The sequence below is a fragment of the Anser brachyrhynchus genome (genome assembly GCF_964034855.1).
Source record: "Anser brachyrhynchus genome assembly, chromosome: Z".
Lineage (NCBI taxonomy): Eukaryota > Metazoa > Chordata > Aves > Anseriformes > Anatidae > Anser > Anser brachyrhynchus.
In genome coordinates, this window is record NC_137697.1 from 79,052,825 (window position 1) to 79,124,913 (window position 72,089).

The following is a 72,089-nucleotide window of genomic DNA, read 5'->3' on the forward strand; positions in this document are numbered from 1 at the left end:
TAGTGACGGGACAAGGAGTAATGACTTTAATCTAAAAGTGGGTAGATTTAGGTCAGCTAGAAAGAAGAACCTCTCTACTCAGAGCGGTGAGGCCCAGGCCCAGGCTGCCCCGAGGAGCTGTGGCTGCCCCATCCCTGGCAGTGCCCAAGGCCAGGCTGGATGGGGCTGGGGGCAGCCTGGGCTGCTGGCAGGTGTCCCTGCCCATGGCAGGGGGTGGCGCTGGGTGGGCTTTAAGGGCCCTTCCAGCCCAAAATGTTCTCTGATTCTATGAAAATCCATCTTTTATAGCACTTGACACAATACTTACCTATTGTCTTTCAAAGCCAGTATTACTTAACTGTCTGAATTGTTCAAAACTCCCTATACCATTATGTCTATTTTTTGCATAAGACTAGGTTTATTTTTCTTTCGGTGCAAATACAGGAATACAGGATTCTCTGGAAAACTGTACTCCAGCTTTTAAAAGGATCATCAGATAACTCAGTCTTCCCTCCTCCTCTGCCACCGTCAAAAGGAGCCTACTTAATACTACTTTGACGCAAAATCTGAGTAGAAGTTTAACTTTAAGCTCTGTTCTAGCATTTGCAATCTGCATCTTCTTCTTTCTTCCTGTTTCTGCTAAGAGTTTCTCTGTTCTGCCACTAATAAGTGCTTACACAGAATCATGTGAACAGGTATGTAAAAATTTATCATGGAAAGGAAAAAGCAATGAATTGCATTGATTTCAAAGAGTTTGATGTAGTCACTGGTTAAAAGGTGTTTTCAGTATCTACAGGTATTTTCAGACAAGTTTCATTCAAGGTTGGGGCAGAGTAATATCTACATGTATTTTCAGACAAGTTTCATTCAAGGTTGGGGCAGAGTAACTGAAATACAGGGTAAAGAAAGAAAAACTGGTAGCTACATATTTTTTCCTAGATGCCCAGTTTTTAATATATCCCCTACAGACTGTGAATTTTCATGCAGGTAACTGAGGTAGTAACCTGTCAAACCATGGTATCGAACATTGCCTTTACTTCCTGGATGTTTGCGATGCTCTGCATTGCACTATAGCTATTCTTAAATGTAAGACTAACTCACTATGTCTAATGGAGCTGACATATGACTTTGCTATTTGTCTAACCTTTATAGGTCCATTTCACATGAGCACTTCACGGATCAGCATATGCAAAGCTGCACGTCCTTAGCTCTAAGTTCATTTCCTTATCAGAATATATGGCACTACATTATGCTGCATGTTTTTGATTTGAAACACTGACTGATAACACAGGCATACTCAAACAAAACGGTACATATATCAGCAACCAATTCATTTGTTTTGAGGAAAGAATACGATATCAGAAAGAAATATATAGCTCAGCTAAGTTTGATTGGAGTAGTCAAATAACTGAAACGATATAACCGGTAAGATCTGTTTTCCTGATAACTACCCATATTCAAATATTACCTATTTATTTTTCTCTGATATCTTCATGAAACATGGAATGTATTTGACATATTATTTTCCACTGTGCATTTACTGAGTTGTTGGAAGCAAAATTTCTTGTTCTTTCTGGTTATATTATCTCCATAAATAGCAATGAGAGAAACAATATTTTTAATGAGTGTTTGTGTCACTAACTAGAAAAATATTTACTGAAATGATTTCTATTAGTGCCTAGCAGAGTTGGAGTTTGAACCTTTTCAGTCTGCAGTCAGCAATGCTAGCTAGCTTAGTAACTGATTCAGAGCAAAATGCTTGTTTGTAGAGTTGTCCCCTTCTAAAATGCCGCTGTGGTGGGAGCTTTAGAAATAGACTTTGTGAAAGAAAAGATTTGATCAAATAGAAAGGTTTCAAGCTGTGCAGACATTCTATATATCTGCAGGAACACAAAAGGGGTGTTGCCTAATAATGAGAAGAAAGTTTTGTTTGTTTGTTTGTTTGTTTGTTTTTGTTTTTGTTTTTTTCCCTGTAAGTTTTAAACTATAGCTGCTTTCAGAACTGAACTAATTGGAAGCTGACTTCCCTTGAGTTTGTAACATTTGAAAAAGTGCAGTGGTAGAGGTCAGTTTGCTTTTGCAGGTACAACACTGATCATTCTGCTACTGTGATGTACTGTGATGATAAACATGGCTGTCACTCCTGTAGGATTAGTTCTGTATGTAAGATGTGTAATAGCTCAACAGCAGTGTTCAGATGTTTCCCCTCCCTATGAATATATTCTTTTCATAAATAGACTATATCCAATCTTTTCTAATATTAACATAATTCCAAAGTTGGTAATATATTTGTAAAGAAGCCTTTTCTCTTTTAAAATAGTTCTATTTACACTGAAAATGCTTATGATTGTTTTCAGATGATTTCAGGAGAGGTAAAAAAGAGGATGCAGTCTTTGACTCCTTATTCTCTGAGTTTGGGGCTATGACATACCTGCTTTGGTAACTCAAACCAGCTAACATTGGAAAGTTCAAATGCAACATGACTTTTAAAAATCAAGCCAAATTAAGAGAAAACACATTGTTTAGTGTGGAAATAAGTTAATATTACATGAATGTAGACTTTAGATTTCTTTGTTTTCACTAAGAGTTGGTCGGGCACTGGAACAGGCTCCCCAGGGCAGTGGTCATGGCACCGAGCCTGCCAGAGTTCGAGAAGCATTTTGCCAACACTCTCAGAAACATGGTCTGACTTTTTGGGTGGTCATTTGGAGACCCAGGAGTTGGACTCGATGATCCTTGTGGGTCCCTTCCAACTCAGGATATTCTATGATTCCATGATTCTTTAATGCTACCTTACAAATCTATTTTCTGTTCACATTTACTAAAAATATTTCTGCTATGCAAACATAGATTATTGAAAGCACAAGTAGTACGTTGACAATCCAGAAAAATCAGGTTTTGCTTGGCAAGCAGTAGTTACCCAAGACTTGAGAAGTGAACTCAGTGCGAGTATAAGAACGATTCCTAAGTCCCCACGACGGTAAGGCTTTGGGAGGCAAAGACTCATCCCTCTCTGCGCAGTGTTCACCCTGGCACCACACCTAACAGAGGGAGAAGGGGGTTTTGCAGGGGTGGCTTCATCTCCCTGGGCATCATCATTGACCAGAGCAGCCCACCCAACACCGCAGGCTGTACACAGAGGCCAGGTGGTCCCCACAGACCTGCATGCCGAACATGGCACGGCTCGTCCCTGGACCACGAGCACCCACCGCGGGGCGCAGAGGGGCAGACAGAGCAGGAGGCACAAGGTAGTGTGGAGCAGCTAACATCTCCCCCTGAAATGCCATTCTCCACAGGCACTGCCGGCACATGTGGGCTTCTTTTTTATTGTGTTGAAATGTGAGCAGTGGGGAAAAAATGGCATTTTTAACTAGTAAGACTTCGATGCAAGAAAATGAAGACCTGTATATTTAATTTGGCCCCATGACTGATTCTTCTCTGCTATGTCATTGTAGTGCTTCAGACACGTCAGTATGTGAAACATGCACAATTCTGCGTTTCAGACCCTGGGAGACAAACACTGATACCACTGCTGTCAGCAGCAAACCTCACTTCAGCTGCAGTTGTGCAAGGTGCAGTGTTCCTCCTTGTGGAGAAATCCTTTGCGGTTCTTCTTATTCAATAATTACACATTTTCTTCACCCAGCCCCTCATTACTTTCTCAAGCTCTTGCTTTCAATTCTAAACTGTATTTCCCTGTTGTTTTAAGGCAGTGGTTTGACATTATCTTATTGTTTTCTTTACAAATGTTAAGACCACACAATCTGAGCTCTGCTAACACACTGTATTATGCTACTAGTAGACAAATTTTAACATCACATCACATACATATTGCAGTTGCTGTTGGAACATGCCTTTTAAAAAATACCTTTATTGGATGAAATTGTCTCTTCCCCAAGAAAAATCTGGTTCTTCAATATAATTTATTATACCTTTTAAAATTCTGTCTGTTCAGTAAAATCTTTGCTACATTATAAATACCTGTAAAGAAAATATAATTTAAAATTCTGAGAGAAAACATTATTTTCCTTTTACATTTTTCACAGAACCCACACAGGCACCAAGGAAAGACTAACAATAAAAATAATTTACTCCTGTACAGTCTACTCTGGGTTGGAAACATTCAAAAGAGAGACTTTAAAGTTGTCCTCTTATGAAACTTTGGCTACAACATAGGAACCGATCTTAAAACAAAGTCCTATGTATTCCACCCATCTATATCTGAAAACTTCTTTCAAAGGCTGATTTGAGTGTTTGTAGTACTTTCCTCACTAACGTACTGGATTGACAACTGGCAAAAAACACCACTATCTGACAGAACCAGCCCCTGAATTTCACTGCACAGGACTAACAGTGGTCCTTTCTCACCAAATGGGAATATTTATTGTAGAGACAAACTCCCAATTCTGACAATTGAATTTTAGTGGAAATAAGTTAGTGCTCTCACTAACTGCTGCAGTAGCAGCAATTTCACATTCTGCTTGTTCAGTAGTTATGTATTGCCAGAAAGCTTGTGTGTTGAAGGGACAACATTAAAAAAAAAATGTTTTCTGATTTCAGTAACTTTTTCTTTTTTCACTTCTTGTTCTAAGTAAATTTCTTAGCAGAGAGCAAGCGATTTAAGTTTAAGAGACATTCACTCTTGCAGTTGTTATTGTTGTAGCATGGAGTATAAATATGGAAGAATTCTTCAAATCAACTAAGCCATATCTATCTAAAGCTGGCAAAAACACAGACTGAGCCCCAGGTAGACATGAACCTACTAAAATCAAATGAATATGCAAAGATTTTTAAATCTTAAGTTTGGTAAGATAATTTTCAAAGTTGCCTTCAAGCAGAAATTATAGAATTTAGTGTGAAGTTTGAAAAATCTCTATCCAAACTGATGAATTATGAACAAAATATTCAATTTCTTTTTTAAGAGAAAGTCGGATCATTTTAAGGGATAGACAGTGAAGAAGGAACATTTTTTTCTAGAATGTCTGGAAAATGTCTAGTCTACATTTCTACGTTTCTACATTTGAACGGTAGATGAGAAAGAGAGAGAGAAAAGTAAAACCTAGTCAGCACTTGTTTGTATTATCTTTAGCACTGCATTGAGACACTAGGAATTTTCATTTCCTTGTAGTAGATCCTCTCCTATTTCTGAGCACCCAGCCACGCATTGCTGTTTTTGTTTGTTTCTTTTTAATTATGAACAGCAAAACAGTAAATCAATCTTGACTCCAACCTTAAAGAGGTATGTGTGGAAAACTGTCATTAGATGCCATATGATGCCATTCCTATCATTCTACTGTATATGATACCATGTATAATTTTTTCCACTTGGGAGAGGGTGATAGACCTTTCTGGCCACTCTGCTTCTCCCTTCACTACTTTTATTATATTCTGAAAGGGTCTCACCATGTTCTCACCATTTTGCATTTTCCTGTCATCTCACTTTTCATCTTTAGTCTCTTATGACTGCTAAAGGTAGGCAGAAACCTGCCCTTCCTGCTCTCCGAAGCTACTCCGTTTCCTCCTCTTTCACTTTCCCCTTCCTTCTTTTCCTCTCCCTCCTTCATAACCCACGCAGTTTTTTCCTCCGTTTCTGACTCCCTTCTCCTGGGTGTTTTTTCATTCATACACCTCCTTCCCCCTCCCCCCCATTCATTTTGCCTTACCTTCCTAGGTATTTGGGAAACGTTACAATTCACCACAGATACTCCAAAATGCACTCGTTAGATGTTCTCTGCTGGTATAATTTCCCTTTCTACACTGCTTTGGTCACAGTTTAAGGAAGGGGCAAAACGATCCTGGCTTTGTTGCCCTGATTGCTGCAGATGTAGACATCTGAGGAGGCATTTATATTACTCAACTTTAGAAATCTAACCGAGGCTCCAAAGGTAAGAGATTGTTTCCCCAAAGTTCATCCAGTCAATAAAAATAAATGAGTACTCCAGCAGGTAATTCAGAACCAGTGCAAAAACTAGTCAAGTGCTCTTAAGTGCTATCTGTCTTCATTAGCTACATGCAGCCTAGAAAAACTAAGCTCATAATTCAGGCACTTCATTTAGGCAGTTTAAGTTCGGTGGTGAGAATCCCCATGGTCTGGAATGTGTTGTTTGGAGCTCTTTTACATTAGAGTATGTCTGTCTGTAGTCTAAATCATTAATAACCTCATCAGTGTTCACTGATGCTCCAATCCAATTCCAGTTTCCCAGCTGCTCCTTTGCAGGAGAACAGAAGGGTAAGAGTGCATTGTTGTTTGGAAAAGGAACAAAAATGAAATAAAAAATAAAAACAACTGTGAGGGAAGAGGTACTTGCTGCAAGTATTAAATCTTGAATAAATGCCGAATATAAGAAAGACTACACTATTCATTACAATTCCAGGGATGAGAGTATATCCCCAAAGCTTTGGCAGTTCAGTTCAAAACTGCTTAGTAATTCAGCTTTTGAATCCTACTTCATGCTAAGGGAATAGGGTGGAAGAATAAGTAACGTGAAAATTGTTTAAAATAGAGCATTAGTATTTTCAGGGGAATACTGCTGCATTTCATGCCTGAGGGGGCAAATCTACTCTGATGGTAATGAAGAAAGTCTTTGAAAAAAGCTATTACTAAAAAGCATGAGTTTACTGCCTTATCCTCCCACACCTGTTTTTTTCCTTCCTTGATATTTGTGTTAAATATGAAGCAATCAAAGCAGCAATTACACAACTAGAGCATACAATAGACTTCTGAAAAAAAATAAAAATGGAGGTGGGGTGGGGAGAATGAATATTTCCAACTCAGCGCCATACCCTATAGTTTAGTTTCCTTCATTTATGATATCAACCAAGGCTTGCAGCAGTCTATCATCTCTATGCTTGTATGGTTTGGCATTGTAAAAAAGATCAACGTAGTCACTGTACAGGCTTTCTTCTGAGTCTTTTAGCTGGGAGGGCTTGTTTAATTTTTCAAGGGCCTGATAGAAATGTTCAAACGGAATGTTTAACTTCTCACTTGCAGTCTTCTTTGGCAGTCGCTTCTCAGCCATCTGTCTGCTAAAAGCACTTTGCAGTAAGTGTAGCATAGCCTCCGATGGGATTTTATCTTCTGCTTTGTCACTGTTACTACTAGTATCTTCTGTGACTTTGTTTTTTTCACTCAGGTTCTCCTGTGTGGTGTGGTCCTAGAATGCAGATTGGCATAAGAGAGGTTAAGTGTCAAAGCAAAACTGTCTGGATTCAGATTTCCTCCGATTAGTGATTTTCATGTATGTGTGTGTAGATATAATTTTTTTCACTTAGGAGCCACTAACATCTAGAAAAGAACTAGATCATTTTATTCCAAAGCAGACTGTCATTATTCATTCAGACTGTCATTATTCATATTCAAACAGACCGCATTGCATATAGTATGAAATCTCCCTCAGGAAGATTAGGAAGTTAACCTAGGGTAAGATAACTCAGGAAGATAACTTAGGAAGTTACAAATTCAGATCCCACAGCAGCAGCAGGATACAACTTGTCATTTTACAGCAAGATTTGTCCCAGTCTCACAAATACTCCTGGTTGTACTGTGGGAGACAGCTCCTCAGCTGTCTGTCTGGAGCAAGCACCTGCAGTGGCGATGGCAACTCTGGATGTGCCACATACCCTTGTGGAAAGGACTGAACTAATGCCTCCGTATTACCTGCTCTGTAGTAATCATTTCACCTGGGAAACGACAAGTAATGTATGGCTAACCCATGGACATGACATGTATCTTAGCAAACTCCGGAAGACTATTGCCAAATACAGATGTACAGAGAAATTGCTGAGGCACAACCTCATTTAAACACTGTTATGCCTCCCATGCAGCAATATATGGCTGCGTATCGTCCTCATTTGCACTGGGTCTCTCTTTCTAATGGAACTTGAGCTGTTTTTTAGTATGTGTCTACCAACCTTCTCCTATAGCACCTCCTGAATCCAGTTTTATTTTCTTCCAAGTTTATTTTACTGCACATAGCTGCCACAACTGTGGACACTTAATTTTATGCATGTGAAAACCATAATTATGTCTCCCTCAATATTCTCCTCTGTAACCTTGCTGAAGAAGGTTAGTCTCTCTGTTATTTACAGACATCCTAATTACCTGATGGGGAGATGAATAGATGTGATGTGATTAAGTATGCTGAAGAAAAAAACATAATCAAGCATTTTGAAAGTATACAATATTATCATCATGAGCATCCAGAAAATCGCTGCTATTCTCGCCTAGAATACATTTGTTTTCCATACAGCACTCTACCTTAAAGGTAAGGAAAGGATGAAAAAGGAGCTGGCAGCAACAGGTCCACTTAACTGAACTATCTCAGTCAGTGAGTTCCTGACTTTTGTGATGCTTCTTTGTTACAAACCTGCTTCCAAACTCCCTTGAAGCACTCCAGCAGGCTCCTTTGGGATCGAACACTTGTTCTCACTAGAATTACATAAATTTAGTGTGTCTGTCAGTGGTGCATTCCTCCCTCCTTGTACCACTCAACTGCATTAGCTGTTGAGTTCATAGCGTTAGTATCAATACCTTCTTTCAATCCTAAAACTGTTAGGTGTTGGCACATGAAAACAGAGACTAATAAAAACACCAGTTGCTGACTCTGAGAAAATTAGAACTTGCAAAACTCACAAGTGTTCAGGGGCTAGAGGAAATGAATACAGAACGAGTATGTGTCTTCTTCTTAGGGAAAAAGCCAGGATTCTCCTACAAATTTAAAAATACATACAGAAAACAATTACTGTGACGCTACCTCTATGAGGTCTGTCATCTTCTCCACTCCTCTTCTGTCATTTTGCACAGCATTGTAGGATGTGTATACACGTGGCTGCTTCATATGTTCAGGCTGGGTAGTAGTGCCATGCAAAATCAATTTCCAATTTACAATCCTTCCTTCATTTTGTATTCTTCTGGACTAAAGGACAAGCACGGCATTAGCATAGGTTCTCAGGATGTAAGAGGAAAAAACAGAGGACACTCGCTCAAAAAGCAGAGAGAATTCAGTAAAATAAACAATAAAGCTTTCAATATCTAAATTTAGAGCATGATTTGTAAGCACCAAAAGACTAATACATTAGAGACAGAACATATCAGAAGGTGGGATTTAATGCAATGGCTTGACTGCTCCAAGTATTCGTATTTTGAGGTAATGTAATTATTAATTGATCATGTAATCATCAATGGAATTTCAAAACACAACACAAAATTACTGAAGTGTAAGTTTGTGTTATTGGTATTAGATCACTAAGCCATTCCTTTGCAATTTTCTCACAAGAGTTACCACTGAAAGTGTAGTTTGGAATAATATTCTGCGGTAGTGTACAATAGCCATCTAAAACACAGTCTGTGGAGGTGAGCTACAAATGTTTTGTCCATTAGTTTTGTCAATGGTATTTAAATAGAAGAAAGTGGAAGAGAAGGGTACAGAGGACAGTGAAACTTTATTTTTCCAAAGCTTCTTCCAGAATTTTTGCTTGGTCGTTTATTGACTGAAGAGAGCTGCTGAAGCTCTTCTTTACTAAGTTTATGCCAAGGTTTACATATGTAATTTATGTGGCAACTAAATTATCAGTAACTCTGCATGCCGATCCCTGATTTCAGGTGAAGGCACTAATGTGAAAACTTATTTCTGGAATCACAAAACCCTATAAACTAAGGAAAAAATCCATTGTTTCTTGCAGACAAAAACTTGGTTTATTGTAGATTGCAGGAACCACCATCTCGACAATGAAAACTAAAAGATAGTTACATACATAATGCCTTCTTAGCTTCCTTCCTTCCCCCCCCCAAAAAATAGAATAAAGGCATTATTTTAGTTACTAAGAGCAGGATATCTGTAACCATGGGGTTATCTATAAGCCTACAGTATTAACACTACACTGTTGATAATAATATTTACTTCTACTGCCTTGTCCATCTGCTCAGTATTCAGCATCATCCTCCTGATTACAATTCAAGGCCAGTAAGGGTTGGAGACTCAGTGTCTGGTAGGAAGCACTCGGTTTCTTGCAGGATCTGATCCTTAATGACAAGCTGATTAACAGACAACTTCAATGAAATTCTCCAGAGATGACTGAGCCTGATCACTCTCACTTTGAAGAGAATGATTTTTCAGTTCCCTATCAAACAGACTTCTTCTGTCTCACTGTCGCAATCCATATTCCCAAGCGCTTTTAGTAAACTTATTTATTTTATATCTGTAGATTTCTTGGCTTTAATTCTTAAAGGTTGTTCAGCAGTAATTACTCTGAGAAAGAGGTTAGGGAAAGATATATATCAGAATAGCTCTATAAGGTCACCAGAAATTCATTAATTCCAAGGGGTTTGAGTTAATGAAAATTATGCACATGTACCAAGAGGAGACTATCGTCTATCATGTGCTCTTTTCTGCAGAAAAAAAAAAAAAAACTAATTTGCAGTTAATCATATGTAAATTTGATTACATACTTCATGAATCACAAAAAATTATATTAAGAAATGACTTCTTTCAGTGACATATGATGTGAGAAAAACATAGGCATGAAACTCCTTTTGACAGGTACATGTCAGTGGAATGAGTACAGCACTTTGCATTCATGTTAGAACAAGAAAATCTGACTTTATCTTTTTTTTTATGCAGTTTCTACAGATGAGCCAGTCTTTAATCTTCAATCCAGATGGATGCTCCATTTAAATAAACTCTTGCTGTAGCTTCCTTAATGAGAAGATTCACTATTCAACATACTTGATAGTGGCTAGTGATCATATTCCGTGTTAGCTCTCAAACTTAACAAACATACTTACCACATCAGTAATTCTTAACACCCAGGTGCCTGTTGGATTCTCTCCCCACGTGTGAACAGACATGAAGTCCCAGTTCTTAAAGCCATTGGGAGATTTATCTCTCTCTCTCTCAGCCAGTAAGACAGTGCTGGTCCCTGTGTTAGTGCAAGATCAACAGCAGTGAGTGTTCATATGTGTACGCTTCTGTTTGTCACTTAGCTTGGTTTGCAAACTACGTAGTGCAAAGGTAACCTGGAAAAACAGCATTTAGCCATGGCTTGGGGAATGGGAAACATGCTACCTCTGGTCACTGGGTATTTTATCAAAACCAGCTCACACAGGGTAATGGTGAAAATTGGAAAAATGGTGAAAATTGGAAAACCAAAACCTTATCCTGAATTCATCATTGTATTTTTTGGGGGGGAGTGAATGTAAAATGTTACAGCCCAGAACTCCAACAGGGCAAAAACTATTTGTATTGTTATTATTATTACAAAATGCTACAGTTCAAAAAGCATTTCTGCAGCAGAAGAGACTCTAATGCAGAGCAGAAGATTTTTTTGTGTTTATTTGCATATAAGGAGAGAGCATGGAAGCTATATTTATGTAATATGGAACAAGAGAAGCCCCAGGGAGACTGATCACAAGCTATAAATACATTTAATGGTAACACTGTAAATAAAGAAAAGGGATGACATATATTTAGTAGGAATGTTTTACAGGAAGGTAAAAAAAAAAAAAAAAAAAAAGCAGCAATAACTAAAGGATAGTTCAGTCATAATAGCAACATGGTAGTATTGTGGGGGCAGCAATACTTGACTATTGCTACCTCAACTAAACCCACAGATATACATATGCAGATGAGGAACAAATTACTGTCATCGGTCTTTCAAAAAGGGGTGTTTTACTGAGATGAAGCCAGGCTTCCTATGTATTAGCAATAGAGGGAGGAAAATATCTCTGTAAAAGTAGAAAGAGCTCCATGAAGTGCCTAGAGACAGTCCATCTATATGTCCCAACCCAAAACTTATCTAAGATGGAATTAAATTAGAAAACACCACCAACAATCAAGGGAAAACAGATTACAGCAACATTGGTCCCATAAGACAAAAGCTAAACTCAGAAAATGAAGAATTAATGATAGGGTTAAAAGGAATCCCAGACAAGGTAGGCTTTGGAAGAATACTGTATGTACAGTATCTAAGCCTGCTTTGAAGTGAGGTCATGCAACAATCACATGAACAAGGCATTAGTAGTTTATTATATGCAAATTCTTAGATTACCCTTTAATATCAGTAAATTAGATTAGGCCAATGTTTAAATTCAAATCTGAAAGTTTATCTGTTTTTTGTTTTGTTTTGCTTTTTAATAATATCAGCAGATCTGACAGAAGATCTTACTCTCTACGAAGTTATTTATACTCTTTCTTCTTTCTTTTCGTTCTCCTTATTTCAGGGCACTGTCAAGATCACTTGCTATGTTGTAGCATACCTATTATAGTTGTATTATGGTGCCAAATACAGACTTTTTTTTACATTCACCAATGGGGAAACAGGTGAAATCTAGGGAGTCAGATTTCTTGAGTTTTCCATTAGGTCATTAAACCACAGGAAGGCTGATAAGCATTACAATCTGATACCTCCAGGAACTCTCTGTTTTCACAGGTCCTGGTGGTAGAATGTGACACATTAGAAACAGTGCCTTCATTTCTGAAGTAATCGTCTTCTTACAAAAATAATCCAAAATGCAAGAAGAATGGAAAAGGCATTCAAAGAACTAGTTCTCGTTCCCAGGATGCTTTGTCCTCACATTCACCTGTTGGTTGTGCCTAGATTTGTCTAATGATGTATTTAACTATTTTTTAATCCACTGAGAAACATACAAGTAGTTTTAATGAAATGTTACACACTACAGCGACAGAAACTAAGGATGTCTTAGCTTCCCATACCTGATGGAGACACCAGGGTGACATGAAGATCACCTCTACGGGAATATTCAATTGTTGCCTCAAGCTGCACATGCTCCAGGGATGCAATTGAGTTTTCTTGACCCTCACAGGCTTTTGTGGGAATTTCAATGATGACTTCCTCATTTGCTCTTAATAATCTGGCAAAATTACAGTAAATATTATTGACAGAAACTCTAGATTCTGGATCATTATGTGAAGCGTAGAGACAATAACAATCATTTAAGAATGGTGGGAAAAGAAGTGTGGGAAAAGAAGTAAGGAAAAAAAAAGTTTTTTTTTAATGTCCCCATGAAAACCCTGGGAGTTCTGAATGTACAGAAAATACTGAAGTGGATCAAGTTGTGTGCACTGTATAAGTTACAGTTCTGCAACCCACCCTGGAAGCAAGCAAGTCTGGGTAACTGAGTTTCTGTCAGCACTTTGCTGTTCCACAGAGACTACAAAAAAAAAGTCTTTGCAGTCAGCTACATCACATGACTCTATCAGACTTAGACTTAGCTTCCTCACAGAAATATGCAATAGAGCTGTTATCATAAAGTTAAAACATTGCATCAGGCATAGTGCTTTTTATCTTTTGTGGTTAATGCCATCTCTAGAAAAAAAGGCTTACATCCTCCATACGTGCTCATGCATAGCTTTCTCTGCACAATTTCCTTTACTTCTAATGAGAAAGGTATCTAAATGATCTAATGACTAGGGTATCTAAATCTCCACAGAAATCATTCAGAACTCAAAATATTGGGATCTTTGTTTTTATAATGTCACACAGAAGACTGCAATAAAAATACATAAGCAGCAAGTATTGCATATACCAGAACTAGATCAACACTCGGTGGAAAGGAGAGGGCTCATAAAAACAAATTGATAGTAAAACAGCATAAATTGCAAGGTTACCAAGCAGTGACACTCCAAAACACCATAATATGTTTTTACAGACAGACTTTTAGTGCACTCACATGGTATAATTTCTGTCTTTGAAATATCTGTATTTATTCTAAAGAACAAACACATAAATGAACAAGTAGAGACAAAAACATTCTAGATATCCTTACTCATTAATCAGGTTAGTGATTTGTGATTAAAGCTTGTATGTTGAGCTCAGTTTAGGCTCACTGTACTATGAGCACTTGTGAATATGGCTTGTAACTCTTTTCAGTGAACCTTTGAAACACGTGTTTCATAAGAGCAGTGCTATGGATGTGACTAAAGCTAGGTATACCACCCTGATTTCAACATACCCTATGCATGTCACAGGAGAAGAGTTGCTAAGACTACTACAGATGTTCCTTTAAAAAAAATCTCTGAAAGACTTTGGCATCTTTTTGATCATCTGCTGATAGCAGTCTAAACATTCTTATCTGATCAGGGTCAGTTTCACAGTATCGTTCATACACGCATTGTCTGTAAAAGCAGAGATAATGATCTCATTTTTGTGAGAGTTCATGCTATCGATGTTCATCAGTCTTACACTAAAAAATAGCAAGCAAGAAAATGCTGCTTGCCTGTCCCTGGGGGAATACAGTAGGACAAAACCAAATGAATCAAAAGAAATCTCTTAGTCTGCTTTCGAGTGATCCATGCACAATACTATTCTTCAGGCATTACTAAAACAGATGTAAGCCTAGCTAGAACTAACACACATTCTTACCTTGGTTCAAAGCTTTTGTCCTTCACAATACACTCTCTCTTTTCTGGTACACCTTTCCATCTTTTGGGATCAGCTAAATCCACCAACGCATTGGCATTGAGTAGTCCAAACCCAAATCGGCTGTTTACCATCAGTCCCGCTCCATTCTTTTTCCATCCTGGATTGCCAGCCAGTGGATCATATTCTGAGGTCCAGACTACCAGGTGCTGCATATCCCTCCATGTTAGATTTGGACTGTTGAGAAAATGTGCCCGGTTAATTGTTTCGAGACTATCTGTCATATTTCTCTTTAGTTTGCAATATTAGTTTGCAACAGAAAGTGTTTTAAATGTACACGGTACCCTATTATTTTAAAATACAGAGCACATTGCATGCATATTCTTCCAATACTTCTTCAGGTAAACAGGACTGCTATGTAAATGAAGAACTGCTGTCTAGCAAGACCAGAGTCCATTAGTTCAAACTATTTAGGCACTTAAATTTATCTAGCAAAAATAGTATTTCCCACCAGTCTTTATAGAAACTGGTGGGAACTTTGAAAATTCACTGGGCATTTGAGTCATTTGTGATTAACTCTACCCTTTAAAATATGGTCCCTGGCTTATGTCATTAAAGGAGTATGCAATAGAATAGGGAGTCGAACACACACCATTCAAGTGCTAAGCCTACACCATGTCTAAGTGAAAAGGCCATTGTCTTGTCAACAATGTGCCAACATTGTCTTGTCCTGCCCTGTTCTTTACCTCCACCTCTAAGTCATAGTTCTGGCTACCAGCCCTGCAGGGTGTGAACCTGCCTGCTCCCTGCCTGCTCTGGAAGCTGAGCTTCGGTACCTTCCATTTAATGTCTCATCACCGGCAGGAAAGGTTCTGCAAATTGACTAAGCACTTAAACTCCTGCAACCTATTGTCTTCAAATTACGCTCCCTTGGCAGAAGCGCACCCTCACTGCCTTTAAGTGCAATTGACCGGCTCGGCAAACAATTGTTGCCAGCGCACTAAACGGACTAAAATTACTTGGTCATCACGTTTTATTTGCGTTGGTTCTGACTTGCTAGGAAGGTGTTGAGGCAAGTAGCTGCTTATTTCTGTCATGAGGCTGAGCAAGTCCGACTGGCAAAAAGTGGAGCAGCAGCATGAGATGGTGTAACTTTCAGGAAGGCAATATTTGAGGGAAGATAGTGGGGCGGCTGAAGAAGACGAGTTTCAACAGTAATTTTGTGACATCTTACTTTGCCTCCAGAGCCAGAGCAAAAATTCCTGCTGCCAGTGGTGCAGATGCAGAGGTCCCAGTGTGAGTCTCTGTACACTCGTTGTGAAGATCAGCACTTGTCTGACAGAAAAACAACAAAAAATTGTCTGAAAATATTAAGATTGCATGAATAAACAGTTGTAAATACAGTCAATCCATGCTCACAAACATAACTACGTATCCTTTACTTGGTGCGTATTAATACATTCCTCACCAGCAAAGTGATGGATGTTTAAATCTGTTCATATTTCAATCCTCTCTTTTTTACTTCAACTATAATTTTTGTATCAAAATGCTTTGTGTTGGAACAAAATACTCCCACACCGAATATCTTATTTTATTCTAAGGTTTCACAATAAGTGTTTCAGGCTTACTGGTGAATCATAAAAACAGATCATTGTGTTGGGCCTAGAACATTTAAAATTACTGCTTGCTGGAAAATTACTCATAGGATTAGTATTAGTGTTCTGCTCCCTCTTCAGCAGAAGAACTATAATTTGCAATGAAACATGCTTTATTTGGCAATTAAATACCAAACTCATCTGTCCACAAATCTCTAGATATGCAAAGAGGCAACACCAAGACCTTCACATCTCGGCTATGAAGACTAGTCAGCTAGGAAGTACTGATCCATGGCTAATTTGGAATGACATTGTTTTAATCCCCATCCATGTAGTTTACTGTAAAATTACCATCAACCAGAGCTGAACAGAAATTATAGGTCCTTCAACATTATTTTATCACAGCAAAGTTCTTTAGTACATGTTATTTCTTGCACCATTAACGAAGGCACAGACTGATCTGTCCACTTGCTGAGTACCTTTCACAGGTTTCAAAGCATCATTGTTGCTGTCACCAGTGGGAACTGAGGGGCTAAAAATCTTACAAAAGGTAAGTGTTGGAGTGACAATGTATACCAGAGGTGCTGACTGATACGGGTACACTAACTCCACAAGTTTTTTGCTTATAGTCTCAATCTCTCCTCATGAAGAATGGGACCATCTCCATCGAGAGGCCTCCATCATACACAGATATCAGAAGATTTCAAGCATGCGGATTTAATGTCTTTGATACAACGATATTGTTTAGCCATTGCTCTACAGTAGATGTTCTGAGAATACAACCACATCCTGGAGTACAAATCCCTTACTGTTTCGAAATGAAAGCACTAAGCATGCAAAACACATGTAAAACAGGTAGTCAAAACCAAGCATTTAAGAGCTCTCACTTGTTATTTGCATATATAACACATTTCTATGTTTTGTTCTGAATCTGGTAAAAACAACCTACAATTCTTTGGTCAGTATAATCCCCACTGCTGTATGCTGTGGCCAGAGTTGAAGAGCACTTCTCTGCATACCAGGGAGAAAGGCCTTGCTGAGAAGCACTGCTAATGGAGATAGTGTAGATACTATCAGTGTAACCATCACAGTCACAGTTGTCACCCTGACGACCTCCATTCCCAGAAGCCCATACAAAAATGGAGCCTTTTCCATTTCGGCCCTAGAGGAAATGAAACAGGTGGTTATAAAAGAGATTTCGTAATATATTCTTAGCAACTGCTCCTGTCCCCTCCTCTCCCCCCAACATGAAAGCCTAATACATCAAATATTTTCAGGTAGAAAAGGATAATTTTCCACTGTAGAAGACAGAGACAGAAGGAAACAGCTACTTGTGATTTTCTACCTCGGACCCTATAGTACAATCTTTTAGCTTGTCTGTATCTTTTAGCTTGACTAGTCTACATTTACCGTCCATGGACAGTAAGTTTCTTTAAAATAGGTTTTAGTGTTAAAAACAGAGTCTATGATCAGCAGGACAATTTTCCCAAATAACAGTGTTTCAGTCCTGAACACTTCTAGGAAAAACGCCTTTTTTTTTTTTTTTAAAAAGAAATAGCTAGTTCATCAGGAGTTATTTCACTTGCATTTCTTGTAGTCACAGAGGTATGGTAAACGGTATAAATGATGTACACAATACGACTTTTCCACCAATTTCTTTTTTTGTAATGAAGCCTTTCACTGTTGGCACTCGCTGAAAAACAGCAACAGTAAGCACGTCTGTTTGAAAAGCCTCCCTTCTCTCACAAATCCGTGGGCCAGCACCAGCAGGCTCAGGACATAACCATTTTCATTCCCTGCTCTGGCCCCCAGAGAGTAATGAGGTAGCAGCAGCTAACAACTGATGCTGACAGCTGACAAGAGAATGCTGCAGCAGCACGTAAACCATCACAGCTATCACAGAGGAAGCGTATAGCAGCCATTCAGCCTTCAGCTGTGCTCATCCTTCAGAGGAGAAAATATGTTTCATGCGAAAAGCAAAAGTTCATTTTTTATTCGTTATTAATATATGTATATTCACTGGAAAGTGCAGTTGAAATACAGGTTTTTATCACCCTCACCCCACAGATAAGATTTAAAGTTATTCGTGCGTGGCCTAAGCGACATTTGCAGCACTTAAAACATTAGAAATAAAGAAAACAGAAAAATAGGCTGTACTCTTTGAGATACAATTGCTAAAATGGGAAGGACAACCCACGTGAATTACAGAAAATGAGATAATATCTTCTTTTGAAAATAAAGGCTGCAGTCCAGAAAAGCAATGGTATATGTAAACAGATGATTTGATTTCTCTTGGAGTGCTACCAATGCCTCTCAGATGCTTAAGGGTAAGCATATGCTTAAGTGTTTTACTGGACAAGCAATAAACGAGTCAAGGATGAGACTCATTGGCAGCTCCATCACTGACTGACTAAAAGGGATGGAGAGCATCCAGATCCATGCATGAGGGAGCCTGACAAATTAGTGGATAAATTTGTTCCCCTCAGTAAATAAAACAAGTTGTAAAAACAGGTACATTCTTCACAAAATAACCTGATTTTTCAGAGTATGACCACCAAACTTTGGTTCCTAATTATTGCCTTTAATTATCCCTTTTCACTAACTGCCTACCTATGGACTTAGATCCCTGTTTATCACCAACCCACCCCTCCCAGCCTCCATTCTTCCTTCAGAGTATGCTTGTCAGTTGTCAGACTCCTTTCTTCTCCTCCCTTATCTGCTAATGTTAACCGCTCTATTTTCAATACCCTCCCTTGGTTTGCTCCTGTCCTTCAAGCTTTCTCTCTTTCTCTCCTTTCTTGTCTCTGACTAATACAGACTTCCTCTCTGTATTAGTACCTGTCCTTCTTTAGATATCTTTTCACTGGCAATAGCAAGAGCAGCTTTTTAATACATCCCCAGCAGCTTTCTCTTTGTACACTACTGATCATCCAAAGAGATCAAAGGAGGATAACGTAAAACAGAACTGTAAAACCACTGTTTCCAATACTCTTCATCATGCATTTTTACTATCTTGAATTTAATTGGATCATGATATGCACCAATTTATAAGCACAATACAAGCCCATCCACAGGGTGCTAAAATGCATAGTTATTTCACACAGCAAAATATTCACAAAGCAGAAATTTTGTATTAAATTTTTATAGGCTTTCAGTGCAGAAATCCAATTACTGTTCAGTGCAAAACAAGCAGCAGAGAAGAGTGGGGGTAGGGCAAGACAAAGGCAGCTAAAGTAGCAACAGAAAAAGAAAGCTTATCTGTAGAGAATAGCAGCTAAAACGGGCTTAGAAGGCTCTAATAGTGCTTTTTTAAAAGTCCTGTTCTAGCTAGTAATTTCTCTGACCAGTACTATTAAAATATCTTTTTTCCTTTTTAAATATGTTTAAATGAATAGAGTGCAAACCATTTTCATTTCCTGCCTGATATGAACCATTTTAAAATCCTGTTCTCTGCCACATTTCATTGCATTTTTTTCTTAAGTATCATACCTGTTTTATCCCATACTCAAAAGCCTTCTGTGCCAGTCTCCCAGGTCCCTCAACAGTTTTACCATCATCATTAGGTCCCCAGCTTGCACTGTAAATATCCACGTGTTCTGGATTGAAACCAATTGAACTGGCTTCAATAGCATCAGTGACTATTCCATCCAGCATACGTATACCTTAACAGAGAAAAACAAGCAGACTGTATTTACTGTCTGTTTCCTCTTCTTCGTCTTTGTTACCTGATCGTAAATTTTATAGCAAAATTAATCTATAAATATTGTACCACAGACTACTGCTGTTCATTTGAATAATACTCAGGGCAGTTAATGTCAGTGTAAAATAGTACACTTACCCTTTATTTGTAGAGCTTGGTGCTCTCTACAAACATTAAAAAAATAATAAATCCTAAAATTTGGTTGCACCTTATTTACCTCTTTCTCTGTTTTTGCAGAAGACCAGGAAGATGATGTTCTGTTTACTGTTCCTGCTTTCTTTTCATTACAATGAGCTTTCTCATTGTAATGACCTTCTTCTTCTTCTTTTAAAACCATAACAGAATTCTCTTCTCAAATTGCTATAATATCACTAAAATTGAATAGATTTTGTCAACATAATTTTTAAGAGTTTTAGTTCAAAGATGTAATTCTGACTGTTCTGACTAAAGCACCGTCCTCTCTGTCATTAAGCCATTTTGCTGTCTTTGTGATGCTATTTCACAAGCTCTTCAGTCTTCACCACAAAAAACGTTCACTGTTGCTTTACTACCGTATTCTTCCTACTGTGAGAGATCCAGGGATGCTAGTGATATCTAGCCATTAATGTTTTATTAGCAACTGCATTATCTAATCTTCTCCAGATCAAGCCTAATCACAGTGGTACTTAAAATTCAGCGGCAGGCAGTGGCTCGCCTGCACTGGCCCCCTGCTCTGCAAGCCCCTAGCTCTGCAGTGGGATTGCTACCACCATCCGGCGCTGGGTGAGGACAGAAACCCCTGCCATGGCATGGCTCTCCCAGCAAGAGCAGCAACGTAACGGTTAGTGGAGTCGGGGTTCAGCCCGTGTTTTCAAGCGATGAAAATGTCAGGGTTCTCCCAAACTTGGCAAGTTTGTATGACAGCAGCTGCACCGTTACTGGCAGCTGGTGAATTGTGAGGACTGATTTTCTGGCATTTTCCACAAAATGGGGATATTTCCAAAGCATGCCAGGAAGAATGTGACAGTGCTATACAAAAAGAAAAAAAAAAAAAAAAAAAACACCTTCCCCTTGCAGCTCTCTGTTTTATTCTTTTTTATAGTTAAGCAGGAGAAAGGGCATAATTCTTTCCCCAAATGGCTGCCCTCTAAGACTCTTAACACCTCTGAAAGAAAGCTGAGCTTTGTTATTTCATATCAATTAGTGGCAAAAAAGAGACAAAGGAGTTAATCTGTTCAACCACTGCTACTCCACTATCACTCATAAAGCTGGGAAAAGAATCAAGGTGCATCCTGTACATCAGGTTCCACAAACACCTCTTGCCCTGAATAGGCTTAAACTCGTAACATTTTGAATATTCCTTTTTCAGCTAGCTCGGAATTGTGAGTTTCTGTCATACATGTGTGCTGTAAGCAAAGATCTGCCTGTGTGGAAATGACTGCAACACTCTGGACACTGGGTTGTAACATATCATGAGATACTGGAAATGCAGAGAGACATTTCCCAAACAAGAAGACAAAGCCAATTCCACTGATAAATAATGTAGTAAGGAAGAAAACATGCACAATGGCAATGCATTGATAAAAAAACAGCTCAGTAGAAAACAAATAAACAAACAAAAAAAAACACCAATACTGTCATGTCTTTATGACCTCCAAAAATACTGCTTGTTTAAGTCAACTTGGGGATTTGATGACTGCAGTGATATTTCCCTAAGCAGATTCCAATTATCTGCTCTTGCATAAATTCTTCCACATGCTTTCTCTCATCATCAGTCCCACAAATTCAAAAGCAGGCAAAGCCCAAGGTAATTTCAGACACATACATATATCTGCATGGCAGAAGTCTATTTTTAGCAGCACATCACTATGTGGGAACTCTCAGCCCAGTCCTTTGTGAAATGGAACTTCTTAATCATTTGATTTCCATGGCAGCACCAGAGAAATATCGTAGCACAGTGCTGCGGTTAGATATGCACAAAGATATACACACTCTGCTTTACTCCAAAGGTGATAAATACACACATTTCTTAGCTCTATACAAAACAAGAGGTTAATGTTAAATGAAACTGAAAGGTGTCACTTTTAAAATTGACATTAAGAAGTATTTGTTTCACACAGCACATAGGGATGGCCTGTGGGATTCACGGCCACAAGCTGTTGAAAAGATTTACACAGATTTCAGAACAGGGCCAGACGTTAATGTACTAATAGGAATGCTCGAGATTATTAAAGTTACTATTTTCATGGAAAATAAAAAATTTTGAATTCAATGTTTTACTTCAAGGCAAAGTTAAACCAGTCTCTAATGCTGAAGGTCAGAGCACAGCATATTCCAAATGTCAGGGTTTCTTTCCCTCTTTCTCAAAGCGTATATTGCTGACTATCAGAGAGAATGCATTGGCTACAGACCACTGGATTTATCCAGTATGGCAACTGATACAAGCAAACAGCCGCTTAAAGAAGTCACCCTGAACTAATGTCAAATACAAGTGTGTAATGCATCATTCCAAGGATTAAAAAAAAAAAAAAAAAAGGGAAGAAAGAAAGAAAGAATGTCTGTGAAGAAATGAATCCTACATAGCTTTGTACATAAAAAAAACCCTTCCGGTGTCTACCCAGGCCAAATTTAGCTAAATCTTTTGACGAATTCTCCTATTTTCTGTTGCTCTTTGGACATGTTTTTGTTACACCCCTACCTCAGTCATGCTGGCCATATATACTGGCTTACAATTTATTTCAACTCATGTATATTTTTCTTATCTGCCACCCAGTTATTAGGAGATTTCTGGGTAATCTGAAGCACTGGATTGCTTTTCCTCCTGTTATTTTCCTTTTCTAGACAAGTCACACAGTACAGATTTCTAGTTTGCATTTGCAAATGAAATCTGTGGAAGAACCTTCTCTATAGATGCAAGTGCCTTAAATTATGGGCACAGCAGGAATTCAGACATCATTGCAGCTTCATCCATTTTGCCCTGCTTTGAAAATTTGGCATCTTCATCTCATGAGCGAGATATTTTATTTAAACAGTGCCTGACAGCATAATGCATTATGGCAAAGGCAGACTGCAAAGCTGACATCTATGACAGCTGAGTAGAGTAAATGGGAACCTACAAACGTAAGACCAAAATGGTGGGAATGGCAGTTATGGGTGTCAACTGCCACTCATCATCCTTTTGTTTAAAAGGAAAAAAGAAATAATGGAAAAACTAGACTGCAACAAGTATTTTCCTGTGAGCTAAATAACCATTTGCAACTAATACTTTGATCATAACTATTTCATAACCTTCTAATGGATTAATTTGGATATTCTTTCTTCTAATCTGCTCAATCCCCTCTCCTCCTCCATGCCATCTCCTTCCAAGATAACCAGCTACAACAAGTAAATCCATCATTCCTTAAAAGATCTCTGTGTACAAAATAGATTATTATTAACCTATATTATTACTTTGTTGTTACATATTACACCATCTACTTATACTCAAGTGACAAATTCCAGAGAACATGATGGCATTTAAGAAATGGTGTCACAAAAATCTATCACTCTGCCCTGTGGCCAGTCAGGATTTTGTAGACTAATACTGCAAGAGTGATGATTCCTGTGAAGGAACAGTAATTTATATTTCAGATTAACGGTATCTGACAACATTCAGCATTTCACAGAATTTTTCTAGTTTCCCTTCACATCAGACATCTAACTATCTTCATTCTCTTACCTCCAACTTTGGAATTGTAGGCTACTCCAACTCCACATTTTCTGTTGTTGGCTTGCATTGCAATTTCTCCTGCACACCGTGTTCCATGCCTGAATAAATACAGTAAGAATAAATGATGTCTCATAACCTACACAATTCTGTGTAATGTACACAAAGACTCATCAGTGACTTTCTGGATTTGGTGGATGTCTTGAACTGAATGTAATGCAGCTGTTGAATAATTCTGAGTTGTATCTACGTGACACAAAAATACTTGTTTCCCTTAGGCTTCAGTCAATGTAATTTTACCTATTTAGTGATCAAATGATCATCAAGATGAGATGGTAAATACCTAATCCAAGCCACACTGAGGTCCATGAAACTATCTGTTATCTGTATTTTAGCAGAGTGCATCTGTATTTTACAGAGTAGTGTAAAATTATAAGGCTAATAAGCTACGAAACTTCTTCAGAAAGAAATGCAAACGAGTCTTTTTCTAATCACACATTCAGATATTCTTTTTTTTAATGATTGCCTTTATTAGGATTTCAGAAAGTTAGCCTTTAAAGTATCTTCATCATTGCTGAATTTTTCTTGTAGCTAGCTACTTTCTATGCAAATTTTTTTTTGCCATGGGTGATTCTTTACTCTTCAATAAAGAAAACCTTCAAGTAACTGTAATTGTAGAAGAGTCGTATTATTTAATACTATAGATTGTTATTCAATGAAGTGTTTTAATGCTTCTGGGCTGAATTCCATTTATTTATTAATAAAGATTAGAAATAATACAGGTAAATTTAAGAGATAATGTCATCAGAACAAGAGGATAATGGACTCTTGCTCTTAAATAATGCTGTAGTAAAGTAGAAATGTCATTTTTCAAATGTCTTATTCATGGGATATTTATCTGTTGATTGACTGTTGTGTTTTTTTTTCCCCCCACACACTGATTTATGTTATGAATGCTGCCATATGGTTTGATAGACAATATGGAACCAGTGCATCAGTATCTTCCTGTGTATTTATTGAGTACTGACATCCCAATTGGTTTAAGAAATTGACTTCTGTGTACCAGCTTTTAAAGAGGTCCACTCTCTTCTCTTGTGACAGACAAAATCCCTCACTGAACTACATGAATACTCCCAGGTGTGACAGATCCATCCTGATGTTCCACTGAGTACCTGACTGGCAGCTCCAGAGAGGGCATTGGGGAAAATTCCCCACTCCTTCCAAGACACACAAGTCCACTAAGCAAACTGGCTGGTTGTCTGTGTTCAAGCCTTTTGAAACTTCCTGTGTTTCCACTTTGAAAATGTCCAGGCCAAATCTGGTCTATATAATGTTTCCAGACACCTTTTTCCTCAGAAGAGACAGAAAGATTTTCCAGAAAAGGAATGTAACCTCCTCCAGTGTCACAGCCATATCAGAGGAGGAGGTCAGAAGCATTGTTTCACCTTTGCTCATCTGTACTGAGCTAGAAAACATTTGTCCAAAATATTGAATTGGTCCAGAAGGTACTGCCAAAACCAGAATACAGTGTCCTTAAATACAAAAGTTGGTCTAAAGGGATTTTTTTTTTGGTAGGTTGGTAGGTTTCGCTAAGAAACAGGCTGTTTCAGAGCCCTTCACAGCAGATGCGTTCTTTTAAAATTCCCAGGGCAAAGCAGAGAACTTAAAATTTGCTTAGGTAGGTATTGTTCTACAAATGCATATGGTGACATGAACAGATTGTTCCATTCAGCTTACAGAAATGTGTCAGACTTTACACATACTAAGATATGGAGAAACTCAAGACGTCAAAATTTAATTTCCCTAATATCCAGTGTCTGTGAAAGTGTTTCTGCCAATGAAAACACAGGAGATTCTGCCTGAACATCGGGAAACACTTTTTTTACTGGGAGGCTTACCTGAACACTGGTGCAGGCTGCCCAGAGAGGCTGTGGAGTCTCCTCCTTGGAGATATTCAAAAGCACTCTGGACATGGTCCTGTGCACCCTGCTCTGGGTGGCCCTGCTTGAGCAGGGGGTTGGGCCAGAAGAGCTCCTGAAGTCCCTTCCAACCTCAACCTTTCTGTGGTTTTGTGCCACAAATTTTTCCTTTCATACATAATTACCACAGGGGACATGGATATTTCCTCATTTGCATGTTGTAACACATGAAGTAATAGAGTACTATTTTACTCTCTTCACACAATTGGGAGGCTACTCACTTGTTTTCGTTTGTTGGGTCATATCTAGGAAAGGGATCGTGATCGTTGTCATTGAAATCATAACTTGCCTTTGGGTCCTACATTTAAAAGAACAGAAATAATTGGGACAACTAGGAAATGCATTTTTAAATGTGCAACAAAATGCGTTCTAGAGTCGGTATTTATTGATTTGGTGTGCCTCATGTTGACAGCAATCAAGTGCATAGAATTTGACAGGCATTCACAATTCCATAAATTTTTCATGGAGCTTTAATAATTCAGCATTAAACCACGGTATACAAACATGCCTGGGAACTAAATCCACTGAGATTAAAAAAAAAAAATAAAAATTATCTTTGCTAAGTAACTTTCAACTTCCTATGACATAGACCAGGTTCCAAATTAGGTCTGAGGCAAATATTTCAGTCTCTGCAATGTAGGAGCTGCCTTATGGAACAGACAGTGTGTCTGTATATGAAATTTACAATTGATTAATTTATTCCACAGCAATCTAACGCACAAACTTACATAGTTAGTGTAGATGTCAGTGTGATTCCACTCCAAGCCATCATCTAATACTGTGATGACAACACCCTTGCCTGTAATCCCTTTTTGCCATACAGGAATAACATGGAGATCCAGTTTGGGAAGGGATGGAGTTATCCTTGTATCTTGCTGAGGGGCAGAAAGGATTACAAATGTGTCAGTATTTTGTATCCATTTATACCACACAGATCCAAAGTCACATTTTAGAAATGCTCTAAATCATCCCAGCCTGAATTAGTATATTTCTCGCAAACTTTGCAAACATATAACAAAAATGAATTTGTTCAAATAGTTGTAGCACTGAAAGATTTCCCCCATCACTTGAAGCTTCCAGAAAACCACCTCTGAATAAGGACCATCTTTGATTCATTAGAGCTAGGCAACAGAAATAAATACAAGAGGGGTAAGAACGTACCAATGAACCTTGCAAAGTTGAGTTAATAACCAGACCTACTAATGTCTGTTATTTTCACCTTTCGAGGAGCCAAGACGGTAAGTAGCCCACAGTACAGTAAGCTGTGTTTTCTCCAAACTTGTTTTCTCCTTTGACGTTCAAGTTAGCCAGAACAGAATAATTAATGGCTAAAACAATTAAGGTAGTTGTTTGGCTAGGAACAACTGTGCTGAATCACAACTTTCTGTTTGCTACCCTCATTACTTTTCCTGTGGTAAATCAACTGGAAGTATGAGTCATTTATAGCCTTCTCTGCCACAGCAAGTTCTTTGAAAAGTAACTTCTAAGTGGGTCATTTTTCCTCTCTAATATTAAATATGCAGCACATACATCTAATTTAGAATCCTTGCTTACTACCCCATAAAAACAGAGATATAAACCCCAGCATTTTGTGCTTCTCAGTGCATAATTACATTAGTTGATCACAGGTTTTTCATTTATTTGTTTCCAAAAGGATGTCAGACAGCATATGAGGATTAGGTACAGAAGTATGTTATAAGAATAACATTTATTTCACTTTTTGCTTTCTTTTCTGACTGCTGCAGATCAGGAAGGTTTTGAGGTTTCCGGTTTTGTTGTCTAGAATCCATTACATTTTTTTTTGGTGATTTGTGAAGACACCCTGAACAAAAGTTAAAAACCGTTGACACTAAATCAGATAATAGGTTATTTGCTACAAGGCAAGGATAACATTTTGGAAGAAACTGTCTAACACACATATATTCAATTAAAAATATATATAATCAATGTGCATTGGAAACAAGAGTAAGCATCATGTTTTCTGTTTCTCCTGTGTGTAAACTGGAGGCAAAAGGAGTGAAAAATCATAGAAAGGTGGAAAGAGGAACAGCGTCTTCTGGAGAACATGGCACTGCTTTTTTCACACACACACACACACAAAAAAAAAAAAACTTTTTTTCTGAACTGTGTGTTCATGTATTTGTCCAAAGCAGAGACCTTAGATATTTTGTGCTTCCTACTGAAAGCAGGCAAACAAGCAAATACACACACAGCTTCAAAGAAATGTTAAATTCTCAAAGATAACTATTTTTATGTTGACAAATAATCTGTAGAAATTTTTGCGGAAATATTTTATCCCATGTGTTTTGCAATTTACTTTTTCTAACTAAAAGGAAAGAGAAGCAAAAGCATTGTACAAACAGCCTACCATTTGGTCTGCTTTCTCTAAGCTGAACTGAAGAAAATGAAGTATCTCTAGCCCCTAGGATCATGTTTGTACTTGACCATTTTTCTTGTTATACCATTTTTAATCCCACTCCTCTTCTGAGGGAAATCCATGACATCTAGACTGAAGGTAAACCTAGGTGCACGGTGGAAATACAGCTGAAACGTAGGTGATGAACTGTATTTCTGACTTGTCATATTCAGACAAAAACTAGAGAGGTCAGGAAATTTCTTTTCCTTGAGGTTTTCAACATGTGAGCTGTAAAGAATCTCTTCTACTTGCACCCTAGACCAAGACACCAAAGGCAACTGCCATATGTGTGCATATGTTTTTGTGTTCTTCTGGAGTATGCACTCCACACTACCAATTTTAATGAAGAAACACATGGCCAGCTTCAGACATGTTAAAGGAATTCTTACATGTTGACAGCAAATATTTCAAAGTTATAATACAGGTAGGTATTATCTATTGTACCATGTTCTAATATCACCCCCCAGCCTGAGCAGCAGCCTAGATCGGCTTTTGGAATCTCTGCATGAACTACACATCACAAAAGACAGACGGTTGCCTGGAAATATTATGCACAGAGATTTTTATAACCTATGCTAATGAGAGGGACTCTTCATTTTTTCCCTCCAGTGCAGTCGCTGTGATACTAGTAGAATAGTACAGCTGGTACTACAAGCGAAATTCATCTTCCCTGGTCCCACAATGAGACAAATTCTTACCAGATACCACTGCTGATTCCACATAGGATCGTTGAAAAGATTCTCTGCTGAGTCTGTCATGGTGGCACGCTTAGTTCGCTTTTTCTCGTATTGCTGCTCTGCCCATGACACCTAAAATTATTTGTAAAAACATGATACGTAAGCCAGTACACATTGGGACTCTATTAGCCTAGAGGACAAGAGTTTTCCTCACCCAGCTAGACTTTCATGCTTAGGCTAGACGAGCAACATTTGATGCAGAGAGGAGGATTATTTATTCCATACTACGGTGTACTTTAGGAAAGAGGACTCAGTGAAATCACTATGCCATACAATTAATTCATATAAAGTACAAGTTAACAGTGAAATCCTGTGAATGCCACACAACGCAGACTTCTGTATCAAATGTGTAGTATGGTTAGAAGGTTATTTAAGTAGTGATGCTTACTGAAACAAACAAAACTACACTTTGCTTCTTTTTTATACTTTCATTTTAATGCCTATTGATTTGTACTTGGAGTTGCAAGAAAAGAAGAAAGATTATCTCTGGCTTTATCTCTGACTAGCAGTCATAACGACGATGTTACTCATAGCCCAGATGGACCTTCAAGTCTCCTTCCCACCGGTGTTTTGAAGTGTGATCTGTTAGTAAACCTGGAATATTGGATTAAATTCCTCACTGGCATAATTCCACTTGAGGCTGCTGAGAGCCACAATGCTTCAGTGTGTTTTGCTAATGCATCTGTACACTGAATTGCCTGGCATTTGTGCACGAACACAGCATTCCCTAAGTCACAGGGTTATGTTTTAACAATATTTCCCACCCTTGGTCCTTTGAATGCTTTATTAATCCACTTCAAATCCAATCCTGACTCTGCTGTGTGACACCCATCTGTGCCGTGTGCTCCTTTTGGAAATGGGAAAAAAAATGGTCCTGCAGGCACCTGGGCAGTCACTCTGACACAGACCAAGGTGCTGCTTTTCATCCCCATTTCCAAACAGGCAAAGAAAGCTCAGATTCAGGAGGTTGCCAAGGTCCTGCTTTAAAGACATTTTAAGAATCCATTTAAGAATGCCTGGGATTTAAACCTTTTGCTTTATGCATCTGAACAGACTTTAGCACTTTTCCCTGCTGTCGTTTGATGACCTTATGGTCCTTACACATATCACCATATATGAAAAAATCATAAGAGTGAGTTAGAAATTATTATAATAAAGAAATGTACTGATTTGATTAAAATACATCTTTTCTAAGGAGAACTTAATGAAAATTCACTGCAAGAACATTAACCCTTAAAGATGGAAGCTACAGCAAGCACATGTAATGAAAGCTAATGCAGCTCACTTTGCTTCGTATTTAGTACTGAAACCCCTACAAAGCACAATTAGTCTCAGGAGATGAATACACCCATGAAGTACGAGTGTTTTAAACTGCACTACTGATAGCCAAGGTCATATATACTTCTGCACAGGTTAGAGCAATTACCGTGATTCTCTTCCCTGCCCACAGCAAAGCTTGGCCTCTGCATCACCCAATGGTAATTAAGAATTGACAGTTTCCATGCTTGTTTTCTGATGCGGACAACTGCTCTGAGGGAAATGAGCTGAAACTACTAAGCACATATGTCAGACAAACAAGCCAAATATTTGTCACTCAGCAGCTGGGTAAGGTTCATGCTACCCATCTACAGCAAAAGCTGAAGGCCCTATGCCAGATCTACAAAGCACTGGAAATGATTTTGATTCAGGTCCCTTGCATGAAAGTGGACTTGGAAGCTAGTGCAAATACTGGAAGACGTTGGGGAGCCAAATATTTGTATCCTTTCAAAACATTCACAGGCGTTACCCATTTTACTACAAACACTTGGACAGCCACAGGAAGGAGATAAATATTCAGAGTACAGCCAAGTTTTGCCCCAACTTTCATGTCTAACATATTGTAAAATTCATCAAGGCAATACAAAAACCAAGGAAGGATTCTCTTCTCTTTCCTTTTTTATAAGAATGAATTTAAACCCTTTTAAATAGGCTGTTGCTTAACAGAATTAGCTCTTCGGAGTAAAAGTCCATGCATAACCACAAAGCATTACGTGATTGCCTCCTGTTTATATACTTACCTAATGACATAATTGCACCTCGTTCATTCACATAGTTAATTTGCATACTAGAGGGTAAATAAAAGGGAAATTGGAGCAGATTTAGCAAATCACCTGCAGCACTTTGAAGCTGGTTTGGGGGTCTAAGTACATGAGTATGCAGTAATGTTTAGTGGTAATGTATGTAATGCAATGACTTCCACTCTGCTCATGACACAAGAATTTGGTATATTAAACATGCTCGTGTTTTCCCGTGTAACAGACATTTGATGTATTAAGTACAAAAAAGAGTCACAGAATGTCCCAGGTTGGAAGAGACCCACAAGGATCAGAGTCCAACTCCTGGGTCTGCACAGGACCACTCAAAAACCAGACCACGTGTCTGAGAGCGTTGTCCAAACTCTTCTTAAACTCCATCAGGCTCGATGCCATGACCACATCCCTGGGGAGCCTGTCCCAGTGCCCGACCACCTCTGGGTGCAGAACCTTTCCCTAACACCCAGCCTGACCCTCCCCTGTCCCAGCTCCACGCTGTTCCCTCGGGTCCTGTCGCTCTCCCCAGAGAGGGAGGGAGAGAAAAGCGAGGAACTGCAGCCAGATCTCTGTTCCTGAACGCTGTACTACGACAGCATCAGAACGTAGGTATGGGCATAAAATACAGCATGTAACCTTTATTTGTGGTGGTTTTTACACTAACGCTGTGGCTTTGAGCATCCCCAGTTTAGAAAGATTTCACCCAGAAGACTTCAACTGCTAATCTGATGCTTGCAAGGAGACAGACAGGAATGGACAGTTTTGAAACAGAACATGTAAAACAAATACACTGTCTCACCCCCTCCTTTAATTGTTCATAAAATGTTTCCTCCTAACTGACATTTGCATCCAAAAACTTCACTCAGATAACCAATTACTTCTTCTCAAGTGATTCATCCTTACATGACAAAACGCTGCTTTTCACAATGAAGTTACTTGACGTTTTGGACTGCTGCTGCAATAATGCTGATTTGAAATTCAAATGTCATCATTCTGATGTGTGTCAGATGCTGTTTTTAAGAGGGGCTGACAGCATTCTGCTCTGTTCCTTAAATTTGCCGCCCACCACATTTCCTCAGTATGTTTACAAATAGGGATGCTTCTCTCCTAAGTAAAGTCAAATAAATGGAAGCGTCTGCCTCGCTACAGGATTGTGCATTAGACTGTATAATCCATGGCTCTGAACGGTGCCCGTCCCTGATTTCTGGGGGATCCCAGCGTACCAAAAGACTGCAAGTGTAGGTCATGTGATGAATCCCTTAAGCGGGGGTCTTCGCTTGCCATAGAAAAAATAAATCTAGCAAAACCTCAGTCTTTTTTTTTTTTTTGGTAATGTTGAATCACTTTAAATGGAACCTAATTTCCATGGCAATCGCATACACATGGCCTGATTAAACTTATTGCATCTATGGATTTTTGCTTTGAATCGAGCTCTGTTGTTCGTCATTCATGTTTTCACCAGCAACACATAGACATCTGAAATTCCAAACCTCTGCAATGCTGCATATTTTAAATCTTAATTTGGAAAGCACTTGCAAGAAATATGGTAAGAGAGGGTCAGAGTCTGCCTGTTAATGATGGAATAATAAAGTATTATTCAACACAAGTATGGATGGCTGAATACATTAGACTTGCAAAACGAGCAAAGTCTGCCTGTGACCTCGCTAGGAGGCTGGCAATCAATAAGCAGTCAGAATAAACAGAGGGCATAAAAAAAAAATGTAACACTCACCCGCTCATCATCAGAAAGTCTTTTAGTGATATGAATGGCACTTCTTCGAGATCGTCTTGGATGGCTTTTATGTCTGAATAGGTAGTGATTTTTGAGTGATCCAATCTATAAGACAGAGGCGTGCTGTGAGTATGGAGAGGTATCTCCCTACCGCAAACAAAGATCAACAGTCACAACCTGATGGAATGTCTTCTGCTTGAAAGCAAAGAGCAAGAAACTACGTTTAAATATGTTAATCTGAACTGGAACACCCTTCAAGTAAGAAGCGCTTGTCACAGCCTGCACGCTGCTGGAAGGGTTGGGGGGAATCATTTCATTTAACCTCCTTAAATCGCACTCATTACTACGACAGTGCTCAGCAAAGTAGCGCTACTCCTGTAGCAGCAACCGGAGCAAACAGAGGTGTCCTGGCAGAGCCGCGTCCCGGCCGGAGGTCAGGTTATGCATTTAGCCGCATTCCCCGATTGCGGCCCCTTTGCCGTGCCCGGGGGCTTTGTGCCTCGGGGGTCTCACGAGGGGTCGCGGCGCTCGGAGCCGGCACCCCGCGGGCATTTTGGCTGGCAGCGCGCAGGGGCCGGGCCAGCCCCGGCGCCCTTCACTCCGCGGGGACTTCTTGGGGTCGGCACCGGGGAACCGAGGGCTTGGGGAGCCCGGACCGGGGGTCTCGCCCGGAGCCGCCCGTGCGGAGGGCGCGACCGCCAGAGGGGTGAGCACGGCGAGTGGGCGAGGAGGGGGCGAGGACGGGGAAGAGGAGGGGAGTTGGGGAGGGGGTCGCCGGCGGCCCCCCGCCCCGCTCGCAGCCGGCCCCGGGATGCCGCGGTGGGAACAGGCGCTGCCTGCGGACCCCCGCCCGGCGCCGGGACGGAGCCGCCACCTCTACGCGGTTACTCATCCCTGACAACGCTGACGTCACGGCATCCCAAAAAAAAAAAAAAAAAAAACCAAAAAAAAAAACCACAAGCGACGGGGGGTGGGGGCAAGGAGCCCCTCGTGCTGGGGTGGGGCGGGGGAGCCGTCCGCAGCCCCGCTCCGTGCGCGGCTGGGGGGGTCCTCGGCGGGGCAACTCCCCGAAATGGGGTAGAGGCGGTGTGTGTATGGGGTAAAGGGGCATGGGGGGTGTGTACAGGGTAAAAGGGTGCGTGTGCGTGTGTATGGGGTTAAGGGGTGTGTGTACGGGGTAAAGGGGTGCGCGTGCACGCAAAGGGATGTGTGCGCATGGGATGCGCGCCCCGCGCCCGCTCCGCCGCCCGTACCTGCCCCACGAGGTCGTAGCCCAGCTCCTCGGCGATGTCCCTGGCGGCGTCGGGGCCCGCCGGGACCTCGGCCGCCCACTCGTTGAGGAATTGCCGCCCGGCGCCGCCGCCGCGGGGCAGGCAGCAGGCGGCCAGCAGCGCCAGGGCCGCGCAGCGCCCGCACCAGCGGAGCCCGTCCATGGCCGCAGCGGGCCGGCGTTGCTAGGCGAGAGCCTCGGAGGGGCGGCGGGGCTCGGATCGGCTCGGATCGGCGCGGCACGGCACGGCTCGGCACGGCTCGGCGCGGCGCGGCGCGGCGCGGATGGGTGCTGCGCGGCTGCCCGGCTCCGCGCGGCCGCCCAGACCCCCTCGGTCTCCGGAATGGAAATGAGCGTTTTGCACGTCAAAACGACGACAGACATCCTGACGTCAAAGTCTACCTGGCCCCCGGGCCGGGAGGGTGCTTCCCCGAGGGAGGGGGGGGGGCGGGGGGCGGGCGGCTCCGTCGGGGCTCCCGCCCCCTGCACGCGGAGGGAGGCGAGGGGCGCGCGGCCGTGCCCGCGGCTCGCCCCCGGGGCGGTGGGAGCGAAGGTGGCGCCGTCCCCCGTCGGCGACACCCCTCCGCCGGGCCCTCGGGTGTCGCTGGGAGGAGCCGCGGCGTCGGTGCGAGCTGGGAGGGTGGAACATTTCTCGTCCTTTTTTTACTTCTTTCGGGTAACCAACTAGCCGGACCCGCCGCGCGGTAACGCCTGATGAACGCGCACCTCCAGCCGGGCGCTGCCGCCCGCTGCCCTGACGTAGCAGGTGCCCTCACCCCAAAATGCTGTCGCTCGAAAATAATCATTAACCAAACTTTTTGTCGCACCCGGCGGAGGTCTTCGGGTTGCTGTTTCTCAGCAAATTCCGGGCTTTGCTAAATACTCATTTAATTCTGTAATTTCATTTTCCGTGGGTGACTACCCAGCTCCTTCTGTTTTATTTAGCTTTCCTACTGCCCTCTCGTTGTCTTTTCTCTCCTCATGTCAGAAAAGTTCTCTAAAGATTTCCTAGTATTCCCTGAACGTTCTTGCTTCTACCTCTGAAATTGAACCTTTTAGCAGTTTCACTTTATAGTTAACTCTATTTAAATGCTTCCTTATTCCAGCTTTTGAACTGGACATTTTAAATGTCGGTGTTGTGCTCTCTCTTTGTTATAGTGTGGCCAACATGCCTGCCTACTCTTCACTAGCTTTTAACATAGAAAGATGATGGAAAACATAAATGCAAAACAATGAGGAGTGGAAAATATGGCAACTGTAGAAAGCCAGCATTTGAGGAAATAGATGAAAACTCAGCCTTGGAAATCATTGTACCAGGACAGGTACAGATCCGAGAGCCTCGTGAGGTCTCCTGTGTTCCCATAGGGGTCAGGGGGTTGTTACCATTGCAGCTCAAGTATTGGGCATTACGTTTACAGGGGCTGAAAAGAACAAGAGTTTGAATGGATCGAGGGAGGCAGGGAGAAGGATGAGTGTCTTAGGTATACCAGAAGCACCTGTAATATTTTGATAAATATCAGTATACAACCTAGCTACCAATAAAATGACACTACAACACTATCCTGATATTCACCAATGCTAACTTTCAGAGACATGGTGAGGACATTCCAGGGCTTGTCAAAGTCAAGCCAGGGGCTAGGGTGTGTTTTCTGTTCCATTTAATTTATTGCATTCGATGCATGATTTCCTCAGTGTTTACTGCCAAAAATGTATTTTCTTCACTTTCCTGGACAGATGCCTTGAAGATCCCTCTGTTCCATTTTTAGCACTGTTTCTGAGGCTTCCTTTCAATGTGGTTGTTTTGGCAAACAGTTTCTGGGTCCATGCAGATTTTTCCTCTGTTGGTTTTATCAGTACTGTTCTGCTCAGAACACAAAGGGCTTTTTACCTTTCTATTCATGTCATGGAGATTGTACTTTGGTTTACATTTTACATTCGGTATTGAGCAACTCTGCAGAAACATCTCCATGCAGAAATGAAACAAAAGACATGTATATGTATAGTGACACTTTATATTCCCAAGTCTTAAGAGGTGTGTAGAACATTTACATCCCTAAGACTGTCTTGTAGATCTCCATTCTCTTTTCTAAAGTCTTAGTTTATTCCAATGTGTTTATTTATGGGGATAACATTTTGTTCAGGACTTAGGTTAGATGGCCTGTGTACAAGGTCCTGAGCTCTGATAGAAAATGATCTATGCGCTATACAAACTTGGTTATCCTATCCATTAATGAAGGATGCTGTGCAACCCACTGCATTCCCGTCTAATAATAGCACAATGGAAAAGAACAGCTTGCTCAGCAGCATCAGGTGGAGTCAATGATAATTGTTTCATGGTCCATAAGCACTTCACATTTGTTGTTTATCAGTGAAGGATTTATTTAGTGCACCTAATGGTATTCTGCCTAAGTGTAAGCTCAGAAACAAACACAAGACCAACTATAAAAAGATGATTTCTACTGTATAACTTCAGTTTAGCGTGGTATTCAACACAGACTTCCTCCTATGTAGGGGAAATAGGTTCTGAGAAGGATTTATTTTCTTCTTGTGGAGAAAGGTTGGTAAAGAAATGTTTGGGTTTGTTTTTAGTGTGTGATATTTGATTGGGAATCATTAAATTTCCCAACTGGAAGCGTCTTGTTATGGCCCAAGTGCAAAACGTTCACCTGAGCAAAGATACAATGTCTGTATTATGCTAGCCCATGAAGAGTTGTACCTATTGAAGGACAAGCAATAAATCCCCCCAGTCCTGATTTTCATATAACATGAGTGTAAATCAGCAGTTATTCTATTTTTATTTTTATTTTTAATTATATGACAGCAGTGTAAATTAACTCAAAATCAGGACCCAAGGCCAAGTGTTCTGAAGTCTTGAATTGCTTCAGCAATTATAAATACAAATCTTCATCTGTTTATGTTCCAGATTCCTCCCCTTCAGCACACTTACCTCACAGGGATATTTTGAAGAACTTCTGTTGAGGTTTTGTAGCTTCCTCCAGGATATTTGGAGAAGGTGTTATTGGAAGTGTCCTCGTACACCCCACATGAAAAGTTAGCCCCAATATAACCACAGACACTATTTCAACTCTCTTGTGCCTAGGAACTTAACTGTTATTTTTTGTTTGTTTTTCTTCCTCCTTGTCAAGATGCTTCTATAAGTTCTAAGTTATAGCTGTATTTTTTGTACTCTGATTTCTGATCCTTCAAATATACATGCACAAAAAAGGGAGACAGACTGGTTTTGAAAAGCCAAGCGCTTACACACAACATCCTATTGCCTTGCTTGTTAGTAGGGCTGAAATATTGAAAACTGGTAGTTCATATTCAAGCTTCAAGACTATGTTTTTGAGCCCAGCTTGCTGTTTAACTGTCGTGGCATCATTCAGGACACCCATTTGCATTTGCTGCAGCACATGCTGGGGAGAAAGGGCTAGTGCTGGAAACTAGAGGAGCAGGGGCCGGGGAGGAGGAGCAGGGGCTGGGCAGGTGTGGGATTTGCTCTCTCTGTTCCAGACAGTACTGCTTGGCTTTACCATTTTCACACTGGCAACAAATCCACCCCATCAACTTTTCAACATGAGAGATCAGTCAGAACCATGCAGACAGGCAGATTCTGCCCCATGGGGTAAGGTTGGAAAGCTCAAAATCTTCACCATCTCTGAATGGCAACTAGTATCCAAAGAAATATACTTATTACAAGGTATGAAGCACAGGCATGAAGCCCTGAAACTCATGAAGTGAGAAAGCTGTCAATGAAACGAAAGCACCCCAGGAAACTTTAAAGAGATAAAGATGTAGCCTCCATTTTTGTGCACCTTGTAGAAGAGGAGCAATTGTCTTTCTTGGTGAGACAAATAATTAAATAGCAAAGATAAAAAGGAACAGACCATAATGAAAACTAAAGGTGGGTAAAACACCTTTAGTTTTCTATTTTTTTCTGCAGAAAAAAATAATAATCATGAAGCTTCAGGGGAACTGCATCATTTTATCATCTTAATATTTCAAAAGAATATTGTTGATGAAGAATGGTGTTATGCAATCACTTTTCATTTTGAATCAGTTACATGATAAAGCCAGAAAGCAAAGTCATTTCTGATGTCACTTCACAAAGCTGACCCATTTGATTTTGCAGGATGAAGCTAAGAACCACGACATGCTGGGAGCCACCCAGCTGGAGAGCAGCCTGGCAGAAAATGACCTGGGTTCCTGGTGGACACCAAGCTGAACACAAGCCAGCAATGTGCAGCACAGAAGGCTGATGGTGCGCTGGGCTGCAGTAGGTAATGAAATTGCCAGCAGATCAAGGGAGGCTATCCTGTTCCTCTGCTCAGTGCAGGAGAGGCTGCACCTCAAGTGGTGGGACCTGTTCTGGTCTCCCCAGTACATGAGAGACATGGACATACTGGAGAGAGTCCGATGTAGGGCAACCAAGATGCTCGGTGGGCTGGAGCACCTCTTCTGTGAGGAAAGGCTGAGAGAGCTGGGGCTATTCAGCCTGAAGAAGAGAAGGCTCTGGGGCGATCATATTCATGTGTACAAACACCTGAATGGAGGGTGCAAAGAGGACGGAGCCAGGGTCTTCTGAGTGGTGCCCAGTGCCAGGACGAGAGGCAGAGGGCACAAACTGGAGCACAGGAGGTTCCCCCTGAACACCAGGCAGCGCTTCTGTGCTGTGCGGGTGATGGAGCAGTGGCACAGGCTGCCCGGAGAGGTGGTGGAGTCTCCTTGGAGATCTTCAAAAGCCTCCTGGACGTGGTGCTGGGCACCATGCTGTGGGTGGCCCTGCTGGAGCAGGGCTGGGACCAGATAGACCCAGAGGGCATTGCCAACCTCAGCCATTCTAGTATTCTTGGAGATTTTGGCTCCTTATATAATTTTCTTTCAACATGTAAACTTAACTAGGTTAAAATATTGGTAGTTCTTCATGGGTAAACTGTAAGCCTTCAATGCAGTAAGTTAGAAAAGTCATGTATAAGAAACAGGAGGAACACGTCCTGAAGGTGTTGCTGCTTCTCTGCATTCTGCTGCTGAGTTGAGGATGAAATACAGGACCACAGCTCACTACTAGAGAGGCCTACAGTGACCAACAGCCCAAACAGTGGCCTGTCCACAGCAAGCCTTGTTCTGAAGGAAATCTTGATGCCAATGCAGAGACGCTTGTTTGGAGGGAAGAGGTTAATGCATAAGGATCAAAGATCATCCCAATTTGAGTTAAAGTGTTTTGACTGCTCCATGTATTACAAGCTTTCGTCATCTAAGAGTGGCTTTTCAGGCTGCCATTGAGCGGCTCCAGGGCCAGGCTTGCTGCCAAATTTGCAGAATTCCTCTGACTTTCACCCTGACCGCTGAGGAACTGCTCTGTGATATCATCCGTTAGGAACAATGCCTTCTACCTCCTTCTGTCTCTCATTCAAGTGCATTAACCTAGAAGAACAATCCCTTGTAAATTGCGTTCTATAGAAAGTGGCTGCTGGTATTTCTACCTGCATCTCATTACAAAATCCTGTCTGTTGTTAATGCTGCAAGGTCACTAGATCTTAGACAGCTATTGGGAGCTGAACAGTTCTGCAAAATAAAACTTCAGGCTGTAAAGTATAAAAACAATCCATCATGCAAGTGTCCATATTATTCTATTGAATATTTGAGAGATCCAATTTGAGGAGTTTAACAACATTCAGTGGCATTTTGTGTTATATTTAGCTTTAACTTGCTAAGTCAGAGGACCGTATTTGAAAATGACAATTGCTGGAAACACAGTTTGATGGCCAAAGTGGATGTGGTAGCTGGTGTAGCTTAATTATTTAAATACTAAAGAGGGCTGTGCCACTCGTATTCAATTTGGCTCTAGACCAAAGAATACTCTTGAACCACACTCTTTTTTGGTAACACTATTTCTTCTTCTGCGGGAGCCAATGCTACGAAGTAATTGAAGGATAACATAAAAGAAGCCATATGTGTAGGCAATCGCAAAGAATATGGGAAACACCTGTTTTTCCTTCAATTACTGCCTGCAAACTAGTGGGGCATGTTTATTTTGGGGGCATTACATTTGCTTGGGTAATAGCGCATGACACATTTTCAGTTTTACTGCAGACGAACACTGAGAACAGCTAATCATATCTGTTCAAATGAAATGCAAACATGCCCTCCCAGCCATACGTGCAGTTAAACAGGGGACTAATGACACCACGCATTACCCGCTGCGTGCACTTATGCAAGCAGGAAGCAGTTGGTGAACAACCGTCCATTTGTAGAAACCTGGCTAATTTTGTTTACTCTATGTCTCTAACTAATCCAAGCAAAAAGCCTGGAAAATGCACAGGCAGACCTGTAGGAGACACAGAAAAGCCCAGAAAAACAGCAATAATATGAATATTTGAAAGAGACAAAGAAAACCCCAAATTATTCTTCTGGCAATAGAAAGAAGCAGTTGCAAGTTCATACCCTGTTAGTAATCCAGATAACAGAGATGATCAGAAAAAGGGAAATATTTTAGGAAAATATTTTATTAATTTCACCTAAATGGATATAAATCCCTTCATTTTTAAATTCTACTTTTGGGGGAGGTATACCTTTAACAATGTTTTACTTCCAGTAAGGGACTTAATTGTCCACACTTGCAAGATCTGCAATAAATCCCTAACTGAAGGCCAACACATTCATACGTTGTTGAGATGTTTTAATAACAATATAAATAATATTCAGTGTTGGTAAAAACATTGCTGAGAACTCTAAATCATTATTCTCACTGCACATTTAATTTAAAGGGGCCAGTTCTGTAGAAGTCTTGTTGGAAGACTAACTACATTGATTAATTAATTTAAAATGGCTGTTATACAGGGTTCTTCATGTTCCATTTCAAATGTGCTGTAAAAGGGAAAAGACAGGAAAGAACAGAGCGTGAAAGCACGAGATAAGAGAACAAATACATAGGTAAGCTGATTAAAGCACATTCAGGATTCAGAAGCTATATAGAGAAAAAGCCTATCGGTTTCTTCTGTCTTGGTAACTTAATTTGTAAGCAATTTCATATATGATATTTGAGTAAGTATCAATAAGTGACAACAAGCAATGATTTTAGGTTAAAAATTCAAAACAGTTTTGTGTGAGAAAAGCTAGTCTCACTGAAATGAACTATGAGAAACTAACTTACAAGTTCTTCTTGTCAAAATCAGTACTAGGCCCAGAGTTTACCGAAAAAAAAAGGGTAAGTAAGAAAGATATCTTTTAGACACACTTCCTACGATGTTTCGGCGGCAGGTAAGAGCTGCTGTTACATGGCCAGCTCTTCCAGAGAGGGAGGGCAGTGCCCATCACCTACCTGCTCACACCTGCTTGTTATTAACCTGGAGCAGCTGAACGCCAGGGGTGTGGAAGCAAGCCATTCTCACCACTTAGATCCCACCACATCGCTGTGTGTCCCACCCACCCAGGCCCTGATGCCAGCCCCGCTTGTCGTGGCACCTGGCTGCCCTGTGGAGGCCATGCCAGTGCCCGAGGTCACCCTCACAGGAGAGGCACCTGGCTCTCCAGAAAACTTGCAAAGAATCAGGCTGGTTTGTTCAAACAGGGCAAATTCCTCTCTGACCTTTCTTGTTCCTAATTAAAACACTTAACTTGAGCTTGCATTAGGTCAATGAAGAATAAATCTAAATCTAACCATTCTTAAACTGAAATCAAAACGCCCACGTGTTGCTTTGACCAACTTAGCCAAAGCAGCACCAGTCTGCAGATAGGCGAGGCTTGTGCCTGCCCTCTGCTCCTCCTCAGGGCAGCCTTCAGATGCCTGTGCTATCTGACCGTATTGCCGAGTGACATTAAGCCACACAGACTGCTTCTGGACGCTTTCAAGGGCTACCTGTCTAATAGGTCAAATGCTGATTTATATCAAACGAATAAAATGCAGCTGGAAAGGTACTGCAGTGTGAGTTACTAGAACAGCACTCGCTGCTGGAAAAGAGTTTTAGAACATTGTTTGAGCTGAGGTTCTGCTATGATAAAGCAATGGCATTTCAAAGCACATTCATCAGCAATGACCAAAGGGACAGTGGGGGCCAGCAGGGCACGGGGACGGCACCAGGAAAAGGGAGGGAAGGCAGCAGCATGCACGGGGCTGTGCCAGCTCTGGTTTGAATCACACCGAGACTTTTTCTGTGGTATATTCAATCTATTTTATTGTTTTTTATTTCATCACCCGCAGGAGCCCTGCTAGAGGCGCCGGGGGGGCGGCCTCTTGCAGGGCTGGGGAGAGTCTTGGGCACTGCTCGCCCGGGTGCGCTTCCTGGGGCGCCGGGACCCCCGAGTCGAGCGGTGAGGAGCGGAGGGTCTGCGCCTGCAGGCCCGGGCAGAGGGACCTGCTGCTGCCTCCTGCCCCAGCTCTTCACGGGGCTCTTCCTGCTCCCTGGGGCTGTCTGCAGCTGGGACTTCGCCAGGATCCCCATGCTGGAAAGCGCTGGATGTGCCGGGGATCTCCTCGACATCAGGGTCTGCAGAGCTGCTGGAGGGCGCGGGGCTGGTCCTGAAGGCTCCCTGCGCTGGAGCAGCGTGCCCAGAAGCAGCTGCAGGTCTGGCCTCCTGCGCCCTGGCAGGGCGGCTGCTCTCGAGGCCCAGCAGCCTCCGTGCGTCCTCGCCGCAGAGAGCCACGATGGTGCCGACGAGCCCGTCGATGAGCGGCACGGTGAGGGGCCCCAAGGCGGGCTGTGTGTGCTGAATGATGGCGTCCCTGTCCAGCCCCATCACACACAGGGAGTGCAGGAGGAAGCTCTCTGCAGCTCTCGCCTGCCACCAGCGTGTCCCATAGATGGCTGAGAGCTGGCGGCGAAGCCAGGGCAGCACAGGGTCGAGGATGTCCCTGCGCTCCCTGAACAGCACGGCCCAGTCCTCGGGCAGGAGGCCGCCCACAGCAGCGCGGGGATCGGGCTCCGCATCCCTCTCCTCGGCTGGCACAGAGGACGCAGCCGGCGCTGCAGGGCTGTGGGGGGCGGTGGCGCTGCCTGCCTGGAAGCCAACAGGTACGGGCACTGCGGGAGGGGAGACGATGCATTCCAGGTAGTCTTCGTCTCCCCGCACGGAAACCTTGATGGTCCTCATGCCCGTCCTGCAGAGTGGGCAGCTCGCCTTCAGTTTTGCCCAGCGCTGGATGCAGCCCAGGCAGAACCGGTGGTTACACGGTGTCGCGTAGGCCACGTCCTTTCGCCCCTCCCGGCACACGGGACACGTCCACGCCTCCTCCGTGGCCATGATCTTCTCGTTAAGGTGCGCTGGGGAGAGCTGATGGTGATGAGCTGCTCCCCTGCACCGGCACTGCAGCAGCGGGTATCGCGCACGCTGCGAGGAAGAGAGAAGGTCACTGGCTGTGCCCCGGCCCCTCAGCAGGAACCCCCCCGGCCCCAGCCCCACGGCTGGGTGGTCCCACGTCCCCCGCGGGCCGCCCCGGGGCACGTGTCCCCACACAGCTCACCTGCGCTGCTGCAAGTGCTCCTCACAGGGCCCCGGCTGCCTGAGCCAGGCAGGGCCGGGGAAACACAGGCACTGCCTGCGGGGACGGGCACCGAGAACAGCTGCCGACGGCCCCACAGCACAGCTCCAACAAATCCTTGCTCGGCGCTCCAAGCCTCGCACAAACGCTCAGCGGGAGTCCAGGCACGAGCCAGGCTGGGGCGGGCTCTGCCTGCGCCCCAATATGAGCAGCGAGGGCCGTGAAGTCACAGCCCGTTGCTGGCTGACCTCAGAGCCCATCGCTGGGTGAAGTCACAACCTGCTGCGTTGCCCCGGCCCGCAGCGCTCAGCCCAGCAGGGCCATGGCCAGCACCAGCACCGTGCCTCTGCATGCCCACTGGCTCTGCCACGAAGCTGCTGCCTGCTCCCTCCCCTCGTCCTTTGTCTTCTGCTCCATGTTGGTGCTTCCCAGCAGCCACCCAGGCCTGGGCCCGGTCTTACCAGTGCTCCGGCAGGTGCCCTCGTGCCTCCTACTGTCCAGTCCAAAACACCATCTGAACTTCCAAAAAGAGTTTCCAAAGTTTCAAGACACAACAAATAATTTCTTCCCCACATATATACTTTTTGTATATTGTCGGACAGCACTCCAGCAGGTGACCTCGTACCTTTACCTCGTGGTTGCCAGGGTGGGACTGGCTCAAGCAATGATTTGTTAGTATTGTAGTAATATCAGCACTGCGTATCTGTCATCCCCCTTGACATCAGAAGAAAAATATTGTGCCTTAACATTGGAAAACCTCGAGTGTGGGGGATGTGAAGAGGTGCAAAAACAGCCATAGGAGTAAGAAAAGAAGAGCGGGGAATTGTACGAATTAGTGTTATGATTTTGCAATGGAAAACTCCACTAACCTTGCATATTCAGGAGTGATTGCACAGTCATAACAGTGGGGGGTTCGTTACACAGATAAGGGCACAGGGGAAGATCCCACAGTCCCAAAATAAGGAGGGTGGCCATGAAAAACAAGCAGTCGCAGAATCATCAAGAACAGGATGCTACGAAATCACGGGCCCTTCTGGCTCAAAAAAGAAAAAAAAAAACAAAAAACAAACAAACAAAAAAATTATGGTGGTCAAATAAAACAAAACTGTACATTCAGGGCATATTAAGAAGCGTTGAGTAGGGATGCCTACCATTGCAATTGCAAGTAAAAAATGCTTCTTCTCTGAGATCTTCTGTACTTATCCAGCAATTAACACAGCTGATGTTTTTGGCAGATCATGCCTGACAAATCTGGTGGCCTTCTACAATGAGGTTACAGAGCTGGTGGATAGGGGAAGAGCAACTCTCCTCTACCTGGATTTTTGCAAGGCATTTGACACGGTCCTGCACTATATCCATGTCTCTAAGTTGGAGATTAGGTGAGCTAGAGGGAAGAACCTCTCTACTCTGATGGAGGGTGAGGCCCAGGCCCAGGCTGCCCAGAGGAGCTGGGGCTGCCCCATCCCTGGCAGTGCCCGAGGCCAGGCTGGATGGGGCTGGGGGCAGCCTGGGCTGCTGGGAGGTGTCATGAGAAATGAGATGATAGCTTCCGTTAGCAACATTTTTTATAAATAAATTATTTCCAAAATATTGTTAGGAGATATGCTCCACTAACACTTTTTTTTTTTTTTTTAATCAGAAATCTCACTTCACTTTTCTTATTCCCTTCAGTAGTAATTTTATTTTTCACACCTAACACATTCTGAAGTTAGTCGGCATCTGTAATTTTCTAATGCCACCTTCATTCATAATAGAGCTTTGAAGTGACCTGTTCATCCACAGGAATCTGGAGATGAAATTTCAAGTGTCTGAAGAATACTGCTTCAGCATATGCTGAGTGCAGAGCAGCTGACATTTCCCTGAAAGTTACTTACAAGCAGCACTAATTATCATATTTTTCTGAAATTATATGAGTGGCATCAATGCAAATAAAAAAATTAAGACAATCTGGATAAGAAGGTTTTGCTGGAAATGTCAAACAGAGCTAACAGCTGTAGAAGTTAAGGTCACAGAAAAAGGGAGCATATAAGCTAAATTCCTTCTGACAGTCTTCCTGGTGCAACAATGCTGAGCATCATAGATGAGAAGAGGTTTCCAACTCTAAAAATAAAATCAAACAAGAGCATCATGAGCGCACAGTTCAGCAGCAGCGATGGCACTTTCCTTGATCTCCCTAAAATTTCAACTGGAAAGATTCAGGCCACTGCCTTTCATATATTGTTTAAATTGAAAGCCTCAAAACAAGCAGCCAACAAGTGTTTTGACATAAAAATCTTGCCTTAAGGGGTTCTGCTCCTTCACATTTTTTTTATCTTCTTTCCTACTTCTGTGTTGTTTTCAAGCTCTTATAAATATAGAAGTGTTGAGTCCTCTCAGAAAGAGCCAGAGTGCAATCTTGATTCTTATCTGTTTCAGATCAAAGGAAAGAGAAAAAGAAGAAATAGGAGAACAGCTCAGAGAGAGCACAATGGGGAGTTTAAAATGAGAAACAAACAGTGGGATCAAGCACCTCCTTTTGTTAGAGGAGCGCAGCAGATACAAAACAGGCTGGCAATTACGCAACTGCCTCAAGAAGGAACTGCAGGAGACCTCTAACGTGGAACTGACCTAGCCCCACAACACCAATGCTGGTAATGAGTAGCAAATAACTCCATGGCAGCCCCTGCAGCATAGCCCAGAAATGAGAAACGAGCACAGCTCGGCGAGGTGAAGGACCACACACCCCCCTCAAAACCTGCCCACCTCCCTGCTGCACCTGGAGCCAGCCACGTGCCCCAGAAGCTAGGCGGGGGGGGTCTGGCTCAGGTGCCCCTGTTCTCTCCTCTGGAGCATAGACCCACACCAGCAGCTGCTCCTGAGGCCACCCGAGAAATAAAAGAGCACGACTGCTATCAAAGTGACACAACTGCAAATTTCCCTGGTTTTAGATTACCATTTTCCTTTGTTTAGGGCAAATACACATTTAGAAGAACAAATAAAAACCACATTCATCTTTTTCCATGAAATGAGGCCTACACGATCAAAGACAGAGATGAGACTCAACCTCTGTAAAACATTTTTCCTCTTGCCTTCGTTACAGCTTAAAGAAGACTTTTAAAGGATCCTATACGTTACAATGGACATGTACTTAAATAGGATCAAAACTGAACTGGTGTTTTGGCAATCTCTATATTAATAGCCTACATATGCAACCAGACATCTATTTTCTGTGGTTCTGGAGCGCATCTGTTTATTGTGACACAAGGAAGAAGGAGCTTTAGTGACCTAGGTTATCATGGTCGTCTCAAAAGCTGGATCTCTGACTCGCTCTCCCTTTACAAAGAGCCGTAGCAGTAAGATATATTAATAGGCTTAGAACATGTTATCCTGCCTCTTCTCCATGGCTTTGACTGCATAATCAGCGGGGAAAATTTACAGGGATCCTTGTCCATGTACATGCAAAGTCCAGCATTTCACTGAGAGACAATTTTACTGGACATTTAATCCAAGACATTCAGCCTGGCCCTGGAGCAATACACATTCCCTGGTGCCAGCTCTGTGACAGGGAGACCAGGGCAGGCGGATAGCAAGCCACAGTGCCTAAAACTGCAACAGCAAGGTTTGCAAGGTCTTTGCCAATTATTTACCTCAATGAGAAGTGAACCTCAGGGTAAATGCAAAGGAGTGGTGGAATTTATGCTAATGACATGTCCATGCCTTTCTGCAAACAAAATTGTCCCTTAACACTTTCAGTAGGTACCAATCCTTTTTTTTTTTTTTTTTTTTTTTTTTCCAAACCCCTGATGGAATTTACTGCTGCTGTTTCACAGACATATGTTCACTTTTGTTCAGTATTGGCAAAGTGCACTGTGGAGAACGAGATTTAAAAGCTCTCAACAATGGTGACTGTCCTTATCAGTTTATATCTCATCCACCTTGTCCTCCTCTTGGAGGGCAGAGATAGTTTGCTTTAAGAGGAAACAATAAGAACAATTTAAGTAAGCTATTTCAGTGCTTGAAAGCTGACTTAAAATGGGTAAGAAGAATGCAAACCAGTCTGAATTTTCATTTTAACTCATTGTCTGGATAGAACCAAGGCCCAAATTTTGGGAGGCCTACACATTGTCCAACTTGCTACATGATCTTTGGCAAGTCACAAGATCTCCCTCTCTCTCCCTGTTCATAAGAATGAATAGCGATTCTGGATCTTTATTGTAAAGAATAAGCTGATGAACCATGCTGCGTATTAATGCTAGATCTTTCAACTTATCATTCTCCCTAAGGAAATCATGTGAGAGTGTCACAGTACTTAACTGGAATTTCTTCTCATGATTTTTTTTGCATCTGTAAAATCAGAACATGTGTCTATTTTCTTAGGGTTATTTAGGTTCATGATTTTTTTTGCCTTTTTTATTTTTTTTTTTTTGAAATTTAGTTGGTGACAAACTGGTTTTGAGAATGATGTTGGAATCTCAGGTCTGAATTCTTTTATTTATTTATTTATTTTAACCTGTACAACACTGCGAGACTTCTTATCCCCACATCTGCAGGGCAGCTTTCTGGTTTACCGCTCTTAGTCCCATTTAAATTTTTGCCTAAGTCAAAAGGAGAGGTAGGAATCTCCTTCCAGAAATGGGTATTGACAACTCTCTCACCACTGCCTTTCTGCCTTTTACCACTGTTGAGAAGGTGTTTGGGCACACAGACAGACAGAGAATGGGACATGATACCAACCTCTGTGTTGTGGTTTAACCCGGCCGGCAGCTAAACACCACACAGCCGTTCGCTCACCCTCCCCCCTCCGTCTCTGGGATGGGGGAGAGAAACGGGAAAGTGAAGCCTGAGAGTTGAGATAAAGACAGTTTATTAAGACAGGAAAAAAATAAATACAATAATGATAATAGTATTACTAATAATAATGTGTACGAAACAAGTGATGCACAATGCAATTGCTCACCACCCGCTGACCGATGCCCAGCCTATCCCCGAGCAGCCCGGCCCCCCACCCCGGCCAGCCACCCCTATATATTGTTTAGCATGACGTCAGATGGTATGGAATACCCCTTTGGCCAGTTTGGGTCAGCTGTCCTGGGTCTGTCCCTCCCAGCTCCTGCTGCACCACCAGCCTGCTCGCTGGCAGGACAGAGCGAGAAGCCGAAAAGTCCTTGGCCTGGTGTAAACATTGCTCTGCAACAATTAAAATATCAGCATGTTATCAGCGCTCTTCTCATCCTAATCCAAAATATAGCACCCTACCAGCTACTAGGAGGGAAAATTAACTCTGTCCTAACTGGAACCAGGACATCTGCAAATTTGGCATTGGCATGTGAGTGCTTGATGAGCATCACAAAGATAAATAAGCTCCCAATCTACCTGTCTGTAAACATTTATTACTCTGGGAACAGGATGGATTTTTGTAGAAGGAAGCAACCTGGTAAAGTTTTAAATTTTGATGGGAAGGGAAGGGAAGGGAAGAAGGGAAGGGAAGGGAAGGGAAGGGAAGGGAAGGGAAGGGAAGGGAAGGGAAGGGAAGGGAAGGGAAGGGAAGGGAAGGGAAGGGAAGGGAAGGGAAGGGAAGGGAAGGGAAGGGAAGGGAAGGGAAGGGAAGGGAAGGGAAGGGAAGGGAAGGGAAGGGAAGGGAAGGGAAGGGAAGGGAAGGGAAGGGAAGGGAAGGGAAGGGAAGGGAAGGGAAGGGAAGGGAAGGGAAGGGAAGGGAAGGGAAGGGAAGGGAAGGGAAGGGAAGGGAAGGGAAGGGAAGGGAAGGGAAGGGAAGGGAAGGGAAGGGAAGGGAAGGGAAGGGAAGGGAAGGGAAGGGAAGGGAAGGGAAGGGAAGGGAAGGGAAGGGAAGGGAAGGGAAGGGAAGGGAAGGGAAGGGAAGGGAAGGGAAGGGAAGGGAAGGGAAGGGAAGGGAAGGGAAGGGAAGGGAAGGGAAGGGAAGGGAAGGGAAGGGAAGGGAAGGGAAGGGAAGGGAAGGGAAGGGAAGGGAAGGGAAGGGAAGGGAAGGGAAGGGAAGGGAAGGGAAGGGAAGGGAAGGGAAGGGAAGGGAAGGGAAGGGAAGGGAAGGGAAGGGAAGGGAAGGGAAGGGAAGGGAAGGGAAGGGAAGGGAAGGGAAGGGAAGGGAAGGGAAGGGAAGGGAAGGGAAGGGAAGGGAAGGGAAGGGAAGGGAAGGGAAGGGAAGGGAAGGGAAGGGAAGGGAAGGGAAGGGAAGGGAAGGGAAGGGAAGGGAAGGGAAGGGAAGGGAAGGGAAGGGAAGGGAAGGGAAGGGAAGGGAAGGGAAGGGAAGGGAAGGGAAGGGAAGGGAGCACAAATGAGCTGCACAAGTGCCCCAAAAACTAGAAGGGGAAGTAAGCAGCAGAAAGACAGCAAGGCTGGGGAATTTCAGCAGAGGCATCTCCAAGCTCCTAAAGCAGCAGTGCAGAGAGTCCCATGGAGCTCACTAGAAAAATGCCAGGTGACTGACACCCTGCTCAGCTGCCTGAATGTCTCTAACACTACACCCTGCTGTTGGGGATAATCAGAAGCTTTTTTTTTTTATCTCAGAGAAAGGTGTCAGACCAGAATCCTCTGCTCAGGGAGATGGCTTAAGGGTTGTCTTCTCTCTCTCTCGCCTGAATTGTGTTTTGAAATTTTCTCCAAGAACTGTTCATTCTGTAATAGCAAAACAAACGATACGGTCACTTTGAATTCAGCAGCATCTTGTACCCACCCCCTCACGTCTCTGAAGTCAGCTGGGTAGGTGATACACGCACTGCGACAGTGCAAACAAACATCTGTTTCAGTGGGTGTGTGCTTACTCACTCCAGCATACTCTTGAATCTAATTGGGAATTTCCAGGCATATATTGCTCATGCTTTCTCCAAAATAACTTTTAAGTATAATATGTATGAATTAATCATCCTTTTAATCCTGCAAAAGCTGTGCTATATCTGCTCAATCACGAGATACTTATTTCTATCCTGGGTATTCAGGATGCTGAGTAGAATGGAATATTTTTGAATTTTCTTTTTTTGTCAAGAGGAGTTTCCAGCTTTAAGAAGTAAAGCTGTTGAGTTCTGTGCAGATTTGGCAGACAGCAGCGCAGAGGAGGTTTAGTAGAATAGTTGTCCGCGCTATGGGGTGGGAAGAGTGGGGCTGTTTCTGTTCGGATGGGCTATTCCAGACCCTAACACAACTGGGGCACACAAGCATGACAGCACGAGTACTCCGCAGTTCAGAGCCTGGATGTGCGCACCAGACAGGAACATTGCTCCATTACGGTACTTCCTTCTGGTGCTGCTGAGGGCAACCACCACAGCCACGCAGGCACCATCCCAGGCGCTGGGATGCATTTGGCTCTTCTGGTCATGCCATTGGCCACGCTAGACCGTGTAGTTAGCCATTCTACTATGAATTTTGGCAGGTCATTTAAGACAGGGTATACAATTTAGAGTGCAGTGCAGAGTTCTGTGGGTAAATATGACCCATGCAGGCACACGTTGCTGTTCAGTGCCGTCTGATCATCCCATCCCTAACCACGAGCAGTTGTTACGTCCCTTTTCAACAGGTTTTCTGAGCAAAATGTGAACATGCCGCTTTGGTTCCTGCTCCTGAACTATGCCTGTGCATCATCTGAGAGGGCTATAGTCTGCCCAGGTCACCGCTGCGTACCTGTAAATGGGGAAACAGCACATCCCCACTTCACGGGTGAATGGAAATATGTTTAAAAAGCTGACAGACAGCGGCAAGAGAGACCACACACTATACTCCCCTTCCATAAACCAGCTGCACCTTGGGGCTGCCTGGGAGCAGGCACTTCTCTGTGCTGGGAAGTTCAAGTGGCTCACCTTGCTACCAGAGAGGAGTCAGCGATGTCATCTAGATGTTAGCGTATCTCAGAACAAAAAAGGTTTCATTGTTGTGATTTGAGTGGAAGAGAAAGACCCATACACATACTGGCAGACAGTGAAAGGAGTCTCTACATTAAATTCATCCTACTTCATTCAGAAGTGGTCACTTAATATTGGAGGCTGTCGTAGTACTTTCACCACAATAGCACCTTTTATTCAAATAGCATGATATTTTATGCATTACAGTACAGAATACAAAATGTTGAAATATAAATTACTAGTCACAAAGTCATATCAGAATTTAACTGAAGAAAACTGTTAAATGAAAAGGGTTTAGAAAAAAAGTGAAAAGTGTACTTCATTTCAAAGGCGAGGTAGTATGGCTTGCCTTCTATATTGGTTTTGTTTCCTGCTTAGCAACAGGACTTCATGACAGTTATATAAAAAAGTACAGAGAAACCTCTTGCTGTTGTAAAAAAAAAAAAAAAAAGAGAGAGAGAGAAAAAAATGCAAAATTCTTTGGGGTAACTTCATCTAGAAAGAACACGAACATCAGTCTTAGGTGGAAGTGTTCCTAAACAGAAAATTCAAGTGACAAAATACAAAACCAAAACACTTGGATCAGTAGGAATCTAAGTGGAAACACATTCCTGCATTTGAAAAATTTTTGTCTATAGCTTGCTTAAATAAATCTTCATACAGAGTCTTATTCAAATAAACCACAGACAACAGAAGACAGAAGAAAAAGAAGATGGGGAGAAGGGAAACAGCTTAGAAAAACGGGCAGTCCATAATGGTCTATTTCCGAGAAGAGGGTTTAGTAAACACTATCTACATTTTCAAGATGAAACAAGTGTTTATTTTATTTTGGTAACCTTTTTTATCTCCCTTTGTCATGATAGTCTCTTGAGTGTTCTCCCCAGAAAGCATGATTTTAGCTGTGGATAGACACCATCATCCTGGAAGATGCTTAATGGTTTCAGCTGTCACTGCAGTTAACTTTAGCTTGTTGGGAGTTAAATACCCTTTGCAAATATGATCAGCCTCTTTGGCTCTGCATGGCTCTCTCTCCTGTCTTGACAAAACCATCCCATCACATACTGCTCTGCTTCTTTTTTTTTTTTTTTTTTTGTGTTTTCTTGGGGAACAGTCTCAAAGATTGCTCTTCTCTGGACTCAACAGTGGCAGCTAAGGAAATCACATGTCTTTTGTCCAAAGGAGAAAGAAATATCTAAGATTATTTGGCAGGAGACAGATTGTACAGGGAAGATTGTTTTTAAGAAATCACAGAATGGTTTGGGTTGGAAGAGACCTTATAGACCACCCACTTCCCACCCCCCTTCCATGGGCAGGGACACCTGCCAGCAGCCCAGGCTGCCCCCAGCCCCATCCAGCCTGGCCTTGGGCACTGCCAGGGATGGGGCAGCCCCAGCTCCTCTGGGCAGCCTGTGCTGGTGCCTCAGAGTAGAGAAGTTCTTCTTTCTAGATCACCTAATCTACCCACTTTTCGTTTCAAGCCCTTAACCGTTGCCCTATCCCTCCACCCCCTGACATAGAGTTCCTCCCCAGCCTTCCTGTAGCCCACCTGAGGCACAGGAAGTCCACTGTAAGGTCTCCCCAGAGCCTTCTCTTCTCCAGGTTGAACAACCTCAACTCCCTCAGCCTGTCTCCATAGAAGTTTCACAGGTTCTCCAGTTCTTTGATCATCTTCATGGCCTCCTCTGGACTCGTTCTAATACTTCTGTGTCGTCCTTGTGTTGGGGGCCCCAGGGCTGAACACGGGGCTCCAGGTGGGGCCTCATGAGAGCAGAGCAGAGGGGGACAATCCCCTCCATTGCCCTGCTGCCAACACTGCTTTTGATGCAGCCCAGGTTACAGGTGGCTTTCTGGGCTGCAAGCACACATTGCTGGCTCATGGTGAGCTTCTCATCAACCACCACCCCTGCGGTCCTTCTCCTCAGGGCTGCTCTCAATCCATTCTCTGCCCAGCCTGTATTTGTGCTTGGGATTGCCCCAGCCCAGGTGCAGGACCTTGCACATGGCCTTGTTGAACCTCATGAGGTTCACACAGGCCCACCTCTCAGGCCTGCCCAGGTCCCTCTGGATGGCATCCCTTCCCTCCAGCGTGTCAACTGCGCCTCACAGCTTGGTGTCATCAGCAAACTTGGTGTAAGTGCACTCGGTCCCACTGTCCATGTCACTGACAAAGATGTTAAACTGTGCCGGTCCCAATACTGACCCCTGAGGAACACCACTCATCACTGATTTCCACCTGGACATTGCACTGTGGACCACAACTCTTTGAGCATGACCATCCAGCCAATTCTTTACCCGCTGAGTGGTTCATCCATCAAATCCATGGCTTTCCAATTCTGAGACAGGAATGTCACGCCAGAATATATCCTTCTCCTTCTTTGGTGGCTTCCCTCAAATACAAGATGAGAATAAATTTTACAGTGAGATTTAAGGTGTTATTCTCATAATTTGTAAAAGAAATAGTTCTTCAGATAACTTGCACTCACCCTCTGGCATCTAATATTAAAAAGTCATATAACTGGGCTCAGGTTAGGTGCTCAGTTCAGTAATCCTGACGCATGTGACATGGGAGTAGTTTTCCTGCCTGTTTAAAGAATGCACTCTCCCTCCGTGCCCCAACAGCACAGCCCATTACTCCTTGGACGCCTGCTGGTCCTAGAGTGCCCTCAGGGATCAGTTTTTGATCCCTGCATGCAATGCTGAGGCAGTAAAGCAATCGTTGGGTGTGTGGTGGAGCAAAAGAGTTTGAAGGATGGCCCCGGACCACTAAGCCTGTCCATCCCTAGTGGTGAGTTAGCAACAAAAGTGAGGTACAGAGTGGGGTGGAGTTCTGGATGTCCAATGCTCGTCCTTGGCGAATTGATTACCCAGAGAAAGGGGATTACTAAAATGTAAATCAAACTAGCAAGGACGGACTGTTTGTAGGAAAAGTGTTTGTAATTGGATGCTGTCCCCCAGAAGAGACTGTTTCCTCACAGATTACAGTCCAAAAAATGATACCAATAAGTGGAACGCCACCCAAGTCCATCACACAAACGGCAGTTGGATTAAGTGTAACGACTCGAATGAGAGAGGTTGCCTCCCTGTAGGGGTTAGTACAAGTTGTAGGTGCCGTGGAGATAATACCACTGATGAGAGACGTGTGATGAGAAATTTCCAATGGGCACGGCAACATCAGAATGGTACCAGGACCTTTTTCAAGGAATTTTGGTCAAAGACCGAAGAGTCTGTCAGCAGGGGAATGTGATCTGGATGCAGCTGTACTTGGAAAGAGAGCACTGGAGCTTGGAAATGTGCCTACTATTACGATGGTATGAACATTGAGGTCCATATCCTAAGAGGGCCTGGAGGTATAGGGAAAACTCTGCTTTATGATCTGCCAAGAGATAATGAGACCTGGCCCAGCCCCTTTCCGAATGGCACTTGGGACTTCAAAGGACATTACTGGTTCTGCGGACAGCAAGCAAACTGACAGTTGCCTCCAAATTGCTCAGGGGGTTGATATGTAGGGTGTAGTATACCATTATTTTTTCTGCTGTTCCAACCCCAAGGTGAGACCCTGGGAATCAGAGTATACGGTGATTTAATTAGGGGAAAACCATCAAGTGACACCTCCATCATCAGAGGCAGCTCCCAGAAATGGAGAAAAGACAAATGGCTTCTGGAAAGAATTATACAGCATTAGGCCCGGAAACATGGAAGCCCGCTGAATGGGTTTACAGGGCAAGAGAACCAACTTAGAATGTAAATCGCGTAATTAGATTGCAGGCTGTTTTAGAAATAATTTCTAATCAGATCGCTGCAACTCTTGATCTCTTGGCTGATCGATCCAACCGAATGAGGGATGCGATTTTCCAACATCACATGGTCCTAGATTATTTGTTGACTGAATAAGGAGGGGTATGTGGAAAATTAAACGAGTCCAACTGTCGTTTGCAAATTGATGACAATGAAAAAGTGGTGAAACAAATAAAAGAAATGCAAAAATGGGTCCACATGCCTACACAAATGTGGAAAGGCTGGGAATTCAACGGGTTTTCTCAGCTCCCATTGCGGCCCTGGATCAAACTTGTTTTATCTTTTCTGTGTAATCATTGCATTAACGTTTCTTCCATGTTTAATCCTTTGTTTTATTCGCTTAATCAGGCGAGTTGTTTCTGGCACGCAATATATACTGCTGGCCATGGAGGACGATATAACTCATATGCAAGCAGTGTATAATCCAAAAACCTCAGCTGTGTTAATTGCTGGATAAGTACAGAGGATCTCAGAGAAGAAGCATTTTTACTTGTGATTGCAATGGTGGGTGTCCCTACCCAACGCTTGTTAATATGCCCTGTATGTACAGTTTTGTTTTATTTGACCAACATAGTTTTCTTTTTTGAGCCAGAAGGGCTCGTGATTTCGTAGCATCCTCTTCCTGATGATTCTGCGACTGCTTGTTTTTCATGGCCACCCTCCTTATTTTGGGACTTTGGGACCTTCCCCTGTGCCCTTATCTGTGTAACGAACCCCCCACTGTTATGACTGTGCGATCACTCCTGAATATGCAAGGTTAGAAGAATTTTCCATTGCAAAAACACAACACTAATTCCTACAATTCCCCCCTCTTCTTTTCTTATTCCTATGGCTGTTTTTGCACCTCTTCACATCCCCCACACTTGAGGTTTTCCAACATTAAGACACAATACTTTTCTTCTGATGTCAAGGGGGATGACAGATACGCAGTGCTGATATTACTACAATACTAACAAATCATTGCTTGAGCCAGTCCCACTCTGGCAACCACGAGGTAAAGGTACGAGGTCACCTGCTGGAGTGCTGTCCGACAATATACAAGAAGTATATATGTGGGGAAGAAATTATTTCTTGTGTCTTGAAACTTTGGAAACTCTTTTTGGAAGTTCAGATGGTGTTTTGGACTGGACAGTGGGAGGCACGAGGGCACCTGCCGGAACTCTGGTAAGACCGGGCCCAGGCCTGGGTGGCTGCTGGGAAGCACCAACATGGAGCAGAAGACAAAGGACGAGGGGAGGGAGCAGGCAGCAGCTTCGTGGCAGAGCCAGTGGGCATGCAGAGGCACGGTGCTGGTGCTGGCCATGGCCCTGCTGGGCTGAGCGCTGCGGGCCGGGGCAACGCAGCAGGTTGTGACTTCACCCAGCGATGGGCTCTGAGGTCAGCCAGCAACGGGCTGTGACTTCACGGCCCTCGCTGCTCATATTGGGGCGCAGGCAGAGCCCGCCCCAGCCTGGCTCGTGCCTGGACTCCCGCTGAGCGTTTGTGCGAGGCTTGGAGCGCCGAGCAAGGATTTGTTGGAGCTGTGCTGTGGGGCCGTCGGCAGCTGTTCTCAGTGCCCGTCCCCGCAGGCAGTGCCTGTGTTTCCCCGGCCCTGCCTGGCTCAGGCAGCCGGGGCCCTGTGAGGAGCACTTGCAGCAGCGCAGGTGAGCTGTGTGGGGCCACGTGCCCCGGGGCGGCCCGCGGGGGACGTGGGACCACCCAGCCGTGGGGCTGGGGCCGGGGGGGTTCCTGCTGAGGGGCCGGGGCACAGCCAGTGACCTTCTCTCTTCCTCGCAGCGTGCGCGATACCCGCTGCTGCAGTGCCGGTGCAGGGGAGCAGCTCATCAGCATCAGCTCTCCCCAGCGCACCTTAACGAGAAGATCATGGCCACGGAGGAGGCGTGGACGTGTCCCGTGTGCCGGGAGGGGCGAAAGGACGTGGCCTACGCGACACCGTGTAACCACCGGTTCTGCCTGGGCTGCATCCAGCGCTGGGCAAAACTGAAGGCGAGCTGCCCACTCTGCAGGACGGGCATGAGGACCATCAAGGTTTCCGTGCGGGGAGACGAAGACTACCTGGAATGCATCGTCTCCCCTCCCGCAGTGCCCGTACCTGTTGGCTTCCAGGCAGGCAGCGCCACCGCCCCCCACAGCCCTGCGGCGCCGGCTGCGTCCTCTGTGCCAGCCGAGGAGAGGGATGCGGAGCCCGATCCCCGCGCTGCTGTGGGCGGCCTCCTGCCCGAGGACTGGGCCGTGCTGTTCAGGGAGCGCAGGGACATCCTCGACCCTGTGCTGCCCTGGCTTCGCCGCCAGCTCTCAGCTATCTATGGGACACGCTGGTGGCAGGCGAGAGCTGCAGAGAGCTTCCTCCTGCACTCCCTGTGTGTGATGGGGCTGGACAGGGACGCCATCATTCAGCACACACAGCCCGCCTTGGGGCCCCTCACCGTGCCGCTCATCGACGGGCTCGTCGGCACCATCGTGGCTCTCTGCGGCGAGGACGCACGGAGGCTGCTGGGCCTCGAGAGCAGCCGCCCTGCCAGGGCGCAGGAGGCCAGACCTGCAGCTGCTTCTGGGCACGCTGCTCCAGCGCAGGGAGCCTTCAGGACCAGCCCTGCGCCCTCCAGCAGCCCTGCAGACCCTGACGTCGAGGAGATCCCCGGCACATCCAGCGCTTTCCAGCATGGGGATCCTGGCGATGTCCCAGCTGCAGACAGCCCCAGGGAGCAGGAAGAGCCCCATGAAGAGCTGGGGCAGGAGGCAGCAGCAGGTCCCTCTGCCCGGGGCTGCAGGCGCAGACCCTCCGCTCCTCACCGCTCGACTCGGGGGTCCCGGCGCCCCAGGAAGCGCACCCGGGCGAGCAGTGCCCAAGACTCTCCCCAGCCCTGCAAGAGGCCGCCCCCCCGGCGCTTCTAGCAGGGCTCCTGCGGGTGGTGAAATAAAAAACAATAAAACAGATTGAATATAGCATAGAAAAAGTCTCGGTGTGATTCGACCCAGAGCTGGCACAGCCCCGTGCATGCTGCTGCCTTCCCTCCCTTTTCCTGGTGCCGTCCCCGTGCCCTGCTGGCCCCCACTGTCCCTTTGGTCATGGCTGATGAATGTGCTTTGAAATGCCATTGCTTTATCATAGCAGAACCTCAGCTCAAACAATGTTCTAAAACTCTTTTCCAGCAGCGAGTGCTGTTCTAGTAACTCACACTGCAGTACCTTTCCAGCTATTCATTTGATATAAATCAGCATTTGACCTATTAGACAGGTAGCCCTTGAAAGCGTCCAGAAGCAGTCTGTGTGGCTTAATGTCACTCGGCAATACGGTCAGATAGCACAGGCATCTGAAGGCTGCCCTGAGGAGGAGCAGAGGGCAGGCACAAGCCTCGCCTATCCACAGTCTGGGGCTGCTTTGGCTAAGTTGGTCCAAGCAACACGTGGGCATTTTGATTTCAGTTTAAGAATGGTTAGATTTAGATTTATTCTTCGTTGACCAAATCCAAGCCCCAGTTAAGTGTTTTAAACGGAAACAAGAAAGGTCAGAGAGGAATTTGTCCTGTTTGAACAAACCAGCCTGATTCCTCACAAGATTTCTGGAGAGCCAAGTGCCTCTCCTGTTGAGGTGACCTGCGATCTAGAAATATGTTGAAATACAAAACACGAGTCACAAGGTCATATCAGAAATTAACCGAAGAAAACTGTTAAATGAAAAGAGAAAAGTGAAAAGTGTACAGGAATTCAAAGGTGAGGTGGTATGGCTTGCCTTCTATATTGATTTTGTTTCCTGCTTAGCAACAGGACTTCATGGCAGTTATATATATTAAAAAAAAAATACAGAGAAACCTCTTGCTGTTGTAAAAAAAAACCTGAAGAGGTAAAAAATATGCAAAATTCTTTGGGGTAACTTCATCTAGAAAGAACATGAATATCAGTCTTAGGTGGAAGTGTTACAAAATAGAAAGATTCAAGTGACAAAATACAAAACTAAAACGATTGGATCAGTAGTGGAAACACATTCCTGCATTTGAAAAATTTTTGTCTATAGCTTGCTTAAATAAATCTTCATACAGAGGCCAGTTCAAATACAGCACAGACAACAAAAGACAGAAGAAAAAGAAGATGGGGAGAAGGGAAACAGCTTAGAAAAACGGGCAGTCCATAATGGTCTATTTCCGAGAAGAGGGTTTAGTAAACACTATCTACATTTTCAAGATGAAACAAGTGTTTATTTTATTTTGGTAACCTTTTTTATCTCCCTTTGTCATGATAGTCTCTTGAGTGTGCTCCCCAGAAAGCATGATTTTACCTGTGAATAGACACCATCATCCTGGAAGATGCTTAATGGTTTCAGCTGTCACTGCAGTTAACTTTAGCTTGTTGGGAGTTAAATACCCTTTGCAAATAGGATCAGCCTCTTTGGCTCTGCATGGCTCTCTCTCCTGTCTTGACAAAACCATCCCATCACATACTGCTCGGCTTCTTTTATTTTTTTGTTGTGTTTTCTTGGGGAACAGTCTCAAAGATTGTTCATCTCTGGACCCATCAGTGGCAGCTAAGGAAATCACGGGTCTTTTGTCCAAAGGAGAAATAAATATCTAAGATTATTTGGCATGAGAAAGATTGCACAGGGAGGATTGTTTTTAAGAAATCATAGAATCACGGAATGGTTTGGGTTGGAGGGGCCCTTAAAGCCCACCCAGTGCCACCCCCTGCCATGGGCAGGGACACCTGCCAGCAGCCCAGGCTGCCCCCAGCCCCATCCAGCCTGGCCTTGGGCACTGCCAGGGATGGGGCAGCCACAGCTCCTCTGGGCAGCCTGGGCCTGGGCCTCACCGCTCTGAGTAGAGGTTCTTCTTTCTAGCTCACCTAATCTCCAACTTAGAGACATGGATATAGTGCAGGACCATGTCAAATGCCTTGGAAAAATCCAGGTAGAGGACAGTTGCTCTTCCCCTATCCACCAGCTCTGTAACCTCATTGTAGAAGGCCACCAGATTTGTCAGGCATGATCTGCCCTTATTGAAGCCATGTTATCCATCACCACTCACCTTCTTATTTTCCATGTGCCTTAGAATAGTTTCCAGGAGAATCTGCTCCATGAGCTTGCTGGGTGCAGATGTGAGACTGAGTGGCCTGTAGTTCCCTGTGTCTTTTTGAAAATTTGGGGCTATGCTTCTCCTCTTCCAGACGGTGGAAACTTCACCAGACTGCCACGACTTCTCAAATACGATGGACAGTGGCTTAGCGACTACATCTGCCCATTTCCTCAGGACCCACGGAGGTATCCCATGATATCCCATGGATTTGTGCACCTTCTAATTCCTTAGCTGGTCTACAGCCTTATCTTCTCTTCCAGTGGGCAGTTCTTCGTTCTCCCAGTCCCCGTCTTTGCCTTCTGGAGCCTGGGCCATGTGGCTGGAGCTCTTGCCAGTGAAGACTGAGGCAAAGAAAATCATTTAGTCATTTGCCATGACTAAATATTTAGCGCTTGTCCTCTTCCCCCACTGCTAGATGGGAACATGTAAGTGGTCAGATCTTTGAGCCCTTTCTCATTTCCAAGTTTAGTGGACTGCTATTTGAGAAGAAAAGTAGGCGTGAACCAACCCGGCTGCTGATGGCAATCATCTGCATCACACGGAGTCACTGCCAGCTTTTCCCCTTCCCCGTGAGTGGTCCAGCTGGGCTGCTGACCTGGAAGAACAGTTGGCTGAAGGACCACTAAATATTTTGTTGCCTGGATTTTTAAGTATTGTCTCATCTTTCTCAAATATCACAGCAGCCCTGTGTTCCTCTATGAACCCTGGAATAGGGTTCCCTCATATAACAGTAGTCTTATGTGATGTTCCCAAGATGAAGATAAGAGGAAAAAAACAGCAGTGTATTGCTAACCAAGATGCCAGATTAGTAATAATGTTAACTTATTTTTTCAGTGAAGCCCTGATTCCATTGAAATCAGTTGCAAGCTTAGCGGAGATTTTTCTCTGCTGAGTTTTCTGTTCAATTTGTACAGCCAGACTATTTCAAGCAGGCTACCTTCCCCCATCCCCTCCCCGCCCCACATGTTCCTGTAGAGAGAAGCACCAGCTTGTTCTTATGAAGAAATATTTCTCTTGATCGCTGTAGTGCCTCTCATCCTAATTGCAGCTATCTTGTTTCAAATGTCTTATTGTCTTCCTAATTAGAAATCAGCCCTAGGGTTTGATTCCTATCCTCCTTGCTCCCTGGCAGGAGCTGGAAGGCTTGCAATCACGGCTTGAATTTTGTTTCCTTTCTCCTGAGACGGCAGGCTGGTTCAGAGGGCCTGATTAACACTGGAGATATTCTTTGTGCAAGGGTCCTATCGGCAAACCGAAGGCACAACCTGCAGACACCCGCCTGCCAGCATTATAGCTGACAGGCTGTGGCATAATAGCTTCTCAGTGTTACAGTTCTCTCTGGCTCTCCAATTAAAAAAAAAAAAATAATAATAATAATAAAAAAGGAGGAGAAGGGAAGCTTTCCGCATACTAAACATGCTCCGTTTCTCAGCGTTTCCATCTGTTTCCCGAGGGTGGTGAGGCAGAACTGCAGCCGGACGCAGCCACAGAAGCAGAGCCTCCCCAAAGGCGAAAGGCACCGAGAGCCTGTGCTGCTGGTGCCCGCAGCGCGCAGGGCTCTCCCCGCGGTGACACCGGCACCGCCGCAGGTGCAAGCAGGACAGCAAGAGGCTTTCCCTAAACAAGGACGGCAGGCTAGGGCCTTGGGAGAAGGCTGAGCCAAAGGTGTCCAGCGCAAATATTGCTGCTGATGGTTGACAGAGCTCGATCTCGGCGATAGCGGTTTGGCACTGTCTTCCAGGAGGTGAAAATGGCTTGACTATTCTGGCTCCAAATGTTGTTGGGGCAGGACACACAGACAACATTTCTTTGGGCCTTCAGGCAAGAGGTCAGACTATCATTTCAGTCCAGAGCTGCCTCTTCTCTCCCTCCCACATTTCCCTTTGTAGTCTGACTTGACAGGCCAGCTGTCTCGTGGCAAGTCTGGCTCAGTAATTTATTTATTTATTTATTAAAAAACACCAATTTATTTGAAATGTACACGTAAGTGCACGATTTACATATAACCCCAACTGCCAAGAGAAAAAAAAAAAAAAAAAGGAACGTAACATTCACAATCAGATGTTTCCACTGATGAGAGCACAATGCTTAGTATTCAGGGCACTACATCTGAACACACTGAGAAAATTATACGTGCCAAACTGTTCATGCATCGCCTGACTACGAGATCTACTCACACAAACAGCCAGAGAAACGACATAATAAGAAATCTTCAGCCCATTTTCAGAATACAGATGTCTTAACTGGGGAGCGAGCCTGACAGCTGGGTTTGTCTCCAGGAGAGGAGGAGCCCACTGCTTGTTTAGATGCCAGGTGGACTCTGGCAGCTGGGGACCAGGGCGGCTCTGGAGCTCTTCAGTCCCGCAGGCATGCAAATAAAACCACTTCTTGAGGTAGCTGCTAAACAGGTAAGGAAGAGCAGTGTTTTCAAGCAGCTTTCACTAAAACTAGCCACCAAAACCCTACCTGAAAAGCGCATTCACATTCATGGTCAGAATTTGTACCCTGTTTTTAAGCGTGTTACAAGCTCATAGGCTTGCTGAGGAGCTACAGGGTGTCTGAGGATTTGCTGTTGCTGGTCAATGTCCTGCTCAAGTGACCCAAAGCAGAGAGTGGGGCTCGCTTTGAAGTGGCAAGTCTCTTTAGACTGAAGTCCACCTCAATGAGGGGGCAGAATCTCCTTCCACTCTGATTCATCACAGCGGTGAACCGAGCCAGCATCAAAGCAAACGCTGCCTAGCCAGAGACGTGATGGGAAAGATGTGATTCTGCCAGAAGCTCCAAAAAGCTGGAAGCTGTTTTTTATAACAACCCATACTCTGATAAATTTATTATTATTATTTTTTTTTATTTTTACCAGTTTACCAAGGCTCAAAAACCGGCACACAAGGACAAACTGAAGCAGACTGGCCAACCAAGTCCCAGCCAACTGGAACCAGGGAGCTCGCGAGGAGCCTGCGGTCCATCCACGGGCACCGGGTGTACGCCAAAGAGATCAAAGGAGTAGGCAGACAGGACCACAGCACATCCCAGTCTTTTATAATTCAGAAGCAAGGCCCAAGCACTGACAGATGGTCAGAGTCCAAGGTGTGAGAAACACCACAGCTTTGCCAAAAAAAGCATGACAGAGCAGCGTCAACAGGGAAGCATAAGTGGGGAGCCCATTTTGTGATGGGGCTCAGGTGTACAGGAAACACTGTGTCACCCACAAGGAAAAGATGCGGTGGATGGTGAGAGAGAGGTGGTGAGGACAGCATAAAAGAGGGGAATAAACGCCCCTGGGGAGCACAGAGTGAGGTTTGTATCACAGTGGTCAGTATATCTGCATCTTAGTTTTGGCTCAGGTGGGTGAAGCTACAGACCATTTAAGCCATGTCCTGTGTCAGATAATGATAAGAAATAAGAAATAATGATAAGAAATAAGAAGAAATAAGATAAGAAATAAGAAAAAAATGATAAGAACCTTCTTTCTATACATACGTTCTACATACGCTATGTATCACACTTCTTGCATTTATTGACGCATGATTTTGGTGAATTTGCTACCCTGTGGGGAAGTAAGTACTAAAAGCTCAGATCATTAATCCTTAATACTGAGTAGATGCAGCTTGTTAGTTTATGCTTTACCATGTAATTATAGCTGCTGTAAAATGTTCTTAGAAATGCTGGGCTGCCATTCTGCACACCCAACCAAGACGCCTTTGAGAAGACACCCTGGAGTGGCCAGTCATCACTGGCATGTGATGCTGGGAGCAGGACCCCCCTGGTCTGCGGCAGGGACAGCTCATCCATAGAGTTCCTTTAGAAACCTCCTACACATCGTGTCCAGGTGGGTGAAGATACATTTTCAGCAAGTCTGACAACTGACGCCAGACTTTGGCAATTCATTTGAATTTGAAGATGGTATTTTCAATATTTCACAAGTAATGTAAGATCATAAATCTGATCTTCCCAAATGAAATCCCAGCCAATCCCTTTCGGATCTGCAACCACAGCCTCTTTTTTTTCTGGGTCCCTGAATTTAGCACCTGGACTTGACTCTCGGTCTTTTCCTACAAAATCATTTGTTCCTGGGCTCATCACACCCACTCTGGGAACTGTCAATTGGCACGTTATACACAGGCTACCCTCCCTCAATTTCATCTTCTTAGTTGCTGTATTTAAAGCAATAACTTAGTTTAGAGTTAACAACTTGCTTTGTGCAGATATTTATTAAAATCTGGGTCTCAAAAGGCAGTGACAGAGTCTCATGCAAGAGGTCAAATTCCCCTACCGCAAGACACATATCCTTGACAGCTTGTGCTGTCTGCTCAGAGAAGTGTTCAGACATATTTACAGCGATTTGAATGTAACAGTCACCTGGTTGAGTGGATTACACAGTCCTTACACCATTAATTACGCAGCAACCAAACTCGTTTTTAGCAGCCAATGGCTAAACTACCAAAGCGCTCTGTAGGGGATCGGCAGAAGCTTTTGGAAAAATTCGTTGCTCATCTCTCCCCAGTAAGAAATCAGAGAGCAGAGGCTTGTGCTGGCGTACACAGCCACACAGCCCAGAAAACAGGACCGGAGGACGGTTGTTGCAATTACCATCGGTGGGCACAGAATAAGAAGGCGGATGAACAGAATTCTCCTTTCTAACGAAGGAGACAATTTTGTAAAGAGAAAATACATATTAGAGAAGTGTAGAGGATTCAGAGAAGAAAGTGAAGACTGACATGACTACTAACTCACCCTGTGGACTGGTGAGATCATAGATGACCTAACCCCACCTTGTGGTAGCTCTGCATTAGTTTGTTTGCTTTGCACCTCCTGATTTGTTCAGAGTAACCTCAGGTTTCAAAAGTTGCAATAGAGACATACATTCCGTAAATTGAGACTTGTTGATGACCGTGATTAACAGGCATCACCATGCAGGCTTCCATTTAACAGTACATTCTGTTACTGAAAAAGGACATATACAATGCTGCACTTAGTTAACAAGAAATGTGATAGAAACTGGATGAAAATGATCTCTTTTTGAGAGATACGGCTGTTTTCCCTACATTTGTGAAATGAAAACATCAAAGAAAGAAATCCGTTGAATGACTCACAGGCAATCTATTAGCATATTTGCCTATCTCTGCAAGCCATTCTTACACCAACACTTTCACAAAAGCTACCTACTACAGAATGGTGTCTGCTCTGGCTAGCTTGCTGGTCACCATCGTGATATAATCTCCTTCCAAAGCAATTTAATTAGCACAGTGAAAGAACTGACCTTTCTCAAGATTTTATTTTTTTCCACTAGGCTAAAAATATCTCACTGAATATGTCAATAGTATCCTTGATGCACACAGCACTCTAATACCCTGTTGAAAGGAAAGAAGCATTTTAAAATAATAATTTTATTCACAATGAGGAAAAGAAGCTTTAAATTAGGCAAAATTATTTGGCATGCAAAATTATGGAGAATGTCCTAGGTGAAAAAAAAAGAAAAAAAGACTGTAGATAGCAATACACCATGCTTCTCATAGAGCATTTTGTAGCAAGATATTACTAGTAATGGTTATTACAATGCTTATTACAAAAGAACTCCATTTTATTTTATTTTTTCTACCATTCTTGGATTAAGAGGCACAGAAAATTGAACCAATTTGCCCAAGTCCATCTCACAAGCTATCCATCTTGAAGATTTTGCCCACCGGGATGCACCTGAAATTTGCTTCTCCATCATTTATTAATTCCATCCTTGCCTGGACTGCAAAAGCATCAGCGGATGCACAGCGTGCTCAGTGTCTTTGCAGAGCAGCTATAAGCACACGTCTGCTCCTAGCGCAGCACTCGACAGCTCCTTGCCAGAGCCCAGTGTTCTGCATTATTCCCACCCACCTACACCTACATTTTTAGAAAAATAAAAACTGAGGTTCTCAGAGACCCCTTACTGCTGCTGCTGGTGTGGGCCAAGGATTCCTCCAGCAGCTGCAAATGGCTGTCCTGTCTACGTCTGTCTTTCCAGTCCATGTCTAACAATAGAAACAGCACGGAGTGTAAGACTCTTAAGAAGGAAATGAAACTGGCTTGGTAGGTACACAGGATGCATTTCTCTTGGTGAGAACACCCCTTCCTCAAGAGATTAAGAAATGAAAGTTTAGTAATTATTTAGGGCAATACAAAGTCCAGGCACGAGCTACATACATGTGATTTGTTGGTGATCAAGCACTGCCTCATGACCAGTAATATTTTCTTGTTGGATTGCTTAGTCTTCAAGGCTGACAAGACAAATGAAATATTTTGTATTTCTGTGTGCAGTAAAAAATAGCTATCCTCTTCAGTTGCCTTTTTTTTTTTTTTTTACTATTACCTTGTGACAGACAGCAGCAGGTAGATGTTCTGGCCTGGTAAAGATACCTTTCATCTCTCAAAACAGGCAGTAGAAAAATAACTCTGGTCTCAGAAAGGTTGAATCTTCATGGAAACGCTAAACATAACATATACATGTTTAAATACAAATATTTTTCATACAGATTTTTCTAAAAAGCAAGGTAAGGTAAAAAAAAAAGGGTGGGGGGAGTGAAAAATATTTTTTTAACTTGCACTTCGATTTGTTTGAACTGGCCATTATAAGAGAATTAGGTAGTGTTGTTTTTAAGACACAACATCCTGCTTAGAAAAGTTAGCCAGCAATAGACACTGGATGGGATTCACTTTATGCGTAAAGTTAGCCTGACTTTTCTCCTCCACCCTATTTTTCAGACCTCTTAAACATTATTTCTTTCCAAACAGTCCAGATTAAAAAGGAATTTGAGCTTAAGCACAGACCAGATCCCATAACTGAAATGCAATGTACACCTAAACTGGTCCTGTTCCTTGTTGTGCCATACAACGTCTGTGTGACTGTGACCTGGTGCAATGACTCCATGGGTCTCTAATTGCCACGTACAATATGAGATACCAATGAAATAAAATCTATAAATCCTGTAAGCACTTAGCTACTACAGCACTAAGGGCCAGAAAAGTACCCAGGTGGAATACGTACATCGGAAAAATGGCAAAATGCCAAGCATAAAGGGACTAAATGTTAGGAAAAGAAAGTGGATCCAAGCTTTCAAGAGGTAATTATAACTTTTGGTAAGTAAAAAAGAAAATATTAAATGTCAAAAGTCTGTGTCATGCCCATGTAAGTTATAGGAGTGAGTCATATTAACTTCACCTCAGCATCATAAAACTAGCATTGAACACAACAGCCTTCTCTTCTGCCTGCAGCAATTTATAATGCCTTTTTTCCCCTTTAGTATGACACAGGGAATAAAACAGCGCTATCGTGCCTTTATATTGTACTTTCTTGCTTTGGATCTTGCAGAGCTTTGGAAACCTGTGTACGTGTGAGGCAGAGAAACACAGCGTTCTTTGCCGAGAGAAAATAAAAGCCACTTCAGTGCCTTGGACAGAAGCAAAACGTGGGTGGACAAGAAGGATGTCATGTCTTCTGTGCAAGAAAGGCTCTTGCAGGTTTCAGGCCACACAGGAACAAAGTCACCTGTCCAACTCCACCTGCCCTGTTGGGGCTTCCGCTTTACCTTACAGCACCGACCATGAATTTCACAGACGGGATGCAGACCTCCCATCCTTCCTGGTCCTGGTGTCAGCAGCCCTCTGTGCAGAAGCTAATGCACTGATCTGCCTTCAAAGTTGCCACAAATTTGGCTGGTAAAACAGCTCAAGCAATCATGTTTTTTTTGTTTGTTTGTTTGTTTGTTTTGTTTCGTTTTTTTTTTTGCCACTCAGTTTGCCTACAGAAAAATTAAATGTTTATATTTTCTGTACATCCCAAACTAATAATGTTCTTTTGATTTCTGTGGCAATTTCATCAAGGTTACACAGCAGTATATAACAAGTCTTGGTGAAACTACAGCATTGATCTAAACGAGGGTTTTAGTAGATATAAAACATGAAGGATTAATTCATGTTGAAGGGTTTCCACTTCTCCTTACGCACCATATGAGTTGTTATGGTAGCCTGAAGACACATTAGTCATAAATATTGATGGCAGGGTCGTAACGTATTTGTTACATGCATAAATCATAACACCACATTTTTAGACATGTCTTGGTAGGGAGATAAAAGCTCGTTAGTAGCCCAGAGGGGCTGAAAAAAAATAAAGGGGGGACAGGGGAAGGGCTACCACTAAGCTTAACTCAACAGAAACACTGTAAGCCTGACATAAGAGGCTTTCTCCTTAAAATGCTGGAGGATTTTCAGGTAAATGGTGCCATAGAAGTGCAGGGCTGCATCATTACCAGAAGAGCCTGGTGAGGCTCTCATTGCTAATGGAGCGCAATCAGAAACCAGTGGTCGCTCCCTCCTACCTGCTGGTTGCTGTTCGCACAGAAAGACCATCGTGGCGAAGCATCTCCCGTGTACTGCTCAGCTGATTTTATCAGTGGCACTAGTGCAGGGATGACGGACCTGTCCCTCCAGCGGCTGCAAGCATTGGACTCATTTCAGAGCAGCCTGCTGTCAAAAGCCGGCCTGCAGGGAGCCTTTCTGCGAAGCGTAGGAACCACCAAGGCAGAACTGCCTGCTCTGTTCACCTGCAGCCCTGGGCACACCTTGTTCAGCATTTGCATCACGCCAAGCTGCATGCAGCAGATCTCGCAGGGGACATGCCAAATATTTGGCACTGAACGTGGCTATCTCTTGATTTAGATGCAGGACTAGTGATGGTAGGCATGAATAAAATAAATTTCTAGTGGGAGGTGTCCCTGCCCGTGCCGGGAGGGTTGGAGAAGGTGATCGTTAAGGTCCCTTCCAATCCAAACCATTCTACGAGTCTATGAAAAGAGAAGCGGAAACAAAAAGATTTTTAATATGAAATTAGGGGGGCTTGTTTGCGTATCATTCAGCACGATGAAGACACCTTTAATTTAAACTGTAGGTGCAAAGTAATTTTGAATTTAAACTTCAGCACTTTCCCTGATAATTGATAGGATCCTGCAGTCCTGAAAGATCTGAGAAAGCATTTCGTAGCAATAACTGTCACTGAACAGGCAGGGGAGTCCAGGGCAGTGTCCAGGGCAGTGTTGCAACTCAAAATGTAGTTTATCCCAAAATAGAAGTATATGTTTGATTTAGTAAGGTACATGTGACCTGTATTCATTTCCAAGGCTGTTGCTCAGACTTTTGCTTGAAGACAGAATGTAAAACAAAAGAGTAAATAAAGCAGAGAATATCTACATATCCAGAAAAGAAAGGGTCATGTAGTAAGGATAAGTCAGTGAAACTGACATAACGGTGATTAGTTGCTTTTCAGCTATCCTTTGCACTGCCATTTTTTTCAGTAAAATCTTGTATTGTGTCACACAGCAGAAACTTTCATAAACTGTGGCAGTTCAGATGGCCAAAAGCCTCTTAAAGCCACTTTAAAGAAAGATTCATGAGACAGAGCCTCGAACAGGGATGGATGGCGGTCACTGCAGCAGCAGACCATCTCCTGCAGCACTTCCTGACCTGCTGCCGTTTGCAGAGCAAGACTTCAAGACAAAAATAAATAAGCAAATAAATGGATTTCATGTGTGAAAAAGAATGAATGCAGTTGGTGTCAGTGAAAAAGCGGATGCACCATCACTGTAGGTTAATGCCAGCTGCAGCTCAGCTCACTTTTTGCCCGGTAGGAACAAACCAGAGTCTGTATGTTTGGACAGCCAGAGAAAAAGCAGGATAAAAAGGGTCCTTTTACACCCGTGTGCCAATCTCTGGATGAGCTGGCTTCCTCTAGGCTGGGAGGCAGTGGCGGAGACATAGACTCCAAAGGAGCTGTCACTGAAAATGTCATTGCACAAATTCAGAAAAATGTCATTTCCCCGATTTTTCTTGCAGGATCCTCAGAGCTGTTAGTGTATCCGCTCTCATTTAACCGGGTAAGATCAAAAGGTAAGACTAATGCTTGATGTTATTTTAAAACCTTCCTGCAATTGGGCACATATGATGAATTTACTGTAGGCCACCAAATTAATGAAAAAAAATAATCCAGAAAATGTGAGCATAAACAAAAGTCAATTAAATTCTACCAGAACACAGGAACAGCTGTACCTCACACAGTGTTTAATGAGCAATACATGATTTTTATGTGTGATCACTTTTTCTTTCTTATTTCCATCCATAATATCATGATAAAAGCTCCTGAGAGCAGAAATAAATTAATCTTACTTATTTTTACCATTATTTTACTGCTACAGTGATGTGTACTAGTTTAAAGTATACAATTTTCTTTTACAGAAATTGTTCTTGTTTTCTCACAAAACCTTCATCCAACAGCATAAGAAATACTTTTTTTTTCTAACCCACAAGACTTTTTAAATTAAAAATACTTCTGTCTCCTGAATGGATATGAGCACACTCTCTGTCCAGCATGGATGAGGATTCTAGTTTAAATCTGTAGATTGCACTTGGTTTCCCAAATTAGGTTGTCTAATGCTTGAGCATCTACTGCAAAGTGTCTAACAGAGCCATACATCAATCATAAAGGCCTATTGAATCCATGTTGCTCTGAAATACGTGCACTTATATAATACAAATTAATACACTAGAAAGAAATCACACCTTCTTGCTGTTCTTCTGTGCCAGAATTGATTTTTTTTCTGTTGCTCTGGAGGGAAAAGTTTTAATAATCACGAAGCCGCGTGTGCCAAGGACAGCGCTGTTATTCTGCATTTTGCCGCAGAGGAAGAGCAGATCCTCAGTGCACACTGCCTCGGCATGGCTTGCCACCTGCTCAAGCCAGGATTTGGCCCACAACTGCAGATGGGATTCATTCTCAGATGATTTAATCAACACCAATAACCTGCTCCCACTGCGACATCAGAGCTGCCTAGTCACTCATCTCTGATTAAGAAACTGTGAGTCACTTTGACTCTTCTCTGGTGCTTTTGTCTGCAGAATAATTTGGATTAAATATTTATGAAGAGCTCTGCATAGTCGCAAAGTTATTATAAAGATTAAATACATTGGAAAAAGTGCTAAGCTTAGGACACTCTGTTGTGGTTATATAATGTCAGAAAAAGCATTATTCTTAAAGAATAAATTGATGTAATTCCCCATATCCAGGAGAATGAACAATAAGTAGTTCATTTAGACGGTCATTGCATTCCCTGGCTACCCAAAAAAATAAAAGATCAAGACATATGTTTTCACACGTGATATGTAATAAGGAATTGTTTTCTCTTGTAAGCCAAAGTTGTATTTGATTTGACTCCCCCCAAAACCCACCTGTGAATATTGCTTTCTCCTAAGGATTGCTGATGTAGGGCTCATGTCTGGTACCGCACACACACACAGCCTGGGGATGGGTTGCCAAATGAAACTACTCAGAATACTTGCAAATTTCAAAGTTCAATGTTGGACTTTTGTACTGTTTTCTGTGCAGCCCTTTTCTATTTCTGAATTATAAATTTTATTTGCCAAAATATTTTAGAGTACGGAGGTTTTTTACGCCTCTTAAAGACTATTCTCCTCTTTGTCATTCTACTTTCTTGCTAGGCTTTCAGATGATCTGCTATATTGTGGGTTTCTAAAATTTTGGGGGAAATGTTTCATTTTTCTAATATGTAAGATCAGCTTTCTCTGTCAGCATGGCTACCAGATATACCCTGTACTTTCCTTTTAGGGGAGGGAATAGCTTTCTTCCTAGTAACTTTTTTGTTATTTTAGTATGGACTACTGAGAGTTCTACTTCTCATGAGGCATAAGTGAAAGAATTCAGAAACTTCTAGGAACACATTTTTTTTTCCCAACTATTTAGAACTATTAAAAACAAACAAAACAAACAAACGAACAAACAAACCCTGAGGTCAATATATTTCTTTTACTTTGTACTCTGGAGGAAAAAAAAAAATGAAGAAAAGTGAAAGGCAAGTTGTGCTTTTTGTTAAAGTGTTTTTGCTATACGTACACTTGAAATTAATACCATGTTTTAAAGCATTACTCATTCTTCTCTACAGTTTAATTTTGCCTTGATGCAAGGTTTTATTAGAACAAATCTAAATCTCCTCTTTCTCCTGGTGGACACAAATTCAGTAACACTCAACAAACATAAAGTTCCTTGGTGAGCAGGAAATCAAACAAGTGAATCAATCTCATTATGTACACCCAATAACTGATACAGAATCTACTTTGTTGTACTAATCATTTTTAACCAAGTATACAAGAGAAGCAGGCGTTTTCCCAAAGCAGAATGCTATGAACCCAAATCACATATTTGCAAGATTTAGCAGCTGAATGTAGACAATTAACATTCCTTTAACAGCCCTTGGATTATAAGTCTCTATCACCAGGCATAAGCATACTGAGTCATGAGAGGCCGTAATCAACATTGGAAGTTCTTTTTTTTT

General features: G+C 43.1%; 1 protein-coding gene across 2 annotated transcripts; it reads right to left on the reverse strand.

Annotated features, from left to right (window-relative positions):
- Positions 1–2,289: 2,289 nt before the first annotated feature.
- Positions 2,290–34,139, reverse strand: PCSK1 (proprotein convertase subtilisin/kexin type 1). Of its 2 annotated transcripts, XM_080572692.1 has the most exons (15): positions 33,789–34,139; positions 33,522–33,758; positions 32,269–32,373; positions 28,429–28,539; positions 26,043–26,189; positions 25,536–25,612; positions 23,348–23,436; positions 19,440–19,612; positions 16,900–17,112; positions 15,590–15,690; positions 14,359–14,592; positions 12,690–12,847; positions 10,763–10,896; positions 8,733–8,894; positions 2,290–7,133 (listed from the first exon to the last, which is right to left on the reverse strand). In XM_080572692.1, the coding sequence occupies exons 2-15, from the start codon at positions 33,699–33,701 to the stop codon at positions 6,771–6,773; spliced, it is 2,247 nt and encodes a 748-aa protein (XP_080428818.1). In that variant the 5' UTR covers positions 33,702–33,758; positions 33,789–34,139; the 3' UTR covers positions 2,290–6,770. The 2 variants fall into 2 exon arrangements, with proteins under 2 accessions (XP_080428818.1, XP_080428817.1); XM_080572691.1 differs by having other exon boundaries at positions 33,522–34,139.
- Positions 34,140–72,089: the final 37,950 nt, after the last annotated feature.

What these genes read in the sequence shown, in the direction of transcription:
- PCSK1 (XM_080572692.1), bottom strand. Translation starts at nt 33,701, where the DNA reads ATGGACGGGCTCCGCTGGTGCGGGCGCTGCGCGGCCCTGGCGCTGCTG. An exon ending in GGAATCAGCAGTGGTATCTG is followed by an intron (nt 26,190 to 28,428) that starts GTAAGAATTTGT and finishes TCTGCCCCTCAG; the next exon opens with CAAGATACAAGGATAACTCC. An exon ending in GACAAAAGCTTTGAACCAAG is followed by an intron (nt 12,848 to 14,358) that starts GTAAGAATGTGT and finishes TAATTTTGCCAG; the next exon opens with ATTATTAAGAGCAAATGAGG.